At 46.3% G+C, this 60,948-nt stretch overlaps 1 protein-coding gene across 1 annotated transcript; it reads left to right on the top strand.

The window, feature by feature from the left end:
* The first annotated feature begins 4,222 nt into the window (after positions 1–4,222).
* Positions 4,223–45,442, top strand: PTPRJ (protein tyrosine phosphatase receptor type J). Its single transcript, XM_054725709.1, has 24 exons — positions 4,223–4,244; positions 5,750–5,917; positions 8,720–8,959; positions 11,111–11,356; positions 12,342–12,563; positions 14,178–14,441; positions 15,567–15,824; positions 18,286–18,543; positions 19,247–19,525; positions 21,465–21,755; positions 24,477–24,608; positions 26,206–26,413; positions 26,526–26,647; positions 27,800–27,887; positions 30,941–30,982; positions 31,750–31,758; positions 31,857–31,944; positions 32,474–32,564; positions 33,438–33,511; positions 33,618–33,752; positions 36,735–36,854; positions 39,785–39,945; positions 41,470–41,605; positions 43,882–45,442. The coding sequence occupies exons 2-24, from the start codon at positions 5,890–5,892 to the stop codon at positions 44,038–44,040; spliced, it is 3,651 nt and encodes a 1,216-aa protein (XP_054581684.1). The 5' UTR covers positions 4,223–4,244; positions 5,750–5,889; the 3' UTR covers positions 44,041–45,442.
* The last annotated feature ends 15,506 nt before the right edge of the window (positions 45,443–60,948 follow it).

Raw genomic sequence — 60,948 nt, 5'->3', positions numbered from 1 at the left:
TTATAATTGATGAAACAGATGGCTTGGTGAGACCCTCAAGCCCCAGAGCTCACAAGTATTAGGGCAAGTTGAACCTGAAGCTCTTGATCACTGTGTTGGGCTGTACCTACCAGAGTCATGGTTCCTCAGCAGTGATGTGACATGAGCTCTGTGCCCTGGATCTTCCCTGTGGCCCTGCAGACCCCCACCTACCCATCTCCACCGTGCTCTGCCTAAGGGGGGAGCCTGATTTTTTCTGCACCAGTGGGTGCTGGCTGCCCTTGGCCTCCAGCTTCCTGGCCGAACGCCCAGAAGGAGGACCCAGCTGGAGATGTGGGAGAGGAAGTCCTTGTCCTTTATCATTGCTGCTGCCTCAGGATTTTTATTTTTAGATTTTATTGATTTTAGAGAGAGAGAGGAAGAGGGAAAGTGAAGAGAGAGAGAGAGAGAGAGAGAGAGAGAGAGAGAGAGAGAGAGAGAGAGAGATATCAATTTGTTGTTCCACTTATTTATGCACTCATTGGTTGACACATGTATGTGCCCTGACTGGGATTGAACCTGCAACCTTGGAGTATCGGGACAGCGCTCTAACTAACTGAATTACCCAGCCACGGCTATCTCAGGATTCTTGCCGTCTCTTATTGGTTTCCTTACCCCACCCACAACCTGTACACAGACCCTTTTGAACTTTCCACACTTACCCTGGTTGAGTGTGTCTGTCACCTGTCCCTGCCAGGATCCTGATGAATACTGGCATATTTTAGAAATCCTTATCTAGCCCTTTATTTATTCTTCACTGTGCATTGAAGGGAGAGACTAGGTGAGCGGCAGCCAGGTATGTGGATGAAGGAACAGGGCCTGACTCTCACCTTTGCTGTTCACAAATGGAAGTTTTGGCCTTTTAGGTTCCAAGTGAGGGATTATAGATGGAGTCACTGCAGTGCTCTGCCAGGATTGGAACAGAAATGTAGTGCAGCAGATATAACCCTGCTCTGTGTGTCCTGAGAGCATCAAATAAATAAATATAAATAAAAAAATAAAAATGGAAATGGTCTGAGTTCTTATCAGCCTTAGGGTGAGTCTGATTCTGTTATTTAGGGCTACAGGTTATGAGGAGTTGGTTTAAGGTAGCCACAGTATGGAAGTGGGAAGTCAAGGTGTGTTGGGCAGGAAAGCATTTTTAGGACATGGCCACTGAGTGCACCCAGGAAGGATGGAGGAGGGAGGAGTCAGGTTATTCTGATGTTTATAGACAGGAGACAAGTTTATGGTGCAGTCATACAGAGAGGGACTCAACGAGAGGGAAAGAGATTATGTATGGGTCCATTTGGGTGTGTTGGTAGGAGAATGTTTATATGTACACGAGTTGGGGGTAGAATTTAGAAGTTTTAGGTAAATGCAGCTAGTGAGCTCCCTGTGAGTAGATGTTGCGTAGGAAGAATCCAGTGTTCAGAGTGGACCACTGATGTGATGGCTAGGGCTTTGGCCGAATTGGGATGGCCTCAAGGGCATTGTTAATAGTTTTGTTTTCTGTGGGGTCCAATTTGAGGAACTGCTGATGGTTCCCGAAGATGAGGAGAGAGAGCTTTGGCTCATCAGCATAACTAAAGGAGGTGTGAAAAAGAACATACCTATCTATGGGAGAGGGCAGCTATGGACAGGCTAGGAGAATCAACACCAAGGGTCAGCTCCTCAGAAAGGAGGAGGGAGAAGACTCTACTGTGTAGTGTTGGGCATTTTGGGGTACAGTTAATGCCCAGCCATCTGGTTGACTAATGGGTTTCTACTGCACCTAGGGTGTGTAGGTAACCAAAGTCCTTGGCAGAACTGAGAAACAGTCTCATACTCTTTTCTCATATGTCAGTATGTCTTCTTGCCAAGTCAGAGAGCTTTATCTCTCTCCGTCATCTCAGGGGTTGCTCCTTTTTTTTTTTTTTTTTTTATAATATATTTTTTTATTGATTTCAGAGAGGAAAGGAGAGGGGAGAGAGAGAGATAGAAACATCAGTGATGAGAGAATCATTGATTGGCTGCCTCCTGCACACCCCCGCACTGGGGATCGAGCCCACAACCTGGGCATGTACCCTTGACTGGAATCGAACCTGGGACCTTTCAGTCCTCAGGCCGACACTCTATCCACTGAGCCAAACCAGCTATGGCGGGGGGGGGGGAGGGTTGCTCCTTTTACCCAGCTATGGGGGACTGCATAAGCCTTGGGTCATCTGCAGATGACCTTGGGTGACTTTGTAGAGGAGTGGCAAGAAGGAAGGTGAACTATGAGTACTCCATCTAGGTCAGGTCAGAATCTTAGGAGAGAAGGCATTGGAGAAGCTTGGCTAGAGTGGTTGAGGTCAAGATAGAGGTGAAGACCTGGGTTCTGGTTTTGGTGCTTTTTCACCAGCTGTGTGTCTTTGGGTAAGCCACCTGCTGTCTCTGGGCCTTAATGCCCACCTCTGTAACTGAGTTGTTGACCAATTATTGAAATATTTTGGACATTATGAGTTTCAGATTGCTCATTGGTTTTGTTACTAGGATCTGAGCCTTGGTGTTGTCATTGGTAAAATGGGGGTGAAAATACCTTGTAGAGTTGCTGTGAAGTTTGAAAGGTGATGATGATAGCAATAGTAGCTACATAGATGGTTTAATTTCATCCTCACTGCAACAAGGCAGCTGTGATTATCATCTCTGTTTACAGATGTAGACACTGAGGAACAGAGAAGTCAAGCTAATTGGCCCAAGTCACATAGCCAGTAAATGGTGGTGGCACTGAATGATTTCCCCCAGGTGGTCTGGTTCCAGATCCCATGCTCCTAATCGTGATTCCATGACTGTGTGCTCAGACGCTGGATGTAGAGGAAGCCTTGCTCAGTGCCTGGCACACGGTAGGTGCTTAGTAAGCTAGAGTTCCTTCCCTTTTAATCCTCAGAATGCATTTGGAAGCGGAGGTTCCCATAGTGCTTTTTGTCAGGCCTTGGCCTTGTCCTGGAATCTTGGGTCTAATCTTTCCCCATCTCTGGACCTTTGGGTTTGCCTCCTCGTTAAAATGAGAGACTCATTCTTTTCTTCAGTGGCATTGATGCAGTCCCTGCTGAATGCACCAGTCTAGGCACAGGGCACAGACGAGGCTTCTGTTCTCATGTAGCGCATACTTTGGTTGGAGGAGACTGAGAGTAATTGAAGTAAATGCTGAGGAGAAAACACACTAGTGACGTGATGGAGAGTGAGGGGCACTAACTTCCATTGGCTGGTTGGAGAAGGACTCATTGAAGAGGTGACATTTAGGCTGTGTCATGGGAAGGTCTGGGCAGAGTGTTTTGGAGAAGCCAATAGTAAATCTGTAAGTCTCTAAAGGGGAAACCAGTTTCAGCAACACTATGAGGGCATGAGGGGGTGAGGAGATCAGAGAGGCCTCATGCTGTGGCCCAGAGTTTGAATTTTATTCTTAGTGTGATGGGAAGTTGGGGGGCATTTTTTCCACTAGAGTCCCTTTTGATTATTTTCCTGTTCCTTTGAAAAATCCTGTTAACCACAAAAGGCGTGTTTATTAAACCATAGAACACTCAACTTAGGCTTTTAAAGTATGGGGAAGTAATTTATGGATCACGATTAATATCTTTGAGGACCTCCAGAGACCTAAAGATGACAGATGGAGACACTGTCAACTAAACAATCTTAAAGACCCTGTGTTTCAAACCTTCATTCTTCCCAAAGCTGCATGGGATAGGATTTAAAAAAAAGATTACTGCCACCTCTTTGTAGAAAAAAAGATGAATTTTTGCACAATGAAAATGCCAAGCCCAGTGTATTTCTTCGGTCCCACATTTGGCTTTCCACCCTGCAGCTGAGACCTAGAAATGGCTCTGGGGAAGGGTGGCCTGGTCCTGCCTTCCTCTCTTTCTGGCAGAGAATCTGGACTTTCTTTCTGGGTCCTTCTAACTCAGTTCATGATGGAGTGTCAGTAGGGAGTGTTGGATGTATCTGTGAGGACAAACGCTGGCAAGCCAACAGCCGGTCAGCCTCTGTATATCCAACCAGGTGAAGCCATTGCTTGTCCTTGACCTTCCGGTACACTGAGTTCCTGAATTCAGTGTCCCCACACCCTAACCTAGGCGAGCAGGTCTTAGCTTAATGGACTTGTTAGCACCCCACCCCATTATTAAATTCTCAGCTGCTTATTTCTCATTTGCATTTTCCGAGGCTGAGTGAATCTGCTGACTTCCGTTTTCTTTTTCTGTTACAGATTTTGTGCACAGATGCCTGTAGTAGTAAGTACCACTTCCCTCTCCACTCTTGTGTTGTTTGTTACTGCCCCCTGATGGACGCAGCAGCGTTAATAGCAATGTGAAAGTCACAGAGAATGTAAATTTGTGAAAATTCAGTTTTCAGTTGTTCTTTAAATGTGTCATGGGGGTTGAAACGGCTGGTGAAGGAAATAATTCAATCCATTGTGCAACATGGACAAATAAAAAATTAATATTTTCTGTGATTGTTTCCCAACCTATATCCATGGGTGATTAAAAAAAACCCCCACACAACTTAGTTGAAACCATGATACCACGATGCAGTATGATTTATTTTATGTGCTGTGATCCTATAAGTATTTTCTTGAGTTGTTACATTGCTCCATGATTTTTAAATGGTGTACAGGGTTTGTATAACCTTTAGAAAACCAGACAGCCTTTTGTGTATTTTGCTTCCATGTGAAGGGCTTGGTCCCACCCACTAACTCTAGTGCTGATCCATTAAAGTCCTCCCTAGTCTATAGTAAAATGAGAAAAATAAGGATATGAGAATAAGTTTTTAAAAAATATATTTTTATTGATTTCAGAGAGGAAGAGAGAGAGATAGAAATATCAATGATGAGAATCATTGATCAGCTGTCTCCTGGAGGACCCCAACTGGGGATCGAGTCTACAACCTGGGCATGTACCCTTGACTGGAATCAAACCTGGGACCTTTCAGTCTGCAGGCCGACGCTCTATCCACCGAGCCAAACCAGCTAGGGCGAGAATGAGTTTTTAATGAAGCTAACTATATTCATTTGAAAGTACTGCCTATTTTGGGATTATGTACTTAATGAATTTTTTAATTGTAAAACGTTTCAATAAGAAATAAAGATAATAGTACTTGGTAGTTTCTTAAAATGTACCTTTTTGGAAAAAGTTGGTAGCTTTTGTCCTCAAAATTAGGGGACTTTTTGGGTGATCACTTAGTAAGTTAAAATGTCTAATCACTGGGTTATACGTCTGAAACTAATATAATATTGTATGTTAACTGTAATTAAAAAATAAAAAATTATTTAAAGGCAACCTCCCCCACAAATGGCCTCCCCAAAAAGGAGGGCACTTTTTTTTTTTTCTGGGATTGGTAAAATCCTTAAGTCTGTGAACCACAGTGATAAAATAATTAGACTGTTCTCAGAGCAACATTAAAGGGGACAGATCACGCTGAAACCTTCTAATAAAGAAATCTCAGTTAATAACAGTAATTATACCAAGGCTGTGCAAACAATGGGAAGAATCCTGCAGTTGCTTTTTCTGCCTAGTTAATCAGCTTCGTCAATAAGCTTGTACCTCTAGCAGATTTGAATCACTGGCGTGAAAGAAGAAAACCTCTATGCATAGAGGTGATATTTTGGAGCAGAAGGAAAGATGAGGGAACGATGATATGTTTAAAAATGTATAATAAAAAAAACCATGTTGTATAGCGAGTATATGGTGGATGTGCCATTTTATTAGTTTGCATTTTGCTTTTCTCTTCTGCGTACTAGGTGTCCCCTGTGATCTGGGTAAAGTCACATCTACCACCACTGAGATTCTTGCCAGTAAAGCACCAGAAAACCATACACTAATAACCGTGACTGATTTGGGCCACCAGAATCCGCCGCTTTTCCAACTGAACAGTGACAACATGACTTCAGTTGCGGGGCTGACTCCTGGTATGAACTATTATATCAGATACTCAAATGGCTCTATCTGCTGCCAAGGGCAGACAAGTGAGCAAGACTCTTCCTTTGGGGTGGATTGCGGGGTTTAGAGAATGTAAGTGTCTTCATACCCGCAGTGTATGTGAGATCTCTTTATTTGAGCTTCACCAGTAAAATGCACACTTGTTGTATCTCTCTTCTCCCCATTCTTGGCCCTGTTGCCTGTCCTGAGGGTATCCTGACTCTTCTGAGAGCTGCTCTAACCATCTTTCTGCCTGGTCTTCGAGCAATACTTCCACGGCTGAGCACAGGTGTAGATTCAGAGGCCCAGGTTGGCTTCCTGGCTCTGTCAGTTTTGAACTGTGGGCAATTCCTCTTAGATCTCATCTTTATTAAAAACAAAACAAAACAAAACAAAACAAAACACACCACACCAACAAGCTATACACACACATTTTATTTATTAAATTTTTTTTTGTTGATTTCAGAGAGGAAGGGAGAGGGAGAGAGATAGACACATCAGTGATCAGAGAGAATGACTGTTTGGCTGCCTCCTGCACGCCCCAAACTGGGAACCAAGTCCACAACGCAGGCATGTGTCTCAACTGGGAATCGAACCATAACCTCCTGGTTCATAGATCAATGCTCAACCACTGAGCCACGCTGGCTAGGTGCACACACATTTAAAAAACCATATTTTAAAAAGTGCTTTATTTTCTAAACAATTGAAACATAAGAACTTGCTTTCCTAAAAACTTCTCAGAATCTCTGTACGAACTAACAAAATTTAGTTCTCAACACATTTCTCCATCTTTAAAACAGACCCGTAGCCTTCCTCATGAAGTTGTCGTGAAGCATAAATGAGCAAATGTATGTATGTACAGCACCTGGCATGGTGCCAGGAACATGGTCCCAAATAGGGCTGCTGCTTTTGCTGCCTCCACCACTGTGACCGTGGTTATCATTTTACCACCCCCCTCACCACCCTCAGCATTGACTGTAATGGACACCGTAGTGATAAGCTGCCCCTCTAGCAAGAGGAAGCTCAAGTCTGGAGGGGCTTTGAGGCGTGAAGTGTACTGACTTGTGGGTCTTAGACTCTTCCCTGCCTATGCCTTTTCGTTTCTCTTGTTTCCTCTCCTGACCCTTCTCATGGATTGCATAAATGGTTGCATCTCCGCAGGGCCAGGTGGGGCACACTCTCCATGCTGACATTTGAAGGTTACGTGCATGCTGAGGTGGTGTTACCTGTACCATCTTTTCTCTTCTGGGGTCAGTACCTAGGTCCTTGAGAAGAAGGGCCCCATGGCTGTGCTTCCTCTTCTGTTGCAAGTTGCTATTCCTCAGTCTTGAATATAATTAGTATGCATCCACTTTGAAGTTATAGTTAATAACTGTAATAACTTTCATAGTTTTTAAAGAATCCTCACTCGAGGATTTACATTGTTTTCAGAGAGGAAAGGGGAGGAAGAGATAGATAGAAACATCAACGAAGAGAGAGAATCATTGATCAGTTGCCTCCTACATGCCCCCTACTGGGGATGGAGCGCTCAACCTGGGCATGTGCCCTTGACCGGGAATTGAAGCTTGACCTCCTGGTTCATAGGTTGATGCTCAACCACTGAGCCATGCCTGCTGGGCAGGACAGATTTTTTTATATGTCCATATCCAGTGACTATGTTTACCATGTCATGGTGCCTTAATAATCTACCCTTTGTGTTTAATGTAATGTGTTAGAGTTGTCAACAGAGGAGAGATTCGAAAGGATTAATTTCAGGTCACACAGCTCAGGTGGGGGAAAGCAGGTCCATATATCCGGGTCTGGATTCTAAGGCCAGTTCTTTCTTCTCTATGTGATTCTGTCCCTTGTCATCTTCATACCAGAAGGTTATGGAGCTTCCTCTGATTTCAGGGTTTGGCAAAAAGTTACCAGGTATTTCTGTACCAGATTATGCCTCACTACACGTGGTTGTTTCCCGTAAATGGGGAGATAGACTACTTTGCATCTGATGTCTCCGTTTGTAGCAGCTTCTATACAGATTTAGCCCTCATTCAAGTCACAGCCAAGATGGCCAACCTCTGTCATTTTGTCTATGCTTTAAAGATTTTTTTTCCACAAACACACATGCTTACATGTATGTATATGATTGCAAAATTCACTTCTGGGAAGTAGTCTATAGATCAGGCCTTGTTCTCATACTGATGACTTTTCGGTTTTCCATTTGTCTTTCATTCAGTTGATGTGGTACCCACTTTCCTTCCTTTAAAATCTTTCCTATTGCTTGTAAACAATCAGAAATTGTTTGCTGAGCAACATTTAATCTTTCTGCAAGTTGCTTTTGAGTTTGACACGCATCTTCATCCAATAATGCTTGTAATTGTTGATCTTCAAACTTTTTCTGTTGACCTGGATTTTCTTTGTCTTTCACATCGAAATCATCACTTTTAAAGCCTTTAAACCAGCGTTCACAAGTATCTTGAGATGGAGCATGTTCACCATAAGCTTCCTAAAGTATTCAGCAGCACTTTTCTTCACAATAAAGTAATGAATTAAAACTTCCCGCAAATGCTCTTTTTTGGGCATGAAATTCGACATTTTTAAGGGTAAAAATATCTATTATGTTAACACCTTCAGCAAATCTGACATATGAAATTTTGAAGCTTGTTGTCAATACAACAAAATAGCACACATATCAACATATGTATAACTCCATCTATTGAAAAAAATCTGCATTATTAACCGGTACACCTAGTAATTCTTTTGCAAATATAATTTTTTTCTTTCCTTTTTCTTTGGAAACAATATTGAAATAGAACCCAGTCCTGCTGTTTCCATCAGTCCCACCAGTGTGAATCTCGTAGGGAAAAACGACAACTCAGCTGCTTCTCATTCTGAAGGAAAGGATGAGACGCAAAGCAGCCAGCAGACTTCTGGTGAAAATCAAAGCGGCATTAATACCCCCAACTTAAGTCCAACGACTTTATGTACCTTCTCCATCACTCCGGGAATAAATGGAACTTGTGAAAATGCCAGTTCCATAAATGTCCCAACAGGTAAGATGACTAGCTCCCAGCAATGATCATGAACCATCATTCCTTCTTACCCAGTGGGCTAGAGCCTTGTCCGTTCAAGTTCCCCGATGAAAAGAGATTGATTGTCATTGACTGTGGGAGAGGAGAAAGGATTCTGTATTGTGCAAAGCCCAGGAGTTCAGGTTGCCTGATCATTCAGTATGAAGGCCCCTTGTTTTTGGGATGTTTTAAGTAATTCCAACTGCTTGGTTGTAGAAATCTTTTGTTTTTATTGGTTAATACGTTTCTGCTGGGACTTGGGAGCAGCAACCCCGTTGGAAATGTGTTTTGGTAGATTTTACAGAGGAATGTGTGTTTCAAATGAAAGTGCCCAGTGACATTTGATTGAGCTTAGATTTGTACTTAGCTTAGATGTCAATATCCTGAGCCACCTGTTATAGCTGCAAATTTAGCTTTTTTTTTTTTTTTAAGCTGAAAAGAACCAAAAATGTAAAACAGAGGTGAGAAGGTCTTTTTAAGCTGAGAAGAAGCACAAATTTGAAAAAGAGTCTCATTGTTGGTTTTCCGGTGTGGGGGCGTGACCTCATTGGCTGGTGAAGCCAGGAGTCTGACCTTTTGGAGTCCAGGGCTTGAAGACACCACCTGGGCCAGTGCCTTCTGCACATGGAGCAGATAAACACTAAACCAATGGTTTTCAACTTGTCTTCTTTTCAGCTAGGAAGCAATTTCTTTAAGCAAAATCTTTTTCAGAAGCCCAGTAAGTAAAAAGAACCAGGGAGAGAGGGGCTAAGAGATGGGGTGTCTCAGGCCCCTCCAATAAACCTCTGGAGCTCTTCAGAACACAGTTTTAGAGGGAAATCCCCTCCCCCAAATAAAGATTTCTATATTATATTGTGAAAGAGAGGAAAAGAAGGTGCTAGAAGAGAATGAAGGAGGAAAAAGAAGACAGAATTTAGAAATGGTGCCGGGGACAAGGGGACAGAGAATTGGCGAGGGTGGGGAAGACAAGGTGGTGAGTGAGCAGGAAAGCGGCCAGCCGGGAGCTGAGGACCCTTACTCTGCCTTACAGCCTGAGGACAAGGCTGCATTCCTCAGTTACTGTTTACTCAGGACCTACTATGTGCTTAGTTGTCCTGATTTCATTATTTTTGTCCTCCTGGTAACCCCAAGGGCTACAGTAGATGGAACTGTAAAGCTGAGAAGTTAGGTTTCTTGTGAGATCCCAGAGTGACAAGTGGTGGGAACCCAGGGGGCCTGATTCCTGACCCCTGTGGCACAATGATGCTCATAACAGGCACCCAATGTCATTCAGCTGGCTAGTTTGTTGGTGTTCCATTAAAAAAAGAAAAAGGCACACAAATGGCCCAGTTTAGAAATCTTTGCCTCAGAAACTTTTGATGTGAAGACTAGAACCACACAGAGGACCAGTTGGACCGGGCCCGGTGTCTCAGGTTCGGCCTCCTGCAGACCTCAGGCAGGGTTTCTGCTCTGTCCACAACATAGCTGTGCTTGTATGTGCTTAAGGCCAGAGCCCTGGGTTCTGATTTTCCCGATGCCCCCAAGCGTGTGTTCTTGAGCAAGTCACCCGCCTCTCTGCAGCTCCACGTTCTCATAAAGGTAGGGAGTGGATGTCATTTCGGTTGAAATGGTTTGGTTTATGTCGCTGAGAGCCAAATCAGGTGATGGAAAGAACGGTGAGGGGATAGCACAGATTGAAAGTTTCCTGAAAAATCCCCTTGGGTTCAGAATGCAGGCATGCGTTCCTTCATAGAAATGTCTTGGTAGTACGAAATGATATTACTGTGTTGTCTCGACTCGAGACCTTTAGACATATCAAACAATCACTTTATTTGATGCCCTGTTCCTGATGCTCAAAAACAGATGTATTAAATGCTGCTGTTTAAAAGGGACAATTTAGAAGAGTGTCAAGTCACTGTTGGCCCACTGTCTTGGGGAATATTACAGATCTTAAAAAGTTCTGGATTTAAGATTTATTCTCTTCTCTTCTGCATACGATATATATTTTCTCCTGCTCTGCAATGATGGAATTGCACTAGACTCTGATATAAAGGAAGTGTGTTTAGTGGGTAATATTGAAACATCAGCTTTTTTAATGAAAGGTGATTACACATGTCTTGTTCCATCAATGCCCATCGTGTGTTTTTAAAATAGAGCCTCCTCCAGTGTCTGGCCTTCGTGTTGCCTTCGAGGGTGTGACCGCAGTTGAACTTGCCTGGAAGAATAATAATGGCACTACCACCTACCGGATACTCCTGGAAGCCGTGGGAAGCCATGAGGAGTTGAATCAAACCTTAACAGTCAGCATTCCAGACCTGAAGCCAGGGGTTAAACACACCCTGCACGTTTCGGAATCAAACAACAAACAGAGAGACCTTCAGGTTGGAGGACATGGCTCAGGTGAGTTACAAGAGTGTGCTTCTCATCTACTTGCAAGTTTTTTGTAAAATTGATTTCTTAGAGAGAGAGGGAGAGATAGAGAGAGAAACATCAGTGTGACAGTGAAACATCCATCGGCTGCTGGGCGTGTGCCCTGACCAGGAATCAAACCGGCAACCCTTCGGTTCATAGGACAACACCCAACCAACTGAGCCACACTGGCCAGTTGGAGGAGCTTACCACATCCCCCGAGAAAAGGGATACTGAGGCAGACCTAGACATGTCCTGCATTGACAGTGGAGTAGTCATTTGCAGATTTCAGAGCATTTTCAGGGCAACTCTGCGAATTGAGAAGAACAAACATTTCACCCCCATTTTATACGTAGGACACAGAACTGCAAAGTGGGTGTTAGGATTCCTGATTGCAAGGGACAGAAACCAGACTTACCATAGCTTAGGCTAGAAGAGCAACTTACTGGCTCATGTATATTCCCCCACCACGGGCAGCCAGGCCTTAAAGAAAGTTACAGGGTGACGCTCATCGCTTCTTCCTGTTCCTTTCTTTTTATCGGTTTTGTTGTCGGAGTATTTCTCCACACAACGCAAGGAGAAACGGCCACCAGCAGTCCCCCTGGTTCAGCCCCCGTCAGCAGGGGGTTTAGGCCAGGGAAACAGGTGCTTGAGTGGGTTCTGATGAACGACGTTTGACTGGTGGCTGTCCTTGGAGAAGCACATGAACTTGGGTGGGAGAAGGTGATTTCCTGAAAGCAGGGAGAGAGAAGCAAATAGATGAATTTGCAAGAGAGGCACAGATATCTATGCTGCTTCCTGGGATAAAAGTACAGAGTGACACTTCCGCCCCAAATCGGGGCCTTTTCAGGCACAGGCGTCTCTGTCCGGGGGCGGAGGGGCGCAGGTACTGTGGAGCCTCAATTGTGGGGCAGCAAGGAGACAGGCACGTGCTTCTGTCGAATTTTAACATCTTCGTCTTTTGTGTTGGAAGCAGATGCCACCGGCACAGAGAGCTCGGCCCAGACCCCGAGGAGCCCAGCTGCCCCCGTGTACAAATGCCAACTCGAACCTGAAGACCCACCCTCTGCCTTTCCTCCGACCTACACGGAAGTCCTGCTTCTTGGGTTAAAGTCCAACACGCGCTACAAGGCCACTGTTTATCCTCGAGCAGCTACCGGCCAGGAAGGACTTCCCTGCGCCCAAGAGTTCAGGACACGTATGTTGGATTTCATGAAATGGCTTCAGCCAGTTGCTAGCACAAAGTTTTGTCCTCTGTGATTCTGAGTTACCTCTTGCTTTCACAAGCGGTTTTGTTGTTACACGGAGTTTTCCGGAAGAGACTTCGGACAGAGCAGACCCGTTGAGGTTCTTCTTAGCCCTGTGGCCAAGACGCTGCTTTCTCTGAGCTCAGTAAAGCACAGGGAGCAGCCACTCTGTGCAGACCCTGGGAGCTGCCTCGGGTTTTCCTTCATTTCTCTGCACATGAGCCAGTGAGACAAGCTGGTGTAATATTTTTCTCTTACAAACTGATATTCACTTAGTCACTGTTGGTTAAGTATTTTCTCCTTGAGATAAGAGAATGAGTTTCCTCTTTTGGACTGACCTTGGGAAGCACACTGCTCTTTCTTGAAAAAAAATTTTTTTTTTTTAAAATTGATTTCAGAAAGGAAGGGAAAGGGAGAGAGAGATAAAAACATCAATGATGAGACTCATTGATTGGCTGCCTCCTGCACGCCCCCCACACTGGGGATCAAGCCTGCAACCTGGGCATATGCTCTGACTGGGAATCAAACCTCCTGGTTGATAGAGCGACACTCAACCACTGAGCCACACCAGCTGGGCAGCATGCTGCTCTTTCTATGGAAACTAGTACACGTTGCTGCTTTTTACCTCTCCTTTATCAGCACCTCCACGCTGTAGATTGACCAATACGGGGAGGCTTTTTGGATTGGTGCTGGTGAGCGGCTAAACAAATGCTCAGTTTCTACCCTCAGGGAGTTTCAGTCTAGATGATAATTGAGACACAAATACTTGGAAAAGCACAAGGCCTGCTCTGCAGGTTTAGGAGCAAACACCACAGCATTGCAGTTCTTAGGGGCTTGGTTCTCAGCGATGGTTCCTTTTTATCCCACACCGTTTAACCACAACACACACACACATGTATGGACTCCCATCAAAAGTCAGGCATCTTAACCTGACTCTGATTATCTTATCCAAAAGTATATCTATTCTAAAAGGCCGTCGTAGGCCCACAGAACAGAGGGTGGGGGCCGGAGGACCCAGGATAGAAAATGGATTAGCCTCCAGAAAACTCTGGATGGCTGGACTGCACTGAATCCAGTGACACTCTGAGGATTCAAAGTCTTGAGATGGAGAGTTGTCACATACCCGCTTTCTGGATTTCTGTGCTGGAGAAGGGAGATGCTGTCCCCCAGGTTCTACATGGGTCACAGGCACTTCTTCCTACCAAGGGGGCATGGAGTGCTGTTTGGAAAAGGGGTTGCATGGTCACTGTCCACTGTCGCTGCCCCTGAGGGAATCCACCACATCACACGGAGAACCAAGAGCAGGTAGCCATTGCAGTTGGCCAGGTTGCTTCTTCATAGGAGAAGATGCCTGACTTTTGCTGGGACCCCATACATATGTGTGTGTTGTGGTTAAACAGTGTGGGGTAGAAAGGAACCATCGCTGAGGGTATTTCTTAGACTAGATGGCATGCCCGATGACAGCGTCTCTCTCTCTCTCTCTCTCTCTCTCTCTCTCTCTCTCTCTCTCTCTCTCTCTGGCTTGGCCATTCTGGTTATTGTGAACTCCTCTCGTGTCTTCACAGACTCCAGTCAGGTTTTTGACATGAATGCTACAAATATCACTGCCACGAGCATGATCCTGACCTGGAAAATCAATGATAGTGACTCGTCCTCTGTCTACACCTACGAGATACGCATTGCTGGGGAGCCCGCTTATCTCAATTGCACCAACGAGACTCGGGCCGTCATCACCCGACTCAACTCGAGCACCTTATACAACATCACGGTGCTCCCGTTCCTGCAGGACGGCTCTGCGGGCATGCCGGGCTTCCTCCAGGTGTACACCTGTGAGTGCACACCTTGTTAGCTAGCCTTTCTTGCCTACCTGCCATGCGCCAGGCCCAGTACGAGGCTCTGCTCTTGCCCTGCAGAGCCGAGCGTGTGAGTCCATGGGACCTTTATATTCAGGATCTGCGATACAATACCGGTGATCCTCGACCGACCCTGCCACACGCCCACGTTGTGTGATGTGTTTTCCTCGCTCTGTCTTGTTTACTGTTCACAGCCCTGTGACCTGGATGCCACTAGGCTGTTTTATGGATGAGGTAGCCAAGGCTGAGAGAGGTGCTGTTGGCAGGTGTCACACCTGGCAGATGACAGAGGTGGGGTTAGACAGCTGGGGTGTCTCGACCCCAGCCTGTGCGGGTAATGACTGTTCCGGTGTGACAGAGACGTGGAGCAGATTGCTACACGGAGACAAAAAGAACCTGGATATTCATGTCCCCTTGTCCCTAAGGTGCTGTTGTATAATGAAGCAGGGCTCAGCTGTGTCTCATCCCTTGTTTGCTTAACTGTCCCTTAAAGATCAGATGAAAGGCAGCACATTAAAAGCTTTCTGTCCGAAGAGGCTCCAGTAATTTAAAATAAAATGAACAGCGTGCCAGTGGTGTTGTAGGGTAATGCTATAACAGTATCAGGGTAGCAGTGGCCTTCGAGGTAGGTAGTAGGATCTCTGTTTTACAAATGAGAAAACTACAGCTCAGCATGGCTGAACTGTTGGCCCATAGCCGCAGAGTTAGCAAGTGGCGGAGCAGGGACTGGAACCCAGGGGTCCTGGCTCATCCCACATCAATGCTTTAATCCAAGGTCTGCCCCTTCCCGGGAAGCACACTGACAGTGGCCAAGGTCCCACTCCAGACCCTGAACCCTTGACCTCCGGGATACATGCCTCTTCTCATTTCCTGCGAATGACCTTGAACAAGCTAAGCAAACAGTTTCTGCACTCCTGTAGCCAAGTGTGCTCTCAGTGGCCAAACACCAGTTTCTGAGGGGGTTTGCGTTGCAGGTGGCAGTGTAAAAAAGAGAAAAAGAGAGGTCAGGGCCAGTTAGCCTCATTGTAAATATTTTGTGAGGTTCTGTCACCTTGTTTTCTGGAGATAGAGCCTTATTTTCCCCCTCCTTTCTCCCCTCAGGTCCTGGTCGAGTTTCTGACTTCCGAGTGACGAGTGTCACCACAAGGACTGTTAGCTTAGCTTGGAGCAGCAATGACTCTGTCTCCTTTAAGATACTCACCACAGAGGTCGGAGCTGGAAAATCTCAGGAGGAGAAAACCAATGAAACTAGTATCGTCATTCGTGGCTTATACCCTGGGACCCAGTACTGTTTTGAAATATTTCCACAAGGGCCAAATGGGACTGAAGGGGATCCCCAGACAGTTTGCAATACAACTGGTAAGCAAATAGGCTGTATCATCTGCAAAACAGTGATGGTTCTTAAAGAACATCAGTATAATTTATAGATGCCAGGTTTTCCACATATTGCTTTTCTTTTATTACCTAAGAAAAGTCTTTAAAGAACATTTACAATGACAGAAATGCATATTCATTCTATAAAATACAGACAAGAAAAAAAAATCACGCACAAACCCTCAATCAGAGATAATCACTGGTAACTTTTGATGTATGAAGTTTTATAATTTAAAGATTATATACAGGGAGGCCCTGGCCAGGTAGCTCAGTTGGTTAGACTGTCATCCTGTCAAGGTTGCAGTTTCCATCTCTAGCTAGGGGTAGAGAGAAGAAGCAACCAATTAATGCATAAATAAGTGGAACAACAAATCGATTTTTTCTCTCTCAAAATCAATAAAAAAAAATTAAAACCCTGCAGATATTAAGAAAAAAGATGTATATAGGTATACATGTACACACACACACACACACACACACACACACACAATCTATCCATATATATTTATTATGTGACAAACATTGAAGTCATCCTGTACATGTGGTTTTGTAACCTGCTTTTCCACACATACCAGTTTACTATAAGCATTCTTTCCTGTCATATAAATATTTCTACAGGATAATTTTAATATCTTCCTGGCATTCCATTGTTTACATCAGGGGTCAACAGATAGTCATGGCTCATGGGTCAAGTCTGGCCAACTGCCTGTTTTTGTAAATAAAGTTTTATTGAAACACAGCCATGCTTATTTGTTTATGTACTCTCTATGGCTTCTTTTGTGCTATACATGAGTAATTGCAACAGAGAATACGGATATGGCCAACAAAGCCTAAAATAGTTATTCTGTGGCCTTATGGAAAAGGTTTACTTCATGAGGGGGGTGCCATTATCATCTCTATTTTCCAGAGTCAGAAATGGGGACTCTGCAAGCATAAGTAACTGGCCCAGAGTGACAGGGCAGTGCACTGACCTCTGGCTTTGAAGACAGGTTTTAAGCATAGTGTGGACTGATACTTTGATATGGTGCAGCTGTGAAGTAATTGAGGCGTCTATGATAGGTCTCAATGAATGAAAATCAATGAGAGTTGTAAGAAGGCAGTAGACTTTTAGGGGATTACCATTTCTATTATTGAACAACTTCTATTATTATTAGGGAAAATCAGGGTAACAGCATTAAAGGCAATTTTGAAAAAGGAAAACAAATACCATATGACCCAGCAATTCCAATTCTTTTCAGAATAAAAAGCAGTGAGTCAAATAGATAGATACTTGTACACCAGTGTTCATAGTAGCATGATTCGTAATAGCCAAAAGGTGGAGGCAACCAAGTGTCCATCAAAAGATGAATGGATAGACAAAACGTGGCATATCCAAACAATAGAATATTCTTCATCCATAAAACACAATGAGATTCTGATCCATGCTGCAATATGGAAGGGGCTTGAAAACATTAACATTATGCTAAGTGAAATAAGCCAGACACACAAGGACAAATATTGTAGGATTCCACTTACACGAGGTAACTGGAATAGGCAATTTCATAGAGACAAAAAGTAGAGTAGAGGTTTCCAGGGGCTGGGGTGAGAGGGTTGGGGAGTTGTTGTTTAATGGGGATAGAGTTTATATTGAGGATGATGAACTGTTTGGGGTATAGATAACTTATGGTGATGGTTACACAACACTGTGAATGTATTTAATACCCCTGAGTTGTGCTTAGTTGTTTCTAAGCCTTGATCTTTTCATTCATGTTGTAACTGGTCTATTGTGTCAGGTAGGTGATCAGAGTACAGTGCCCGAGTGCTCAGGTGGGCGCTTTCACCTCTCACTCCCAGCTCTGAGAGTGGAGGGCGCGTGCGCTTTTTTCTTCTTTCCCACCCTGGTCTCAAGTGTTCCCACTTAGTAAATATCAACTCTCCATTTCAGTTTTTCTCTTTGGTATGCTGACTATGTTTCAGGAAGATGTTTTCTTTGGAGGGAATGATAAAAAACAAATTGTTGAGAATAACATAAATGAGGGAATGATTAAAAACAATTTGTTGAGAATAACATACATCCGAAAAGCACACACATCTGAAAAGCACACACATCCTAAGCGCGTAGTGTGGTGAATTTTCACAAGCCGAACCCATCTGGTCGCCAGCACTCAGGTCAGGAAACTGAACATGATTTTTACTAGAAGACTCCCAAAGGGGGCACTTTTATGACCAAGGCAAAGGACCAGAGAACTGATGGGCTGAACTGGTAAGTGCCTCTGTGTTATGGGGAGCCAACATTCTTGAAAGAATTGAGTGTGTGTGTTTCTCACCCATGTTTTGGAGTTTGCGCTTTGTGAACTCATTTGAGACTGATGATGAAAAGAGCAGGTTCCCTTGACAGACACTTTGAAGTAAAGCTGGAGGTCACGATGGTCATTAACAGACTTTCCCCTGCCCTTCTTCCAACCAGACTCCGCTGCAGTGTTTGACATCCGCGTGGTCAATGTCACCACAACTGAAATGGGGTTAGAGTGGCAGAGTATAGACAATGCCTCTGGCTACATCTACCATCTACAGCTGGAGTCTAAGCACGGCTCTAACCAGACGAACAGCTCCTACAAAGCCATCACTCTTACGGGCCTGATCCCGGGCACCTTGTATAACATCACCATTGTTCCAGAAGTGAACGGTGTCCGGGGGATTTCCAACTTCACTGCGCAGTACACACGTAAGTGTCTTAGGACGCCCTCTGAGAGGGAGTATCTCCCTGCCTTTCACTTGGAGGGTGGGAAGTAGGCATTAGCTAAGGGGCCATTGTTTCTGGGCTTCAGGTCAAATGTGAAGCTATGTAAGCTGAAACTATCAGCAAGGGTTCTGTTCTTCTCATGGGGCACTGGTGCTGAGCCTCGTGGACTTGGAATTGTCTTTGGAAGCAGAAAGCGATCCCATAAGCATGGGAAACATACCTGTCCCATTCATTCCTTGGGAGTTCAGATGAGGGGAGGGTCTGCCTGTCATTGGTGTTGGAAGATACTGCTCAGATGAGGAGCTTTGCATGCAGCAGTGAGGGAGGCACTTTGCTCGTAATAAGTGTATGGTAGAGATGGTAGTTTATAATATCTTTTTAACATATATTTTTCTTTCACTAATCAGATTTCAAAAACAGATAGGAAATTATATCTTGAAAATTTCGGACACTTATGAAGTGTCAACAGAAGCATGAAAAAGTTTATTCTTTTTGAGATATACTCTGTATAATTATTTTCTGAATGTCTTTTTGAGAAGTCTTCCATCTTTTGAATTAGCAAATATTAGGTTTATTCCTTCTTTCCCGAAAGGAGCTAGACTATTTTTACATGCACTCGATAAAAGAGTCCTGGAATTCAAGCTAATGCATGCCTTTCTTTTTTTTTTTTTTTTTTTAAATCAAGGGCCCAGCCATGTGTCTGACATTGAAATAAGTACCAACACCACATCGGCAACATTCAGTTGGCAGAACTCTGATGAGGCCTCTCTCACGTACAGCTACCGCCTTCTCATTGAGAAAGACGGCATTTCCAGCAACGCGACTGAAATAGTCACAGGCACTGGCATCACCAGTGCTAGAGTCACTGAGTTAACACCTGGCTCCCAGTACACGGTCACGATCTTCGCCCTAGTGGGGGATGTCATTGAGTCACTGCCCCCTGGCTGGCGGTCATTCTGTACAGGTGGGTAGCCCCAGGTGCCTGCTGGACCTTTTCCCGTGGGGTGCCAGCCTTGCAGGGGGGCCCTCCCCACCCTTTAGTTTATCAGGTTTTGTGTGTGTGTGTTATACTAGACAGTGAGCTCTCAGAGGCATCCTATGAGCTTATGAGTGCTCTCTGGTTGCCCTCATCATTTATTCATGCAATAAACATTTGGTGAGCACTTACTATATGCCAGGCACTTTAAAACGACTCAGGTAAGTCCCAGCCTTCCTGGAGCTTTCATTCTGGTGGGCACATCATAAACATGGCGCCTTAGTTGTTACAGGATGGTGACTGCCACGGAGAGGAGAAAACACAAGGAAGGAGGAGAGTATATGTTTATCGAGGAGTGCCCAGGGAAAGCCTCAGTGAAAAGGTGACTTTTGAAAAGCGATCTGAAGGACATAAGAAGAGCCAGCCATGTGGCCATCAGGGCATAGAGCATTCCTGGCCGAGGAGCAGCCAGTGCAAAGGCCTGGAGGCTGCGGGTGCCTGCTGTGTTGAAGGAAAGCAGGAGGCCAGGGTGGCAGGGTCCACAGGAGCAAGAGGGTGAGGGGTGGTGAAGAGGCCCGAGAGGTAATGGCTGGGGCATGGATGACAGCTAGATTGTAATGTATAGTTTGGCTTTTATACTAAGAAGATGAAAAAGATGTTGTTAAAAAGGATGCTCAGCTTTTCGCCTTTCTTGGTCCTTATCTCTCTCACTGCAAAAGGTGAGATGAAGAGAAGGGAGCCCTGCACTTAGCTGAGGGAGCTTTCTGAGAGTAGTCAGGAACTGCTTTGCAGCCAGCTATGAAGACCTCGGCTCATGGTTCTGACTGTGGCCCATGGACCACCTCATTCTCTACTCTGTACCCACACCTTCCGTTCCTTAGGCCAAGCCACTCATGTGTGTTTGGGCTGATTAAGAAGGGAGGAGACTCATTAGATTAGTCTCCCTGGTAGTGTAGGAACTGGAACCTCATCAATGACCGCTGACCTTTCACATGGCGTGGCTGAAGAAATCCCTGCAGCTTTGAGCCACTTTGCTAACTCGGCTCCATCCCACCTGGTCTAGACTCTGACCTTTGGTATTTGGGTGACTTCCATTGAGGACCCTCTCTTAGCTATAATAATTATTGCAGCCCCCAAGCAGGAGACAAGTATACATGAGCATGTGTGACTGCGGGTGGATGGGACAGGAGCTGTAGATATGCATTGGGCAGGTGACCTCGCCAGGCCTCAGGTGGAGAATGTGTGAGTTGCACTAAGTGTCTCGCACAGAACTAAAACATACTGTGGCATTAAAGTAATGATGATCGTATCCCCAGTGCATTAACATGGAGTTTTTTCATTTACATCGGTTTGCTGTTGGCTTTCAGTAAAATTCTGTTGGCCCTCAGATAGGTAACACCTCATTTTAAAGATGAAGAAACTGATGCCATTTACCATGGATCGTTCAGCGTGTTGTGTGTATAGACAATGCCCTAGACTTGGACTTAGAAAGCCTGGGGTCCAGTTTTGGCTTCCCCACTTACTAGCCATGTCATCCTCTACAAATTACTTAACCTCTCTAAGCGTTAGCTGATTCATTGGCAAAATGGGACAGTAATCCCCAGCATGAGATGATGCTGGTGAAGAAGTTGCTGCACCATACTGTGATGATGTGGCTAGCCCGGTCTCTTCCAGTTTGGTGTGTCCGACAGCCTTTGTTTCATATAATCCTCAGAGTCCTGCAGCCAAGGCTCAGAGCAGTTGGATGCCGAACCCAACATCCCATAGTTTAGTAATGCCCCATTCCAGGTCAGCCTGGCCTTTTCTATCACACAACACGCCTGCCTCCTCGTCATGGGTGGACCAGGATCCTACTGCTCCCCCAGGGGTCAGTGTTTGCAGAGGCCAGAGCTCCAGAGTCTCATGCTGTGCTGTGCTTGCTTTGCAGACCCGGCCCCAGTAGCCTCCTTCCACTGTGAAGTGGTCCCCAAAACGCCAACCTTGGTGCTCACGTGGGCCTGCCCTCCCGGCACCAACGCAGGCTTTCAGCTGGAGGTCAGCAGCGGAGACTGGAAAAACACGACACTCCTGGAGGGCTGCTCCTCGGAGGACGGCACCGAGTACAGGACGGAAGTCACATATTTGAGTTTTTCTACCTTGTATAACATCAGCATCACTGCCTTGTCCTGCAACAAGATGGCACCTCCCTTCCAAAACACCTGCCTCACGGGCATCACAGGTGGGCTTCGTGGCAGCAGGGTGGCCTGGTGGCATCGCGGTTACCCCGGGAGAGGCTGACCTACTGGGTCTGTGAGTGTGGCCTGGAATTCTGCTGGGTGTGTGTGTGTGTGTGTGTGTTTAAATTTTTGCTAAAATATTTGTTTTTGTTGGCACGGACTGTTAACCCAATTCTACAGAAACCCAGTCTAAAGAGGCAGAGTAAGAGAGACTCATGTTTAATGCCCCAAAAGTTTCCTTTGCTTTGCAGAATAATTCATTGCCACATTTTCTAAATAGTGAGTTCCCTTACCACATTGAAAAAGTATTTTTACAGAAATATTCAGGTATACAAAAAAGTACAAGGAAGTATAAGGAAACCAAGTCGAGGGCATTGCCTTGTCACCCAGTTGAACACTTGTCAGCACTTGGCCAATCTCGTTTCTTTTATATTCCCTCCCCCTCCCTTGTGGTTCCTCCTTCCCCCTCATGTGATTCCTTTGAGGCCAGGCCCTTGGTCAAACTAGAATTTTATTTGTAAATCAAATGTATGTATGTATCACTTCAAGATAGGGACTCCTTTTTTCTTCCTGCCAAACATAACCACATTACTATTATCATCTCACATAAAAATGTAGCAGTACCTTTTTCACTATTTTCAGATATTCTGTCAAGATTCACATTTCCCTAGAATCCACATTAACAATCTCCCCAGTTTTGGGAACATTTCCATGGTTTTGGGAAATGGGACCATTCGCTGCATAGGTGCACGGGGGATCCCACAGTTACTCTTCTCATGCCCATCTTTGTTTTGTTGTTGTTCTTAGAGAAAATTGCTTCTCTCTCTGCTTCAGTTTTATCTGTCTTTTGCTCTCCATGTCTTTGCCAATATTAAGTCATAGATCAGCCTGATTGAGTTTGTTTTGCTTTGTACTGTTAGACTCCTGGATATGTTTCCTTTAGGGCAGTGGTCGGCAAACTGTGGCTCGTGAGCCACAAGCGGCTCTTTGGCCCCCTTGAGTGTGGCTCTTCCACAAAATACCACGTGCGGGCGTGCACGTACAGTGCGATTGAAACTTCGTGGCCCGTGCACAGAAGTCGGTTTTCGTCTCTCAAAAGAAATTTCAATCATTGTACTGTTCATATTTGGCTCTGTTGACTAATGAGTTTGCCGACCACTGCTTTAGGGTATCAGAAAGTTTCCAGACAATTTCTACAGAATGAGTGGTTGTAATTGTGAGGGGAAGAAAGCCTCTTACTTCAGGGACTCTGACTTGGAAAGTGGTGGAGGGATTCTGGGGACAGAGCCTTAGACTTAGAAAGGCAGACCTGGGTTTTGATTCTTAACTTCTGCCTTTTACCAGCTGTGTAAATCTCAGAAAAACTACTTAACCTCTCTGCGCCTTGCTTTCCTGAGTTGTGAAAGGGGATAGTAACACCTACCTTCAAAGACTGTTGTGCAAATCGGATGAGGTAGTAATGTGTGTAGAAGACACTTCAGGGCGGCCTGTGTGGCTGCCCAGGTTGTGCACGGCACAGGTCCAGGGGACACCGTTCACAAGGACTCCGAGATGCGTGGGGCTCCCTGGAGTTGTGGCGTACACAGCCGTGCAGGACTGTCCTGGCTCCCACTCCTTTGGGGGTCCTGCAGCACCCCAGAACGTAACAGAAACAATGGATCTTGCGGGTACTTTTCTGTAGTTCTGTCTTATGATGTCATCTCCTCAGTGGGTATCAACCCCTGGGGAATAGAAACCGTGTCTGACGGGGCATCTCCAGGGCCGAGCACAGTGCCTCGTGGCGAGGCGGAGCTTGTCGGGGCTGGTGGTTTCCGAAGCTGAGGAAGCTGTGACAGGATCGAGTAGTCACCGCTGTCATTTAGTCCAGTGACTCTCACTCTTTGATCGGTAGCTCCCTTTCCTCAGGTTGGATTTTTATGTACAAATTGAACACACTTTTCATTTGAATAAAAGTGGAGCTGCATTTTCTCCGAGAGGCAGGAAGCGTTGCCGGGTGGTAAACCAGGGAGGTGGAGGGGTGTGGGTTTTATAGCCGACATTTGTTGGGTGCGCACTGTGTGCTGGGGCGAGAAACACCACGGTGAGCGAGGCAGGCAGGGCCCTGGGGCGTAGGGGTGAGATGGCAGTGAGAGGGAACGTGGGTGACTGGAGGTGGGTGACTGGCGTGCGGCTGACAGTCTTGGGGTGGGAGGCTGGTGGGCTGAAAGGCACGACTGCTGGGAAACATGGGAGCCTTGGTCGGGAATCTCCACAGTGACAATTAGACACGGGGACACTGCCTCCAAGTGGCCACTGCTGTCAGTTACTTGAGAGGCTGCTGAAGCCAGGCCTAGAGCTGTGCAGTCCAATGGAAAATAATGTGACCCTCATGTGTAATATGATATATCCTATTAGGACATATTAACATAATTCAGATTTTTATAGGAGGCATATTAAGAAAATTTTAAAAAGGAATAACTGCAGTGAATTTCGATCACACTTTGTTGAACTCAGTGTATTTAAGATGTTATCATTTCCACATGTAATCTGTATAAGTGAGCTCAGAAGGCTCCCACCACTTCCTTCCCTGCTCCTGCTCCTGCTCCTGCATCTGCTCTGTGTGAGCCCGGCATACTGTGCCCAGAGCCAGGGCAGGACTTGCGGGCACTGCCAATTCTGTGCTTCATAATCGTTCCGTTTTTGGTTTTGATGCCGATGATCATGTTTGTGTTGTTCTGTTTCAGACCCCCCTCCTCCAGATGAGTCTCCCAACATTACGTCTGTCAGTCACAATTCGGTGAAGATCAAGTTCAGTGGGTTTGAAGCCAGCCACGGGCCCATCCAAGCCTATGCTGTCATCCTCACCACGGGGGAAGGTAAGGAGGTCATTGTGGGGTGAACAGCCAGTGAGTGACGCCCTGACCAGGCCCCATTTCTGTGCCCACTGAGGCACACGAGAGATACACATACACTGTAGCCCACGCTTGGCACCCAGTTGGGGTGGGAGGGGGTCGGCTATGTGCCTGATGACGTAGGTCAGGGGTTGACAAACTCTCTATAAAGGGCCAGACAGCAAATATTTGAAACTTTGCAGGCCTTACATCTCTGTCGCAACTGGTCAGCTCTGCTCCTGTGAGAGCAGGCATGGAAGAGACAGAAAGAATGAGTGGGGTTGTTCTAATAAAATGCCATTGGCCAGAACGGGCCGCTGGCGGATCTGGTGCATGGACTGTACCTTGCCGACCTCCGATCTAGGTTTTTCATCTCTTTTTACAACACAGGGTCTTACCTTTTGGGTGGCAGAAGGTGTTCTTAAGCAACTTTCTCTGTCTCTCTGTCTCTTTGCCCTCTTCCTCCCTCCCCCGCCCCCCATGCAAATGCACACGCACAAACCATCAGCACAGCATGACTTCCTCTTGAAAGCAGACACGATGATCTGCATTTGTAGTGGGAACTTGCAAAGAGCATCGCATAGCTGAGCGAGGAGGTGGAGGAAAGGCTGCTTTTCCTTACATGCCCCAGTACATTCTCTGGAAGTAAGGAAGGAATGACGCAAGGGTGTCTGCTAGCTGCGTGGGGGTGCTTTGCACAAAGCCTGGATTGAAAATGCCAAGTTGTGTTGTTGTTTTTTTATTAAATATATTTTTATTGATTTCAGAGAGAGAGGTAGAGACATAGAAACATCAATGATGAGAGAGAATCATTGATTGGCTGTCTCCTGCATGCTCCACCCTGGGAATTGAGCCCGCAACCCCGGCATGTGTCCTAACCGGGAATGGAACTCCTGGTCCATGAGTCGACACTCAACCATTGAGCCACCCTGGCCAGGCCATGTTTCTGATGGTTCTTTAAATGTGAAGAGTGCAGTGCAGCTCCTGTGATACCAACCTGTGATACTGTCCTCATGTCGAGGGAGGTGGAGCGCAAACTCACCGCCAGGTGTGGGATCCTGCAAGACAAGAAACTTGCTGCTGTCATAAACCTGCAGCAAAGTCTCAAGCAGTGACCTCGCGATCTTTCTCTGCCTTCCTGCCTTTTGTTCTGAGTCTGTTTCAAATGTCTAGTCAGTTTGCTCTGAAGGTTTTCAGCAAATCCCACACTCAGGCCTCTGCTGAAAGAGGGAGGCCATATGGCATAGTGGCCAGCCTGTGATGGATGAGGCCACACGCTCAAGTGAGATCGTCTGGGTTAGAAATACAGCTCCACCACGGAGGCAGTGTGGCCTTGGGTCCTTGTCCCTTTCTGGGCCTTCATTTTCCCATCTGTCAAATGGGGATGGTAAACCTATGTGAAGAGATTATGGTGGCGGTTCAATGAGTTCCCGTAAGTAAAGCACTGGCATGGAAAGCATCCTTGAGAGGTGGCGGCTCTCATCACTGTCTCCCCGTGTCACTGTCCTTATGTGGACTGTGGGAGACCCAAGTCTCTCTGCAATCATTTCCTTATGGCTTCCCTTCTGTGTGCCTTTCTTAGCTAACCCGTCTACTGAGGATTTGAGCCATACTTACGGAGATTTCAAAAGGGGGTCCTCGGCGACTTACGTGACGTATCTCATAACAACAGACCAACAGACGCGTTCTCAGGGCCTGTCGGAAGTCCGGAAATACGAAATCGACGTGGGGAACGAGTCCAACACTCACGGCTACTACAACGGGAAGCTGGAGCCCCTGGGCTCCTATCGGTAAGGCCTCCCGGTTCCTCCTCTGTGGGGGCCGAGCCTCCCGGTGCAGAGCTTTCCACGCCTGCGAGCTGGACACGCTCAGCGGCCTCTTTTTCCTCTGGTCATCCCACAGGGCTTGTGTGGCCGGCTTCACCAATATCACCTTCAGCCCCGAGAGTGGACTCATAGACGGGAACGGGAGCTACGTGTCCTTTAGCCGCTACTCGGAGGCCGTGTCCTTGCCCCAGGACCCAGGTAGAGGAAGACCATCAGTGCTGTTAGCAACCCTGTGGGTGTGGCTGCCAGTGTCCACAGAAGGCTGGGTGTCCATGTGCCTCCCGTGGGCTCCAGGAGGGTTGGGGTGCCTGGTTTCTCTTCTCAGAAGTTGAGGTGTCGCTTGGCCATGAGGTCCCCACGGCCCCCGCCCCCTTCTCGGAATGCCAGCTGCACTACAGTCTGCAGGTGTTTGTGTGCCCACGTGCCAGACACACAGGGTGACTCAGTGCCTAGAATCCTTGAAGGAGCCACAGGCAGCGTCTTGTCCAACTCATTTGAGAAATGAGGGGTTAAGGCCCCGAGAGGGGCAGTGACTCCCTGTGGCTTAGGGGCAGCCCTGACATTTGGTCTCAGACTCCGGGTCAGGCGCTCCTGCCCTTTATCACACAGAGCGCGGTGATTTAGGCGCATCAGGGACCCAAGCAGGAATCGTCCCCTCCCTCCAGGCCAGAGTCAGAGGGACCCACTGGCTGGTCAGTTTGTCTGGTTTTCACACGTGGTAGTTGCTCACTACAGGAAAGAATTCCTCCCCAGGAGCGAAGTGCTGGGAGTCCCCACACCTGCCCCCATGAGCAGGGGGGTTCATGTCACCTGAGCGCGGTGCTGTAGGCACCTCTGCTCATCCGTGGCTGTTGGTCTCAGCAGGTGAGAAGTGCGCCAGTGGTTGCCTCACCAAATGGGGCCGAGCCCCTAGACGCTCCCCACTCCCACCCCTACCTAGTTGGACTGCTGCATGCAATTTCATTTGAAGAAAGAAATCCGTGGGTTAGAACCTGAGAATCACTGCGCTAGTCCAGTCCCCTAAATTTGCCGCTGGGGAAACAGACCCAGAGACCTGGGGTCTCAGTGAGTTTTAGGAGCGTCAGGGACCCAAGTCTGAGACCATATGGACCAGCAGTAAGTTTCTGAGGCCCTCCTGTTAGTGGTGAACTGGGGACCAGTAACCCAAATGCCTAGACTAGTTTTAGGCCCAAAAGTATTGAACCTTGTGTATGTCACACACACACACACACACACACACACACACACACACACACACGGTCACACCCACACACCCGCTGTCTGGGTTGAGGGCTCCCGGGTGGCTGGGGAGCACCCCCTGAAGGCGCCTCCCTTTTGGACTTCTCCCAGGTGTCATCTGTGGAGCCGTGTTCGGATGTATCTTTGGTGCCGTGGTGATTGTGGCTGTTGGAGGGTTCATCTTCTGGAGGAAGAAAAGGTGACTGTTGCTTACATCCTCCTTTCTAATAAAAGAGTAATATGCAAATTGACCATCACTCCAACACACAAGATGGCTGCCCCCATGTGGTCAAAGATGGCTGCATCCATGTGGACACAAGATGGCCACCACAAGATGGCCAGCAGGGGAGGGCAGTTGGGAGGGACCAGGCCTGCAAGGGAGGGCAGTTGGGGGTGATCAAGCCTGCAGGGGAGGGCGTTAGGGGTGACCAGGCCGGCAGAGGAGGGAAGTTGGGGGCGATTGGGCCTGCAGGAAAGGGCAGTTGGGGGGGGACCCAGGCCTGCAGGGGAGAGCAGTTGTGGGGGGACCAGGCCTGCAGGGAAGGGCAGTTAGGGGTGACCAGGCCTGCAGGGGAGGGCAGTTAGGGGTGACCAGGCCTGCAGGCAAGGGCAGTTAGGGGCAATCAGGCTGGCAGGGGAGCAGTTAGGCATCAATCAGGCTGACAGGGGAGTGGTTAGGGGTTGATCAGGCTGGCAGGCAGAAGCGGTTAGGGGCAATCAGGAAGGCAGGCAAGTGAGCAATTGGGAGCCAGCAGTCCTGGATTGTGAGAGGGATGTCTGACTGCCCATTTAGGCCCAATCCTACGGGGATCGGGCCTAAATGGGCAGTCGCACATCCCTTGAGGGGTCCCAGGTTGGAGAGGGTCCAGGCTGGGCTGAGAGACACAGGCCCCCGTGCATGAATTTCATGCACCAGACCTCTAGTTAATAATAATGGACTATGTTTTTAAGACAGCTTTTTATTATGAGAAATTTCACTGTTACACAATTGAAGGGGATAGTGTCTTAAGCCCCATGTCCCCTTATCCATAATCTCGATTGTATGAATAGTCTTATTTCATCTCCACCCCGAGCTGGGGGATTTTAAAGCCGATCCCAGCCCTGACATCAGGCCTTGGTAAGCACCGTGTGTAGGTCGCTCCTTTCAAACAGTGCTTTCTAGTTCACAAACCAGTTTCCAGGTGTTAAGAGATTTCCGTTTAGAGTTAGCTAACTTTGGTCATGGGCCCTGTCTCTGGCTTAGCGTTATTGTCCTCATCTGTGAAGTGGGGGTGGGGTGGGGTGGAGGATAACAGTATCTTAACTCATGATGCTGAAAAGCATTAAACAAACAAAGTGCTTTGCACAGTGCTCGCGCCTGGTGTGCTATGATTAGCATCTGTACAACTGCCGTGGGAGGGGGTTAAATGGCTCCATTTTGAGTGCTTACCGTGTGCCTGCATTTGTGCTTCCCTCGAATTCTCATGTGAGGCAGGTCTTGCAGGCCCCATTGCAAGGAAGGAGCTGAGTGTAGGAAGTATGGAAACAAACTTGAGGCTGGTCTTTGCCCTTGCATACCCTCTTGCCTGGCTGTGTGCTGTGTGACGCCGGCATCTCAGCTGGGATGCATCGCTGTCATCAGGCCAAAGGACTTTCCTCCCGGCCCAGGGTTTCCAGTGGGGCTACGCAGGTTCTTCTGCCAACACCTTGCCCCGTTGAGCTGACAGGAAGTGATCACAGTCCAGTGTTTTGCATTAGATTCTGATACTTTTTTTTTTTTTTGCAAGGGAGGGGTCAAAACCAGCTTTATTGTATCTTCCTATCTAATAAAAAAGTAATATGCAAATTGACCATCACTCCAACACACAAGATGGCTGCCACAAGATGGCCAGCAGGGGAGGGCAGTTGGGAGGCACCAGGTCTGCAAGGGAGGGCAGTTGAGGGCGATCAGGCCAGTAGGGGAGGGCAGTTGGGAGGGACCAGGACTGCAAGGGAGGGCAGTTGGGAGCCATCAAGCCTGCAGGGGAGGGCAGTTAGGTGTGACCAAGCCGGCAGAGGAGGAAAGTTTGGGGCAACCAGGCCTGCATGGAAGGGCAGTTGGGGGGGACCCAGGCCTGCAGGGGAGAGCTGTTGGGGGTGACCAGGCCTGCAGGGGAGGGCAATTAGGGGCAACCAGGCTGGCAGGGGAGCAGTTAGGCATCAATCAGGCTGGCAGGGGAGTGGTTAGGGGGTGATCAGGCTGGCAGGCAGAAGCGGTTAGGGGCAATCAGGAAGGCAGGCAGGCGAGCAGTTGGGAGCCAGCAATCCTGGATTGTGAGAGGGATCCCAGATTGGAGAGTGTGCAGGCTGGGCTGAGGGACTCCCCCGCCCCCAGTGCACGAATTTCATGCACCAGGCCTCTAGTGTTAAAATAAAAATGATACATGCTGTGTCAAAAAAAACAACAAAAATCAAAGTAAAAGAAGAGCAAAGAAAATAGATAATCCAAAATTGTAGCATATGAAACCACCCTTAACATGATGTAATTACAAAACTCACACAACTTCATACATGCATACACACACAAGTGGAACCATATGATACATGTTGTTTTCCAGCCTGCTTTATTCACTTTAAGACGTGGATAGCGTCATTTCTTCTTCACTTTAAATGGCTACAGAGTATTCAACTCTATGGATATTATTTAACCACTTTCCTAATTTTTTTTCTTTGCCACAGTTATTTATCCTTGTGCCTAAATCTTTGGGCACATTCATGATTATTTCCTTAAATTCCAAGCGGGCAGTGGCTGAGTCAGTGGGTATACATGTTTTCGATTTTGATACTAGAGCCAAATTCTGTTCCAGAAAGTGTTTTAACATCCATATGGGGCTTAGCCAAGAGTGCAGGAGAGCACCAGCACCCCACTACCTTCCCTGTGCTGGGTATAGTTTCTGGTTTATTCCATTAATGGATCAGAAAGGCTTTATGCAAGCCGAGTATGAAACAGCGAGTCTCACTTTAGACTAAGGTAATGCTGCTGATACATATTTATGCAAGGGATTTCCTCAAAGCTGCTCGAGGAAGATCCGTCCACACTTTTAGGTGGTGTAAAGAGAGGACCTCCACAGGTCTGTATAGGCAGCATTGGTTGCTTAGATTGTTAAGCTTGGTGTCGTGTATGGATTAATGCCCGTGGAAAAGGCATTTTGTAGATACATGAAAGGGGCAAAGCACAGAATTAACCTTGTTTTTTTTTTTAATCTAATGTGTTTTTTTTTTCTTTTAAAACAGGAAAGATGCAAAGAACAATGAAGTGTCCTTTTCTCAAATTAAGTAAGTCTCCAGTGTTATGGGCTTTATTGTAAGACATTCCATCCCCCATCTGTTCAGTAACTGTAGACCCGTGGTCGGCAAACTGCGGCTTGCGAGCCACATGCAGCTCTTTGGCCCCTTGAGTGTGGCTCTTCCACAAAATACCACGGCCTGGGCGAGTCTATTTTGAAGAAGTGGCGTTAGAAGAAGTTTAAGCTTAAAAAATTTGGCTCTCAAAAGAAATTTCAATCGTTGTACTGGTGATATTTGGCGCTGTTGACTGATGAGTTTGCCGAACACTGGTCTAGACAGTTTTTGGTGGAAACTGCTATCACTTTTCCTGACTGACACATTTGGCCACGATTGTCCAGAAGCTCTTGCTAGCTTTGTTATTCTGCAAGGAATCTGTGGGGGTCGATCTCCTGCACTAGCTTCCTGCCATGGGCTACTACAGCAAGTAGGACCATATTCTACCAGCACTTCCACGAATAGATATTTTGCGGTTAAAAAATAGGTTATCAAGATCTAGGAGCAGAGAATTTGCTCAGAGTTACAAAGCCAAATGGTTACATCACGGGATCTAGAAGTCGAATTTCCGAATGCACATTTCTGAGTTTTGTAAACAACATGATACTCAGCCCTCCACCAACACTCCCTCCCTCCAGAAAAGTATACGATAGATTTTCTCCTTTTGGGGAGATGTTTACTGTCATCTCCAGAGGCATGGTGGGTTGAGTCATTTTTTTTCTAATGGCCGATTTTTCTTTCTTTCCCTTTCTATGGTGAAGACCTAAAAAGTGAGTAAGCTCTTGGCTTTTTAAAAAATAACTTGCATTTTTCTATTTTAAACTTGGTTGAACGTATAACATCCTAATACGTTGTTTTGTTTTCTTAGATCCAAGCTAGTCAGAGTGGAGAATTTTGAGACCTACTTTAAGAAACAGCAAGCTGACTCCAACTGTGGGTTTGCAGAAGAATATGAAGTATGTGGTTGTAAATATTGTGCTTTCTATTGCTTCGTTTTCCCTGAAAGTTGTAAAATTGCCCATTTTTATTTTATGGTGAAGCTCTGGGGAAGAGGCGACCTGCTGCTTGGAGGGGACAGCAGTTCTCGTGTTTCCCCCGGTGTCACACGGCTGTGGTGTGGTCTGTGAGCACTTAGATCAGGGGTGGGGAACGTCCACCCCCCTTATACGGCCCACGAAACCATTTGGTCTGGCCCTGCCAAGGCATTAGGGGGAGTTAATTACATGTTTGACCAATATAGCAGGCTAATTTTTAAGGTGATAATTTTGTATGGCCTGTGAATGATGTGATAAATACCCAAGTGGCCCTTGGCAGAAAAAAGGTTCCCCACCCCTGACTTACTAGTAGATGGACCTTTGATTCTCCTGATGTGGATACCTGAAGATTATGCAGAGATACAGAAGCTGGGAATTCAAGCTAGAGGGCTGTCAACTGAAGTATGTTTGAACACTAACTAAATGGACAACGTATTTGTTTTATTTTCAGGATCTGAAGCTTGTTGGAATTAGTCAACCTAAATATGCAGCTGAACTGGCTGAGAATAGAGGGAAGAACCGCTATAATAATGTTCTGCCTTGTAAGTTGTTTTTTCCCACATGGTCTTCCTTTTTTTTCTGTCCTTGGCCGTCGCTGCTCTAGCAGTAGAGGGGAGGGGAATCAAAATACCAACTAGCCACTTCCATAACTGTTCATTAGTCACCTATTTTATACTAAGCATTGTATTTTGGCATCTTCCATTGAATCCAGTCCTCACAACAACCTTATAAAATAAGTAGTGGGATATTTATTTTGTAGATGAGGAAAATGAGGCACAGAGTAGCTAAGTGACTTGTGGCAGGACCAGGCTTGGGCAAGGTCTGTCCGTTTTATATATATATGTTGATTTTAGAGATGAAGGGAGAGGGATAGAGAGATAGAAACATCGATAGAGAAACATCATTGATCAGCTGCCTCCTGCACGCCCCCTACTGGGGATCAAGCCTGCAACCCAGGCATGTGCCCTGACAGGGAATGGGTCCTGTGACCTCTTGGTTCCTGGGTGGATGCTCAATCACTGAGCCATACCGGCTGGGCTATAGGGTGGTTTTGAGGAAAAGGTAAATTGCTGAGGGTGTTACCTGGCTCATGGCTCTCACCCAAGGTGCTCACAGTAGTGGCTTGTGTCGTCTGAGAAGGCGGGGTGGCCTGGTTGAGAGCTGGGGCCCTGGTGCCAGGCTGCCTGGATTCAATCCTTGATTCTGCCACTGACTGCCACATAGCCCCTCCGTGCCATGGTGACACAGGGTGACTGTGAGGATTAAATGTGGCCGCATGTGTAAATGCCACCCTGTGTTCCCCCAAGGGGTGACAGGGCCCCTGTGCTATCTTGTACCTCTTTTTCCTCTCTGGTATGTCTCTCTCCTCAAATGTTTGCTTCTCACGAGGACCTTTTTTCCTCTTAAATCCGCAGATGATATTTCCCGTGTCAGACTTTCAGTCCAGACCCATTCAGCCGACGACTACATCAATGCCAACTACATGCCTGTAAGTGGGGAGAGGTTCTCAGAGCACTGGCTTGTTGGGGTGATGACCTTCGGAGCTCCCCTTTCTGTTCCTTTGACATTGAATATGTGTGGCTTTCGGTTTCTAGGGCTACCATTCCAAGAAAGATTTCATTGCCACACAAGGACCTTTACCCAACACTTTGAAAGATTTTTGGCGTATGGTTTGGGAGAAAAATGTATATGCCATTGTCATGCTGACCAAATGTGTTGAACAGGGAAGGGTAAGCATCTTTTAAAATTTATATATTAATAAATTATTAATTCTTTTTTTTTTTTTTTTTTTTTTACTGTGGTGGAAGGTTAAGTATCTTAAACACCATTTGTCTTTTTAATTTTTTTCATTTGTCTTTAAAAACACACACACACTTCACCAAACATTAGCACCTCTATTCTTAGAAACTTGTTTTCTGTCTTTATAATTCTCCAAGTGAAAAGTTAGAAAAATAAAATCTTATTTAAAATAACATAAAACTACAGAGTGAAAAAAAATCTTTAAAAATCTATTTTATTATTACCTCCGTTTGTGGACACATAATAGTCTCTGTTCATTAAGTCACTGCTGCTGGAGTTGGTTAAGACCAGGAGGTGGGTAGATGTCCCAGGCCTGGAACAAGATGCTGCTGCTCACGGCCCAGCTCCGCCCTCCAGCTCTGCGGCTGGGTGCAGGCATCGTGTCTCTAAGCAACCAGCTTTGTCTGTGAGACGGTACTCGACCACCCTGGTGATTTTCAAACGTGGTTTTTAGCACTGGAAACTTTTCTTGATGCAGAATCTCAGACTTTCCCCCAGATATGTCTCAGCAGTCTCTCTCCCTGGTGATGGCCTGGAATCCTTTGGCCGTTTCCATTAAAGAGAAGATTTCTGCTGGTACTAAAACCCCATGTTTCCATAAATGGGTCTGAGGAGAATTGGAAAACATGCTGAACTCAGGAATTCTGTGCCTGAGGAATGGGACCTAATGTTGCTCTGTGAATCTTTTCCTGTAGGTTTTTTTACTTGAAGACTAGGATAGGACTCAGGCCCCTAGACCTGAGTTCTGAAACTTGAACGTACATCAGAATCACCTGGAGGGACGTTCCACCTTTAGAGTTTCTCATTCAGAGGGTCTGTGGGGCCCCAAGAATTGCATTGGGACAGTTCCCAGGGGCTGATGCTTCTGTTGCTCCAGCATGTCTGCTTTGAGTCGCACTGTGCTAGGGGATGGTGGGACCTGCCATCATTTCTTTTTTCTTTTTCTTTATTTTTATTGATTTCAGAGAGAGGAAGGGAGAGGGAGTAGAGAAACATCAGTGATGAGAGAGAATCATCGATCGGCTGCCTCCTGCACACCCCACACGAGGGATTGAACCTGCAACCTGTGCCCTGACGGGGAACTGAACTGTGACCTTCTGGTTCATAGGTCCACACTCAACCACTGAGCCATGCTGGCCGGGCAGACACCATTTCTTTTAATGTTCTTTTCTTCCCTTTCATAGAGCAGATATTTTTCCAGCCCAAGATTGTGTAAGGTCCTGTGGCAGGGGCTGGGCATGGAAGAAGGAAAGGTAGCAAAGAACAATGAGAGATGATTCCCATCTTCTTGTGATACAGAAGGTAGGGCTTTGCACCCCCTTCTGGTATCAGGAGAACAGCCCATTAATGCGCATAAGAGAACATAGATTATGAATGTACATGAACGTTATGGGCTGTTCAGCCCTGGGCTTCACAATGGAACATTCTTATAAATATCTGTTAGACAAACAAAAGTGATGTATGTAACTGAACAAAGACCATGAGGTTGACTTTAGATGGGCCCTTGTTCATCTTGGGTCAGGGGAAGTGGATGATATTGATTCTGGGTGAAAGGGGAAGGGAGCCAGACTACAGTATTTTCTGCACAATATGCTCCATATATGTTATTTCTTTCCTAAAATGCCCTGTGAGGTATTATCAGTATTTTATAGATGGGAAACTGAGGCTCAGGGAGTTTAAGAACTTGCCCACAAGGTGGCAACAAAAATCCAGCTGGTTAAGAGCTGGAGCTGGAAGTCAACTCCATGTCCGTGTATGTTCAAGTTCTGTGCTCTTTCTTGGAGCAGTGGTCTAAAAACTGGAATCTTAGGAAAAATGCAGGTTCCATGCCTGGGTTGGAGTTTCTGGAGGTGGGACCCAGGCATCGGTTTTTAAAGCAAAACAGATCTCCCAGGTCAGTCAATCCGATAACCAACCAGGTTTGGAAACCACCAGCTGTAGAGCATACCTTAGAAAGTTGAGTATGTGTGTGTGTGTGTATGTGTGTATTGTTGTTTGCCAAATGGGGTTGCAGATATTCTTGGAGAGCAGTCGTTTCTTTTCTTTTTAAAATTTATCTTTATTGTTGAAAGTATTACATATGTTCCCTTTTTCCCCCCATTGACACCTTCTAGCCCGCTCCTACCCCTTGCCCAAGGTCTTCACCACCTTAGAAGAGCAGTTGTTTTTTGATTTTTTTTTTTCTGTTCACATTTGCTCACTAATTTATAGGATCCAAGATCCTAAAATGATTTCATCCGATCCTCTTTACTGGCGTCTATGTTTGTATGGCACTTAGTGTGTCTATGGTGTATTGGGCACAGATCTCATTTCTTCCAGCTGCACGTGGTTCTGGGTCAATCAGAGTTTAGTTCAGGGAACAGTCATGGAGGGGCTGCTGTGGGGGCCACAGGGCACTGGGTGGGACTGTGTCCCCTGAGAAGTTACAGCTGCTGCTTAGCGCTAACTCAGTTTTCATGCAGAAATGAGTGCTCAGCGTTGGCCAGATCTGATTTTTTTAAGAGAAGCCAGAAATCTGGATTTCTAATGAGAAATATTTCAATTTTAAAAGAGTTGGCAACAGTTGTAAATTAAAACACACACACAATTTTAAGAGTCAAACAGAACCCAACTAGAGGACTTAGTCCCTGATGCCAGTTGTCAATATCTGGTCTCACTTGAGAGGCTTCAGTGATAACAGATGGTGTGATCTCAGTCTTTGTATAAAAATGCACTTGTAGCCCTGGCCGGGTCGCTCAGTTGGTTAGAGCACCATTCCAGTGCGCCAAAGTTGGGTGTTTGATCTCTGGTCCGGGCACATACAAGAATCAACTAATGAATGCATAAATAAGTGGAGCAACAAATGGATGTTTCTGTCTCTGTCTCTCTCAAATCAATAAATAAAATATTTAAAGAATGCACTTTTATTCTAGACCAAGTGTGAGGAGTACTGGCCTTCCAAGCAGGCCAAGGACTATGGGGACATAACTGTGGCAATGACATCCGAAATTGTTCTTCCAGAATGGACCATCAGAGACTTCATAGTGAAAAATGTAAGTAGGTCAGGATGGCTAGGTCTCCCCTAAAATGACCATATATTAATTTTAGGGGTGATCCGTTTTAGGTTAATATTAACCAATCTTCTCTATGCCTTCAAAAAGTGTTTTTGCTTTCTTCTTTACAGAATAAAACAATTCATATCTATACACACTCTAAAGCAACCCTTTAGCTTTACTTTCTTAAGAAGCATTTCATGTTATTCTTAAAAAAAATGGACCTTAATGGCTCAGCATCCATAGCTCCTTTCTTTCCACTTGCTGACTTGCTTGTAGAGTTTTTGTTACAAACCAAGGCCCTTTTGCATTAGTAGGAACTGTGACATCAGGAACAGCCATTTCCTGTTGGACAGTTTCATTAATAGGATTCCCGAGCATGGACACAAGGCTTCCTTAACCCCTCAAAATTATGAAAACAAATCCAATAAATTGTGTAGGCACTTTAGGAAGTCAGTTTATGTGTCTTCTCTCTTTGGTTAAGGGTGCTTAAAAATGGAAGCAGTGTCAGGAAGCGACATTAGCTTCTGATGGGCATGTGAATGGGCATACTCCTTTGTGATTTATTATCCAGGGCATAAAAATTTCCCCTTGGTCTGGTGGTTCCAAGTGTTAGAATCTATTCCAAAGAATCAATATAAAATATAGGAGAAGGCTTTTTATCCATAAAAATGAATCTCAGCATTATTTGTAATGGGAGGGGGGGGTTTGGAAACCATGCAAATATCTAGCTTTTGGAGAATGGAGAACTAAACTATAGGTTATCTAGTCATTGTGTCATTATTCAGCTATTAGTAATGATAGCTATGTAGACTGGATAATTGCCATGAACATAATTAAGTAAACATGCTAGGAGACAAAATTTTATGCATATTATGAATAATACATGAAAGAAAAGCCTGCAAGTGGATTCAGTGGTGTTGAATTTTATGGGATGGGGGTTAGGTACTAATGTACGAGAATTATCCTTGAAGATTTCCATAAGTCATGGATGCAGTGTGTCATGTTAAGTATTAACTCTTTACTAATTGCTGTTTCTCAAAGGCTCTGGCCTTAGCTAATATTTTAATTCCTTTCGGGGACATGCTGTCCAGACTCTTATCATGCACTTGTGTTGTCTGCATAAATAATGCAATTTATAATAATGGAGAATTCTTTAAAATGTCACGCATATTTCTATAGATTTCGCCCATTTAAAATGGACTGGCTTATCCTTGGTTGCTTTTACCCTTGTGGAAGAGAATTGTGGGTGGAATTATTCACATCATTTAAAAATTACTGTTACTATTATTATTATTTTTTGTTAACTAAACTTCAGATTTTATTTGGATTTCACATTTTTCTACTAAAGCCCTTTCCTGTTCCAGGACCCAATCTAGGATACCACATAGCATTTAGTAAAATATTTACTTTTTAATCACAGAAAATGCACATGTATATTTTCGTTTTTAGAAGTGGAAACATAACAGGTAGAGTGAAACGTTTCTTTTGACTGTCACCCCTCATCTGGGCTCCTTTGCCTCCCTGTAGAAATAATATTGACAAGTCCGACTTCCCTCTTTCTTTTTCTCCTCTTCCCTGTCAAGGCTGGCTTTCTTTGGGTGAATACTTTTGGTTAAGTTTGTGAATGTTACATATGTGTGTGATGGGACGTCACAGAACTCTCTCCCTTGTTTCTGCCTTGCTTCCTTACTGTTTTCCACACTTTGAAGAATGTGAATGCACTGTGTTTATAATGTATATGCATTTTTTAAAAAAAGCCTCCAAGGTAGCTGTCATAAAGGAGATGGCAATGCCTGCAGTCCAGATGTAGGCACACACAGTGCAGTCCAGATGTGGACACACACACAGGTGCGGCCAGTGCCTGGCTGTGGGCCTAGTGAGGACGGTTGAATCAGGGACAGGAATGGCCCAGCCTGGGTGGAGTTCTGATCAGCAATGTCCATGCTCCCATCCTGGTAGGAAACCCGTCTGTGTAATAACTAACTTGTAACAGGGTTCACTTGCTATTGTCTGTCTGCTGTTGATATAGATTTTTTTTTTGGGGGGGGGATGTGGGAGGTCTTTTCTCAAGTGCCTACAATTCTAAATATTTACGTGGTGCTTGCTACTTGCCTACCATGTTCTTAAATTCTCCGGAGACGTGAATTACGAGGCAGTTCTTGCCCTGAAGGCGCCCAGTGTCTCAGCGGGATTCGATACGTTTATTTTAGGTCAGTGACATTCCCAGGGGGGCTCAGGGATGGGCCCTACAAAGCGCTAAGGAGCTGTGGGTGTGCATGTGAGCACGCTATAGGCCGGGAGCTGTGGTGGGAAAGGGAAGAGGTCTGAACCCGAATTCAGAGGGTGAGGGACTTCTACCACCTATGCCGAGTGTTGGGGACATCACTTTACTTCTTGGGACTTTTGCTCCCTTGTCTTTAAAGGCGGATAATAAACCCTCCGGCTTGTGTATGTGATGAGGAATTGATGAGTACATTGAAGTTTGTGTAAGCACTTTATTAGCTGTTGCACCAAAATAAAATTCTAATTTCTAGTTGTAACCACTCCTGGTTGAAAGCCACCTTTCAGCCATTTGGTGCGGTTCAGCATTCAGGTACTGCTTCGTTTCACAGCCTTTCTGATGTTGCCAGGCAGCTTTTCTCTCGGGATCTATTCTCTAGTTACTTCTTCTTTTTTTAAAAAAATATATGTTTTTATTGATTTTTAGAGAGAGAGGAAGGGGGAGAGAGAACGAAACATCGAGGTGAGAGAGAAACACTCGTTGGCTGCCTCCCATACACGCCCTGTCTGAGGACTGAACGTGCAACTTGAGCATATGCCCTGACCAGGAATTGAACCGGGACCCATTGGTACACGGGGGGCAACACTCAAGCAACTGAGCCACACTGGCCAGAGCTAACCTCTTGTTTCTTTTCTTGGCTTTTTAGAAACAGACAAGTGACAGCCACCCTCTGCGACAATTCCACTTCACGTCCTGGCCTGACCACGGGGTTCCCGACACCACTGACCTGCTCATCAACTTCCGGTATCTTGTCCGTGACTACATGAAGCAGAGTCCTCCCGGATCGCCAATTCTGGTGCATTGCAGGTAGGCAGGGGGCGCTTCACCTGAGACAGACTTCAAAGGCAGTTATAAGTATGAACACTTTTGAAAAGCAAGGTCTAGATTGAATGCAGTAGGCGTTCTGTGAATTGAATCTGTGAATTTACAGATTCAGGTAAGGTTTGGAGACGTGGCCACAACTTAGTCCCTAAACCCTGGGACAGGGAATGGGGAACTATAGCTTGTGGGCCAGATCTGGTAGGCTGCCTGTATTTTTTTTTTAAACTATCATGTATTGAAACATATTTCTTTTTTATAATATTTTCTTATAAAATATTTCAATCTTACAAAAATATAGAGAAGAGTAACAATTCATAAAGCATACCACGAGACCACATGTGTTTCTTTTTGTTAATAATACATTCTAGATATAAAGTCTCCACCTACCAGTCTCCTATCCCAGGTGAATGTCGTCCTAAAGTTCATGTGCGTTATTCCCTTGCGTGCTTTTATGTTTTATTGCATATGTGTATATCTCTCTGGTTTCATACAGCTTTAAACTTTTACCAGGTTTTATTGTGTATACATCATTCTGCAGCCTGCTTTCTTCATTCAGCACGTTGGTTTGTTATTTAACAATATCGAAACACATAATTCTAGTTTGTTTTACTTATTCACTTAAAATATTTTTTTGACATACAAAAAACTGCACATCACTTAATATATACGACTTGACAAGTTTGGGGATAAGTATATATTCCCATGGCACTATCACCACAATCTGTTTTGCTGCCTATTTTCATGACGTTGTCCTGGGCCACAGCCGTGCTCATTAGTTTGTATATTGTCTGTAGTTACTGTCACGCCGCAACGGCAGAAAGAGGCCACTGGCTTGCACAGCCGAGGATAGTTACTGTCTGGCCCTTTGCAGAAGAAGTTGCTCCCCCTCCTCTAGAACAGTGACATGAGCTTTAAAGCGAATGGGTGAACTTAAGACAGAAGAAAGGAGGAGCTGTGTTGCCCCCTGGGGAATAAATTGATGAAACTTGCCATCCTAGCTTATGGTGGCAACTTGACTGGGCCTGGGATCCAAGAAGCTCTAGCAAGGTGTTTTAAAAAAAAATATATATATTTTTATTGATTTCAGAGAGAAAGGGAGAGGGAGAGAGAGACAGAAACATCAATAATGAGAGAGAATTATTGATCGGCTGCCTCCTGCACATCCCACACTGGGAGTCAAGCCTGCAACCCAGGCATGTGCCCTCCTGACTGGGAATTAAATCGTGATCTCCTGGTTCAGAGGTCGATGCTCAACCACGGAGCCACACCAGCTGGGCTAGCAAGGTGTTTTATATGTGGCATTTGACTCCAAAGGAACTCTAGGATTTGGGCCGCCGTCCCAAGCCAGTGCATTCTGATGTGCTGAGGTTTCAGTAGAGCAAACGTTCAGTGATCCTGGGCTCTGCCCTCGCAGCCTGGTCATGGAGGAGAGCACACACCTGCACAGGGCAGGGGCAGCTGTCCAGCAGAGGCCACCCACGGAGACGTGCTTGTTCCCTTCCCTTCTAGTGCGGGCGTCGGAAGGACGGGCACTTTCATCGCCATTGATCGCCTCATCTATCAGATAGAGAACGAGTACTCCGTGGACGTGTACGGGATTGTGTACGACCTTCGCATGCACAGGCCTTTAATGGTGCAAACAGAGGTGAGGCCCACATCTGTTGGACACTCCACCCTTCCTGTCTGTTCGTGTCACGCACTCGTGCTAAACTGTTTCACCCTTCCAGATCTTTCTGGCTCCTGGCCGTGATGTAACACTCGATTTCTTTAAGATCCTTAACTGACATGGGCTTGAACTACCCGATACAGTGACCCATGGCACTGATATCACTGATGGCGCCACAGCCCTAGACAGGATCCTTACCTGCTGCCACCGACTCACCCGATAATCTCAGCAGGTCCCTGAACTTTGTCTCTCGGATTTAACACTCATAAAATTGGCCTTTTCGCTCTTTGTTTCTTATTTAAAAAAAAAAAATGTTTTTATTGATTTCAGAGAGAGGAAGGGAGAGGGAGAGAGAGATAGAAACATCAATGACGACAGAGGATCAATGATCGGCTGCCCGCTGCACGCTCCCTACTGGGGATCGGGCCTGCAACCTGGGCATGTGCCCTTGACCAGAATCGAACCGTGACCTCCTGGTTCGTAGGTTGATGCTGAACCACTGAGCCACACCAGCTGGGATCGCTCTTTGTTTCTAAGAAGCTCCTCTGACCATCCTTAAAATAAGCTAGTGAAACAGACTTATCAAATATTAATAATATGAAATAGTGTAATGCTGCTTTACGCATGAATATAGCCATGTATCCCAGCCTTGTGCCGGTTAAACAACAGCAGGTCCGTAGCTGTGGGAGGATGGTGGGCAACTGAGACAGTGGATGCTTGGTAGCCACGGTGCCGCCGTGTAGCCCTGTTAGACTGGCTGTCCCTGCAATGTTCCCGGCAAGCCTCTCCAGGCATGTTCTCACACATATATTGGGAAGTGGCCCTTCTCGAAGCTGCAGGGTGAATTGCCTCGACCAGGATGAGAGCAGCATGTTCATTTTGTATCGGGCTGTCGCCGTGAATATGTGCCCTGTTTTTGAGTCCAGCAGGGAATGTTCTAGAGGCCTGGGTACATGGCGTGCTTTGGGGTGAGCAGTGTGGTTGTGGTGGAAAGTGTGGAATTGCCCTCCTGTGTTGGTTGGAAAAGACATTTTCTTTTTTTTTGTTGCTATAATTACATAGAGTAGCGGTTCTCTATCTTTTTTCCTCCTTTGAGAGAAACAGACATCTTATACCTGCTTACAAATGATTTTCAGGCCCCTTTTAAAATTTTAAAAAATAATATTAACTGAAAATAATATTACAATGAAAAGATCTGACGATACAGCATTATATAGGGTACATTTTTCTCTTTTACTTTTTTCTTCCCCACCCACACTCCCTGGAAGTAGCCAATGTTTACAGCTTGTGTGTATCTTCATAGGCTTCTTGATGTACAGCTGCAGAAAAACACGTGTACGCTCTCGCGTGCGCAAACACACACACACACACACACACACACACACACACACACACATGACCTGGAGTATTTTTAAAAAATGAAACTTTTATATATGATACTGCCCTGCAATTTATTTCCTCTTACAGCATCATGGATATTTTCCCGTGTTGGCATATACCTCTTCTTCCTCTTTTAATGGATACTACAGATCTGATATGCTGCCTCCAGATGGTCCCCCCCCCAACTCTACCCTGATCATCCCCCTCAACCCCACCTCCTCTGTTGAGAATCACAGTTTATTCCTTATTTTGCACATCCTCACTAGCCAAGAAAATCTTTTGGAAATTTTTATGATGTGAATGTACAAGTGCATTACCACCGCCACATCCTTCCTTTGCCCTTCCCCCACGATTCTGGTATTTCTCCTTGGATGTGGCACCGACACATGGCGATGAGAAGGTGGGGCTGTCAGGGGCTGTGGGTGGGGGCACATTCCTGGTTACCGGTGGGATGAGTTCACTTTTCTTTCCTCGATAAGTATGGAAAACCAGAAAAAGGGAGCATTTTTTTTTTCTTTTGCAAAACAGATTTATTTTTTAAGACTATTATATGATCCACGGGGAAAGCCAGGATCGTGTTGGGTTGGATATATTTTAAGTGCCAGAGGTCTGTTTTTACTACTGAATCTTGGAATCTTGCTGAGGGGAGGTCTGGGGAGTCTGTCCCTCTGGCTGAGAATCATTGATGGTGAGATTCTTGCTCTCTGGGGTTGCAGGTTTCACTAGAAAGTGATTACCCCTGGACGCGTTAACCTGAAGTATTCACTGTGGGGCGGGTGGGGTTGGGGAGTGGGAATCAAGTTTAAAAATAAGGGTGGATGCTAATCTATGGGACCTGCGCTCACTTGCTTCCTTCTTTTTCCCTTGTCTAACAGGACCAGTATGTTTTCCTCAATCAGTGTGTTTTGGATATTATCCGATCCCACAGAGACTCAAAAGTGGATCTCATCTACCAGAACACAACCGCAATGACAATCTACGAAAACATCGCCCCCGTGGCCACGTTTGGACAAACCAATGGTTACATCGCCTGATTCCAAAGGAAAGTCTCTCTGGAGTTAACGAGGCCACCACACCCACAGCAAAGAAAGGCGCCCCGATGTCGACATGCTTTTAGATGTCTAATATCTCAATTCTTTGATCTGTTTTGTTAGAACTAACTGAGGGTGTGAAGCTGCCCACGTAACACACGACAGATGAGAAGTTAGGGCTGTTGGGGGCTGTGGACGGGTGGTGAGCCAGTCAGCTGCATCCTGGTCCCCGGTGGGATGAGTTCACTCTTTTCCCTTGAGAATGATGGAAAACCAGGAAACGTGAGCTATGATTCTTTTTCAAAGCAGATTTTTTTTTTTTTTAAAAACAAAACTATTTTATATGATCCACATGGGAAAGCCAGGATCGTGCTGGGTTGAATATATTTTAAGTATCAGAGGTCTATTTTTACCTACTGAATCTCGGGATCTCGCTGATGGAAGGTGCAGAACTGTGGACCGTGATCACGCAGGGAGGGGCAGGCGGCGCCTCTCCGGCCTGGGTTTTCTATTTGAACATGTGCCTTTTCTGAATTATGCTTCCACAGGCAGAACTCAGAAGATTTCTCTATTTTTGTATCGAATCTCATAATTGGACTCTGCAGAATATTTAAACGGTAGTTTAGTATCGGAGGTTCAGCCTTCTCGGTAACATTCCTATCCTTGATTAGAGGAGGCCCCTCCCCCACTAGCCCCTCCCGTTTTATGCTCTATTCTTTCTTCCCCTTCTCCCCCCCTCCCACTCCCCCCCCCAGTTCCCCACAGATGTGTGTGTTCAGCCCACTGGTTGAGTGAGAGTGGAATTTGGGGTGGGGGTGGGTAGGGAAGCAAAGGAAACCCTACAGTGATGGACTCTCCTTTTCTAGTCCCTGTTCTGTCCCTTTCCCCCCTCATTTCGTATTTGGTAAGAAGGATTATTTAAAGGTGCAATATGTGACTAGTGATTCCTGATGCTCTAGGTTCTTAGCAACGTTTTACTCAGGTTGGCATTTTATGTGTGTGTGTGTGTGTGTGTGTGTGTGTGTGTGTGTGTGTAAATGCGTGGCAATCTGTGAACACTTCAGTGTGAAAACAGTGTCAAATTAATTCCTCCTCCTTCGAAATCCACTGGCTTTAGTCTGTCTGCGGTGACACATATTGATATCTACTGTATATATATATAGATACTAAACTCTCAAAAACAGTCATTCCTTTGAATTGAGGTGTACAAAGTTTGAATTTGTATCAAGATGTAATTATTATTTTTAAAACCTCTTTTCACTATACTGCTGCTGTAATTACTTTGATTTAAAAAAAAATGTAGATTAACTTTTTTTTTCCCTCCTTCAGGTGTGTATCCACCAAGAATTTCAGAATTTATGTGGATTAATTTTATTGGTACATAATCTGTAAACTTCTCAAGGCATTAACATGAAAGGATGTGTTTCTTTTTATTTTATGTCGTGGCTCAGGTTCTATTGTGAAGAAGTTGTGAGTGTATCCTCCGATCCGCAACGGAGTATACAAGGTCTTATGAAGGAATGTCCGACCCCCGAAAGCCCGTGGCCCTTGGCCACAGCCATGAGTCCTGCTGTAACCTTAGGATGAATGTGTCCTATTGAAGATGGGAGCGGGGTCCTCTCCGGGGTCCCTGCTCCCTGTGGGCCCGTGGGAGCCCTTCTCCCAACCCTGCCTCGCTCCTCAGCTCACCGGCACTTTGATAACTGGACGTGTGACTGGGTGTGTGGGGTCAGGAAGGGTGAACCACGACGTACTGACGCCCTTGATCCATTTCAGAGGTCAGTGCTGTACGCCCGTTGTCCCCTTTCCCTTTGAGGTACCGAAAGAATGAAAAGGAGAGGTGGTGATGTCTCGTTTTGGGGAGACCCTTACTTCCCAAACAGAAATTTGCACTTTTTGCTGAATCCTTTGCTGTCTTTGGTAGTAAGCAGTTCATTCAATGTCAGACCCTTCGAGGAATGGGTTGGCCCGGCCAGGTCGGGCCCTCTGGACCCCACTTCCGAGGGGCCTTTGGCTGTGTAGGTCTGAATCAAGGAAACCACACGGTTGTGGGGTGTGGGGTGCACCCGGGTTTGGGCCGATTGCTTCCTAACCTTCACACTGGTCTGGCCCCCAATGCATGCAGATCTCAGAGTCCCATAGCTTCAGTCAGAGGTGCCGGCTGAGGCAGCAGCTCTGTGGCCACACCCCTCCCCGCTCCAACTTGTCAGGAAACCTTTGTGGTGGGTCTGATCGGGGTGTCACATCCCAGGGAGATTCTGTGCCCCGCCCTGCCCTGCCCCTACCACTGCCGTGGAGACATCCGAGAAAAGGGCTTGCCTCTCACAATCCCTTTAAAATGAATGAAAGCAACAATAATTATAACCATATTGTATAGAAACTAAAAAAAAAAACACCCAGAAACCCTCTCCCTTCCACCTGGCGTGGGCTTGGGAGCTGGCCAGCAGCCCCACGTGCCACTCCCGGACGTCATTCCCAGCCCCAGAGGAAGGCCTGTGCCGGAGAGGCCTGGACTCCAAGCGGCAGGTCACACGGAGGTCACCACGCCTCTCTGCATCCTGAAGACGCTGTGGACGGGGCGAGTGGGGCGGCGAGAGTATTTATAGCACAGGGATCGCAAAGGGAAGATTCATGTGTAACTGTGAAGGACGTAGGGGCTGGGAGAGGGTCACAGGAAAGAGGAAGGTGCTTTTGAGCTCTTGCCCCAAACCCTCCCAGGAACAAATAACTAGAGTTGGAGGGACCGTGGAGAGGGTGGGGTTGCCCTGCGTTAGTAGTTGAGTTACATACAGAAACGCAGCCAGGGTGGGGTGGGTGGTCCTTGGCTTGGGGGATTTGGGTCATTGGCTCTCTTCTCCAAGCAAAGACGTTTTGCCTCCAGAGTTCGATCGAGAGGCAATGGCATCTGGGGTGTGTTCCTTGTGAGCGTGTAGTGACAGCTAGAGGTGGCCTCCTTGGCTCCCCTGGATTTGGGCTTCGTCAAGTTAGAGGCTCCGGGGTGGGGGTGGGGGCCACTCTGCAGCTGATTCACGTTTGCTTTCCACGTAGATGAAAAAGCCTGGCCCGCTTTTGGAATGATTGGTCGCGCTTACTGAGCTAAACAAGCCTTGGTGACTGATGTCGATTTGCCTCCGAAGTCCCAAGTCCTGCGTTTTCAGACTGTCCAGAGCAGCCGAGCGTTCAACATACTGTAGCTTTTTTTTTTTTTTTTTTACCTCCCGTGGGGCACATAAGGGTAGGATGTGTTGATGTAGACTCTAAAACTGTAATTTCCTTGTAACTGTTTTGGAATGATGCATATTTCTAATGTTGGTTATACTTGTACAGAGTACTGCTGTTGGTTGCTTTTCTTTGTTTTTTAAGGAAAAAAATGGCCTGAAATGTTCTTTTTTTAAAGACTTACAAATACCAAATATAAAAAAATGTCAACACATCATGCCTTTGTTTGTTTCTTTCCCTCCTCCTTACTTGGTGTCCGCACTGTTTCATTTACCACTCAGCTTACTGCCCTACATTCAGTGGGGGCGTCCTCGACAAAAACACGCTTCCCTGTGGGACTTCCCACATCCCATTAGTTTGCTGGGGCCGCCGTAACAAGGTGCCACAGGCTGGGGGGTGGGGGTGGGTGAAAGGGCTGAGGCAGCAGACATTTATTTCTCACGGTGCTGGAGGCGAGAAGTCCAAGGTGAAGGTGTTGGCAGGGCTCGTTCCTTTCGTGGCTTGTCGATGGCCATCTCCCTGTGTCCTCACATGGTTATCCCTCTGTGTGTGTCTGTGTCCCATTCTCCCCTTCTTATAAGGACATCAGTCATAGTGGGTTAAAGCCCACCCTTGTGACCTACTTTTACCTGCATTACCTCTTGAAAGTCCCTGTCTCCAAATACACTCACATTCAGAGGTACTTGGGGAGACACAATTCAGCCCAAATCACACATCCGGGGCGATGAAGGGAAAAGGAGGCTTGGGAGAACTGAGTGTGCATCTGAGAGGTGGCTGTGTGTGCTCTCAGAGGGTCCCCACCCCGGTTTTAGGGGGTTCGCTGTGGATGGATTTGGGGAATCCCAGAATTGCTGGGATATGTAGCAACTGGGGTAGGTTTTATTTCATCCCTTTCTGTTATGCTTGATGCAAACACTAAGCAGACAAAAGATGACTTTGTTTTGTGATCTCTCGTTCCTCGTGCCTGAGCCAAGTTAATCCATTCAACAGTGACACACCAAGTATCTACCATGCACCAGCCACTGAGGGTATCCATGGCAACACCAGGGACAGAAGTCCTGGCCCTCATGTGGCGTATGTTCTGATCAGAGGAGTCAGACAAAACAGCATGCACATAAAATCTTCGGTGTGTTAGATGGTGAAAATATAGAGAAAAAGAGCATTTCACTCCCTGATGCAACTTGTCATTGTCACACGACAAGGAAAGCGCTCTGCACGTTCCCCAGGTGTTCACAGAGGCCCGGCTTTGGGGGAAATGAAAGCGAGACGGTGGGCAGACACGGCGCACACTTCTCAGGCCGGTCGGGGAGACAACGGTGACGGCAGCAGACGTCCTGCCCGTGGGAGGGGGCAGGCCGAGGGACGGGCCAGGTGCGAGTGGTGCCAATGGAAAGTGAACGCTGTGACATGCCAGAGGGGGTGAAGGGAACAGGTCACAGGGATCCCAGAAGCACTGAGTCGGGTGGCATTCGAGCTGAATCGGAAGCAGAGTTTCAGCAGGAGGATAAAGAGGGCGGGGGAGGCGTGGGGTGTGGAAGTGCATGCGTTGCGAGGAGCACGGTGAGGCTTCCCGGCGACGGGGATATGAGCGTGCAGGACGGGGTCAGGGGAGGAGGTGGCGGATGACCCTGAAAGGTAAAAGCTCTAGGACTGTATGCGTGGGTGACTAAGACTGTCACCTTAAAAATACTGGACCAGGTATGTGTGTATGTACACACATATACATGTACACACACACACACACACACACATATGTACACACACACACACACTTTCACCTTAACTATTTTATTTGGCTGGAAACTGCACGGTAGTCACAGGGGTGGCCCTGAAGGATGAAGGAAGGGTGCCAGCAGACGGCTGGTTAATGGGAGTAAAGGAGATACTTGACCTCAGAAAACAGGGTGCACTGAGCACTCTCAGTGGGAGACGTGTCTCCTGGGCCTTTAGGTCCCCATGAGGTTCTCAGCAGATCAGGCAGGGTGGTCCCTCAGGCCTTTTGAGGACACCCCCGGCCCCACAACACTCCCTTTCTTTTTTCTCTCTCTCTCCTATCCTCCTCATCTCGTCCAACCATATGGAGACTATGGCTAAATGCTAGCTTGCTTGCCAAGGGCAAAATAACTAGTAACAGTTCCAGTACACTCCTGAGTTGTTCACTGTAACATGGTGGGTGCCAGGCATGGCACGCTTTAGTATGTCGGGGTCTGCCTGAGATCCGTCGCTATCATCCATTTCCTGATTAGGCGAAAAGCTCCCATCTGGAGCATTTCACAATGGAATTATTCCAGACCTAACTGCTCCCCTGGCTGAGGACAGAAAGTGTTTTGCTTTGAGAAAGATGCTTCTAGGTGTCTGGGTGTATGCAGAACAGCACGGGTCCAAAATTTGGAGGCCTGAACCTTACTAAGTTCTCCTATGCCCAGGATGACTGAGTGGCAGTCACAGAACCGTTCCACGTTGGACAAGCACCAGGTGGCAGAGAGCTGAGGGCTGTCCCGGGCCTTGGGAGCGCAGTGCCTGTGGCTCGTGGGACACTGTTGGCCCTTGAACAACTCCGGTTTGAACTGCAGGGTCCGCTTCTAGGCGGATTAAAAAAAAAAAAAATAAGTACAGTCAACCCTTGTTATGGGCAGGTTTCACACCCATGGATTCATCCAACCGCAACAGTATTTTCTCATTCGTAGCCTCAGATTCGCAACCGCAGATTCGCCACCGCAGATTCGCCACCGCGGATCGAAAGTGCTGTTTTCAATGCGCGGTTGGTTGAATCCGGGACTGAGAAGCGCCCACGCGCGGATGTGGGCGCCCCTAACCCCGGCGTCCTGGGTGGGTCCACAGCCCCTGTGCCTGAGCAGAGCTGGGCGTCCTCCTGCTCAAGCCGAGGGAGGTGAGAGGCCCCCGCCGCGGTGGAGGCCCTTTCCCAGGGAGGGGTCCTCCGGGCCTGACCCCACCTGGCCATCAGCCTTCCATGGGGAGTTTCCTACGTCAGACCCGCCACTCAGCAGAGTAAGTTCACTAAGAAAAACGATGACAGTTAGGTTTTTTTTTGCACAAATGAATGTGGTTATGATTTTGATGCCGCAATATGCGGAGAAACTCAACACATTGCCTGGAGCACCCGATAAGGGGTGGCTACCCATTGATAAACTTACGTTTTGTTGATCGTCTGCTCATGGGCGGGCAGTGGGCCCGGGGGATGTGCTTTTGTGAAGAAAACAGGCTTGGTCACTGCCTTTGTGGAATTTAAGAGAGAAAAGCAATTTATGGAACTATAGGTAGAGAATAGTCCCTTAAAAATTAGTTAGGTGCCTAGAAGATAACAACAACTCCAGAATCATGTGTATTGGTGGGATTAGGACTGGCTTTCGTTTTTATTTTTACTTGCCTAAATTTTCTGATTTCTCCCAATGAATATGGAGTACTTGTTAACAATAATTAATGAAAACTTAAGCATTTTTTCCTCATGACTCAATGTACTTCAAAATATATTTGTCATGTTTTACAAAGCTTTTTTTAAATTAAAAATACATTTTTATTTATTTCAGAGAGGAAGGGAGAGGGAGAGAGAGGAACATCAATGATGAGAGAGAATCATTGATCGGCTGCCTACTGCATGCGTGCCCCCCCACACCCCCTCAATGGGGATGGAGCCCCAAACCTGGGCAGCCCGGAATCGAACTGTGACCTTCTGGTTCATAGGTCCACGCTCACCCACTGAGCCACGCCCGTCCGGCTACAAAGTTCTTTAAAATGAATGTGAACCCAAAGCTGTTGCTGGCAGCCTGTGCAGGTGAAGTTTTTGGACGGTAGATTCTGTGCTGTCAGGTGGAAGGAATCAAGGGCCTACCTTCTCGTTCCTGGCTGAGCGTGGAGAGCAGGAGGAGGAGGCAGGGAGAATAGAAGTTTAGGCTCTGCTCCCCAAAGTTCTAACAGCCCTCCCATCCCTATGGGACTGGTTGTGGGAGATCCCTGGGACCTCTGAGGAAAAACATGAGACCCTAACCCTTACCAGTTACATCCTGTGGAGGTCACTTTCCTGTGGCCAGGTAAGGCCTTCAGACCGTATTTGAGCAGCGCCGGCTGGTGCAGCAGGTTTGGATGCGGCCACGAGGTGGCGCCAGAGGACTGGGTTGAGGAAGCAATCCCTGATTAGACTGAGAGGGCAACGGAGGAAATTGGGCTGGAAAGGGAACCAGGGAGCTGATGCCTAAAAATGAACAACAACAGGGAGATGGAAGTGTCCTTGACAGCAGTCAGTAGTTTCCCCCTCTTATGTTCATGGTTAAAAAATTAGGAAATTTAGGTAAGAAAAAGAAGGACAAGAAATCTGTGTGGCCTCCAGCTAACAAGATGGCTCCGAGTAGTGGTCCCCTCCCACGTGTACCAGGGTTGGTCTGTGTGACCAACAGAACAGAGCTGAAGTGGTGATGTGTTATTTCTGAGATTAGGTTGTAAAGGACTCTGCAGCCTCTCTCTTGGCCTTTCTCTTTCTCTCATGAGCAGCCATGAGAGGACCGTGTGGTCAGGAGCTGAACTTTCTGCCAATAGCCAAGTGATTTTGGAAGCAGATTCTCTAACCCCAGTCAAGCCTTCATAGGACTGCAGATCCCCATCCTCACCCGCAACAGCTTGACTGCAACCCCCAGGAGACCTTGAGCCAGAACTGCCCAGCTGAGTCACTCCCAGATTCCTGATGCTTAGGACCTGCTTTAGGCTTTAGAGACAGATGGATCTGGTTTGTGTCCTAGCTGACCACCTACTCGCTGTGATACTGAAGACAAGTCACTCTACCTCCTTGAGCCTCTAGTTCTTTGTCTGTAAAATGAGAATAATAATAGCATTCACTCACAGCTTTAAATGAGATAATGTATACAAAATTCAAGATTAACCGCTAGCTGCTGCTTTATATAGGTAGAGGCAGGAGTAAATGTCTTAGTTCTGAGAAGTTAACTGAGTAGCCTTCTTCTTCTTCTTTTTTTAAGTATTCATCACTGAGGATCGAGCCCACAACCCAGGCAATGTGCCCTTGACCAGAATCGAACCTGGAACCTTTCATTTCGCAGGCTGATGCTCTATCCACTGAGCCAAACCAGCTAGGGCCTTAGTCGTCTTCTTAATATGCAGATGCAGTGAGTGTAGGGACCTTAGTATGCCTTTCCTGAGACAGAGCGAAAAGTGCCTCTCCTCTTGGTCTGCACAATTTTCATACAGAGCAGGGGGCTTTCTGGGAAGGGAAGGGCCGAGGCCTCCTAACTTTTGGTCTGTGAGATTTGCAATTAAGAGAACCTGTTTTGGTGGTTCAGGGTGACATTGGCCACGATCCATCAACATAAAAGAATATGAAAAGCGCCAAGAGGGAGCCCACCATGAGGGAAAGGGGGCCCAGTGTTGGTGATACAGTTTCAGCCTTGGGGTGTGTGGGGAGGCTTGATTTGTTGCAGGAGGTGCCTGGGGATAGAAGCCCCTCTGGATCTGGCTGACCTGGACCATTGTGTTTTTGGGAGCAGAAGCTGAGCATGTGAAGGTGAACAACGAGAACTATGACCTTGGAGCTCATGTATGGAGTCTAACCTGCAGTAGTGGGTAGTCTACCCATGCCCATCATATTACGCAGAACCAATCAGGTGGCAATGACCAAAGACAAGGCATGGTTTTGGAAGACCTTGATCCTTTGCACTGTTCCTCAGACGTTTCTTGGATGATTTGGTGTAGAGATAGGATTCAACATTATGTGAGAGCTAATAGACTTCCCTATTTAAGGCGTGTGTGACTCAAGCCATTAGCTGGGCAGACAAAAGATATGATTTAATTTGTACTTTCCAAGATGGTGAAATAAATTGTATGATTTGGGTAAACTAACTGTCATAAAAGCAAGCAACCCCCAGATCTCCGTGGCTTCATATCTATGTCACAGTTTAATGTGGCTGGCACCATTCAAGGACCTAAGCCGATACAGGTTCCACCACCGTTAACCCACACTCCCAAGGTCATCCAGAGTGTCACCATCCAGCTAGCAGATGAGGGGGAGAAAGTGTAAGACAATGTGTGGGAGGTTTCTGTGGGCTGGGTTTGGTCTGTGAGATTTGCAATTAAGAGAACCTGTTTTGGTGGTTCAGGGTGACATTGGCCACGATCCATCAACATAAAAGAATATGAAAAGAGCCAAGAGAGAGCCCACCATCAGGGAAAGGGGGCCCAGTGTTGGTGATACAGGTTCAGCATTGGGGTGTGTGGGGAGGTTTGATTTGTTTAAGAGAACCTGTTTTGGTGGTTCAGGGTGGCATTGGCCACAATCCATCACTTTCATGCACATTCTATTGGTAGGGAAATAGCATTACACTGTGTACCCAGGAAGAAGAGGAGAGCTGTGGCTATTGGTGACCACTGTGCTCTTTGCCACATTGGTTAGGCCAATGGATTACGTGCTTAGCACAGCACCTGGCACATAGTAGGGATTTTGTAAATGGTTCTATCCTCCTCCCTTCTAGAGCCACCTCCCTTCCAGAGCCACCTGCCTACGGAAGAAGTAGTCAGGAAAGAATAACCTTTATTTTTTTTGCATTGACATGCAACCCAGCTGCTTCTAAGTGTCTTCTTTTATGGATGTAATGTGTGTGCTGGGAGATGTTGTGCCTTGGTTTTGGTCCACAGTGTGGTTATAGGAGGAGGAACTGCAAGCTGTTGTCCCTCAGTGACGTGCACATTTAGTGGGTATGAGTTCTTGCAGCTTCCAGTCATGCCTTTAATTTCTTACCTGAAGCTCCTGGGAATCTCAAGGAGGTGAAAGACATTCTCCTTTAGCCCCGAAGAACCCCTAAGGGATGGCAGTAATTTGCTCCTTTGCAAACTTTACCTAACTCTTTGTCTCAACTCCTTAGAGTATAATTAGTTGCCAAAGTTTGACATTGTGCCATAAAGCCTGGATGTGGGCCACAGAAACAGGAGGACTCATTGAAGCCACAGAACAGAGAACTAATTGGCTCTTTTCTTCCCTTGATGATCATTGTAGCAGCAGAGAACTTTTTCTACTAAACGCGAAGAGGCCATTGTCTGAGTTGTAAAGGGTTAGTGGAAAAAACTGAGAACATATGGATTTGATGAACAAGTTACTTTTCTTTTTTTTACATCTATAGTATTATGCATATTGTTTTTCAACTTGCTTTTTAAAACATAATCATATATTTTGTATCTCTTTCAACATCAGTATATGTAGATGCACCCATTTGTATTAGTCAGCTCAGGTTGCCATAACAAAATGCCATAAGACTGGGTAGCTTAAACACCAGGAATTTATTCCTCATAGTTCTGGAAGCTGGAAGAGAGAAACAATTCAACTGGTGAACTCACATGATTCAGATTATTGTCCCTCTTTAATCGTCCTTCTGTGGTCCCAATGTGTTTGCCCACTACTTCTGTGACCTCCATCCCTTATTCAAGCTTGCCTGCCCTGGCACTTCTGTGGAGGTGGTTATTGTGTTGGCCAACAGTGGATTAATCTGTGTCCTTTCCTTCCTCTTGTTGGTGTCCTCTTATATAATCATCCTTGTCCACTCGAGGAACCTCTCTGCAGAGGGGAGGTGCAAAACCCTCTCCACCTGTGTCTCTCACACCACGGTGGTCCTCTTGTGCTTTTGACCTGCCATCTTCCTCTACATGCGGCCCCCTTCACCTTCATTGAGGACAAACTGGTGGCCATGTTCTGCATGATCGTCACCCCCATGCTGAACCCCATTATCTACACCCTCAGAAAAGCAGAGGTGAAATCATCATGAGGAGGTTGTAGGGCAAGAAAGTAAATTCAGGAGTAGAATAAAAATGAAAACATGAAAAAAGTAGCATGTTCAGGGTGACTAAATATGCATTCTGATTTTAGTCCACTATGAGGAATAGAGGAAAAATTATTCATATTTTTGTTGTATCTTAGATGAACCCCTTATACACCATGGTGTCAATCATAGCCCTTTCATAGCTATCTGTACTTTGTAGAATGTTGAAAAGTGAGCTGCATTCCTTCTTTTCTTCAATGGTTCATAGTGCTAAGTGCTTAGACTTCAGGGAGGGAATTACCCTGACTGGAAACTCACCCTATCGAACAATAAGTTTTCAATCTAGTCATATGCCTTTCCCACTTCTCTTCTTTCTTGGATTTACTTGCTCGAGAAAGGGATGTAGGTACAGGTGTTAGATGAGGAATTGTGCCTGGGCATGTCTTCAATGTATTAACCAAGCCTGCCTGTGTCAGATTGAATTATTGGCCCTAGTTCTTTACTCCTTCTTGCATCTGTGCCCTTTTTTCCTTGAAACTTTGCATTTCTTCCCAGAAGAGGTGGCATGTGTTTTTCCGTTCCTTGATTTTGGCATCAGTTGACTTGCTCTGGCTATAGGAATGTGTGTGGAAATGACAATGGGCAAGTTGGGGGACTAGATCTTAAGAGACCTTGGGTATTTTGCTTGCTTCTTGTATGTCTGTTACCATCACAAGATGATGGGGAGAAGCCACACCACAGCCTTGGCTGCAGAATGGCATGAAGGGAGCAGAACATCTCCTCTTGACCCACCAAACCACAGCCCAAGGCAGAGCTGCCCCAGCTGCCCTGCAACCCCAGGCGTAGGAGAATCGATGTTCATGGGGGCGTGTTACTGAAGATTTGTGGTTATTTGTCACTTAGCACAAACTTATTATTATTATTGAACTAGCAAATGCATTTAACAATGGAGAACAGAAAAGTCAAGAGGACTGGGTTAAAAATGGTTAATATTTATTAGGCTTGGATTGCCTACTTCATTTTATTTATAGTGATTATGCTGAACATGGGCATGAATGTGTCCTTTCTGATGCTTTGAAGGCCTTGCCGTTGATCTGAACTCTCTGGAAATAGTGTCTGCAAATTTCTGCCAGGTTGGCATAACTCAACAGTTCATTTATGTTTTATGGGTTCATTGATCTAGAGTCAGTCAATGTCGGCTTTCTGCATGCTTCACAATTAGAATATTTCAGGGCTTCTTAATTAAGAGGGAAAGCAGTAAAGTAGATTGGAAGTGGAAGCATGTCTTCGGTGAATTAATAATTCACGGAATTAGTCTCCTGCCTAATAACTAAATTGTTGAATTGGTTAGTTCTGTGAATTAATTGTTGGTAATTCCATTATCTGCAAACTTCTAGTTGGTGAATTGATTTTAGGTGAATTACTCTGCTTTGGTACCTGGGATGATGAGTGACACTCAATAACTGCTCAATATCAAAGTTCTGTCAATGTTATTTATTTTTATCATCTGGGAAAGGCTTGAGTTAGACATGAGATAATTTGGAGAACTTTTTTGTGTGAATTACTTTTAGTTTAAATATAGAAATGATGTTAATAGATTGCCTAACAATGAAAAATACCAACTTTACAAGTGCACGAAAATAACCAAGGTCACATTTAGATTCATTAGTAGAGTAATTGATATTCCTTATATTTGTATAGCACCTTGTATATATTTCACAGCCCTTTCATGTCCATTATTTCATTGGAATCTGTGATGTCAATGAAAAATGAATTAATCATTCCCAATGTACATTTTTGGAGGTTGAAACATCGTTTAGATTAGGTTTTAGCTGCTAGGAACAGATTCTAAAACAAGATAGGAGTTAAGAAGTAGACAGTTCAGGATGAAAAGGGACTCTATCTTGTTGATCCATCCGTTGTAGCATCATTCTCAAGGTTACCTCATGGTTGAAGATGGCTGGTAGAGCAGTTCCAATGGCAGCATTCCTACCATCAGGAAAGAGGAAGGAACAAAATAAAGCATGTCCCTTCTTGAAGTTGCGAGGGAGGCTGGGCAATGGTTCCACGTGGGTATGTTCCCAGATACAAATTCAGAGGTCCTATTACTATAAAAGGGGGAGAACAAAACAAGTGTTGGGACACCAGCAATTTTAGATCCTGAATTAATCAGGCACAAAGCCTGGGCACATATTCAGGTATTCTGACTTGAGACCAGATGTTTCCTACTTTGTAGCCTCCCATCTCAGCTAGGTTTTATTTTTCAATCGAGGTGAATTTTAATTGAGGTAATATTTTGTGAAATGCATGAACCTTTAGTGTTCAATCCAATGAGCTCTGACAAATTTACATATCTTTGTAACCAATATCCCAAACAAGATGTAGACTATTTCTATCATTCCAGAACCTTCTATCACGGCCCTTTCTAGGTAATCTCCAGTCCCCACAGGCAACTGCTGATCTAGTTCCTATCATGGTTTCAGTTCAGCCATCTTTAAGCCCATATAAATGGAATCATCAAGCATGCACTCTTGTGTCTGGCTTCTTTCACTCAACATCATGGTTTTGAGATTCATCACGTTGTGGGTTACAGTAGTTTGTTCTTTTATTTTATGAGTAGTATCCCATTGCACAAATGTGCCACAACTAAAATAAATCTCTTCTCTTGTTGGTAGACATTTGGGTTGATTTCAGTTTTTGGCTATTATGATAAACTCTGCTATAAAAATTCTTTGACATTTATATTTTTTAATTAGAAGCATAAGCCTATAGATTTATTCATTTGTTTTTCTTAAAAATAAGATTTCATTAGGAGGAGTGTGTATAGATACCTTCCTAATTCTTAAACAATTTGTACATATTCTGTAATGGTGGAATTTAAGTGGAATTCAAGAAGTGTGCCATAGACAATGGTTTAATCTTTACCAGGTTAGGAAATAACATCAAACTCTTATGAAAAAGGCAATTTGTGACTTTAGATGAACAAACAGTTTTCTATCACAAATATTTTTTTAAAATATATTTTTATTGATTTCAGAGAGGAAGAGAGAGAAATATCAATGAGGAAAGAGAATCATTGATTGGCAACCTCCTGCATGCCTCACAATGGGGATCGAGTCCGCAGCCTAGGCATACACCCTAACCAGGAATCGAACCATGACCTCTTGGTTCGTAGTTTGGCGCTCAACCACTGAACCACACTGGCTGGGCTATCACAAATATTTTAACAAGTGTAGTTTTCTATAGCAAACATTCATAGAATTACGTTTAAAAACCTATCCTCCTTAGATTTCTTAACCCAAATCTTTCAATATGAGAAATATTTTGACTGATAGATTGTCACAAAAAGTTCACTTCATGATGACATATTATAGAATAAATATAGATTTTTCCTTAACTCTTTGGAGCTTTTATGTAATTATTTGATAATCTTTTGTTTCTTTGTATGTAAAGGATAATGGTTAATTCAGTGTTTGTATTCTCAAAAGCAATTATATTAAAACCTTTAAAAAAATCTTATAGTGTCTCACTAAATTTTATTAATCACCATTAGTTGAAACTTGGCATCTTGTTTCAACTCTTAACTTTAATCAATGCTGAATTAATGACATTTGTGAGTAACACAGGCATAGAGAACATTTATCTTACAAAGTGCTATTATAGCATTTGTAAACCTTTTATTAAAAAAATTTTAATACATACAAAGTTGTGGTTAAAGCATGGTGATGAACTCACATGTAACCCACACCCAGTTTCAATAATTATCAATTCAGGGTAAAAGCCCTTTCATCTATAGCAGAGCATTTCAACAGCAGTAGTATTATGATTTTTTTTTTTTTTTTTTTTTTTTTTTAAATCATGTTTTAATTAATTTTATTTTTTTTTATTTTTTTATTTTATTTTTTTAAATTTCTTTATTGATTAAGGTGTCACATATTTGTCCTCATCCCCCCATTCCCATCCCACCCCTCTCCCCACGCATGCCCCAATCCCCTGTTGAACTTAACCGTTGGATAGGCTTATATGCATGCATACAGGTCCTTTGGTTGAACTCTCCCCCTCCCCCGACCCTCCCCCTACCCTCCCCTATCCTCCCTCTGAGGCCCGATAGTCCGATCGATGCCTCCTTGATTCTGGTTCTGTTCTTGTTCCTCAGTCTATGTTGTTCATCATTTCCTCTAGATGAATGAGATCAAATGTCACTAGATATATACTAATAAGAACTGAATGTGAGACGAGCAATAATATTTTTGCTGACAGGCAAATGAATCAATCTGTAGCGAGCTTCCCCCTGGACCAACAGTTCTTTTGAGACCCAATTTCGATGTCCAGTAGTTCCTTATGTGTACATGTCAGCACTGACCCCTCAGCTCTGGATGGTGGACAAATGGTGGTAATGGAGGTCCGACTCCCTCTGGTTTGGTCTCGGCCGAACCCAGGGGCACGGCGTCACCTGGACTAAGGGGCACGTGGCCTCACCCATACCCAAGGGGCGCGTGGTCTCACCCGGGCCTGGGACCCAGCCTCACCCGGATGGATCCAGGGGCGCACGGCCTCACCCGGACCCAGGATCTGGCTTCACCCGTACCCAGGGATGCTTGGCCTCTCCCAGACCCAGGGGCACGTGGCCTCACCCGGGCTTAGTTGCACAAGGCCTCACCTGGATCCAGGGACACATGGTCTCACCCAGATCCAGGAACGTTTGGCCACTCCCAGACCCAGGGCCACTTGGGCTCACCCGGGCCTAGGTGCACGAGGCCTCATCCGGATCCAGGGACGCATGGTCTCACCCGGACCCAGGGACGCTTGGCCTCTCCCAGACCCAGGGCCACTTGGGCTCACCCGGGCCTAGGTGCACGAGGCCTCACCCGGATCCTGGGACACATGGTCTCACCCGGACCCAGGGACGCTTGGCCTCTCCCAGACCCAGGGCCACTTGGGCTCACCCGGGCCTAGGTGCACGAGGCCTCACCCGGATCCAGGGACACATGGTCTCACCCGGACCCAGGGACGCTTGGCCTCTCCCCGACCCAGGGCCACTTGGGCTCACCCGGGCCTAGGTGCACGAGGCCTCACCCGGATCCAGGGACACATGGTCTCACCCGGACCCAGGGATGCTTGGCCTCTCCCAGACCCAGGGCCACTTGGGCTCACCCGGGCCTAGGTGCACGAGGCCTCACCCGGATCCAGGGACACATGGTCTCACCCGGACCCAGGGACGCTTGGCCTCTCCCAGACCCAGGGCCACTTGGGCTCACCCGGGCCTAGGTGCACGAGGCCTCACCCGGATCCTGGGACACATGGTCTCACCCGGACCCAGGGATGCTTGGCCTCTCCCAGACCCAGGGCCACTTGGGCTCACCCGGGCCTAGGTGCACGAGGCCTCACCCGGATCCAGGGACACATGGTCTCACCCGGACCCAGGGACGCTTGGCCTCTCCCCGACCCAGGGCCACTTGGGCTCACCCGGGCCTAGGTGCACGAGGCTTCACCCAGATCCTGGGACACATGGTCTCACCCGGACCCAGGGACGCTTGGCCTCTCCCAGACCCAGGGCCACTTGGGCTCACCCGGGCCTAGGTGCACGAGGCCTCACCCGGATCCAGGGACACATGGTCTCACCCGGACCCAGGGACGCTTGGCCTCTCCCAGACCCAGGGCCACTTGGGCTCACCCGGGCCTAGGTGCACGAGGCCTCACCCGGATCCAGGGACACATGGTCTCACCCGGACCCAGGGACGCTTGGCCTCTCCCAGACCCAGGGCCACTTGGGCTCACCCGGGCCTAGGTGCACGAGGCCTCACCCGGATCCAGGGACACATGGTCTCACCCGGACCCAGGGACGCTTGGCCTCTCCCAGACCCAGGGCCACTTGGGCTCACCCGGGCCTAGGTGCACGAGGCCTCACCCGGATCCAGGGACA

This window comes from Eptesicus fuscus, chromosome 13 (assembly GCF_027574615.1).
Source record: "Eptesicus fuscus isolate TK198812 chromosome 13, DD_ASM_mEF_20220401, whole genome shotgun sequence".
NCBI lineage: Eukaryota > Metazoa > Chordata > Mammalia > Chiroptera > Vespertilionidae > Eptesicus > Eptesicus fuscus.
This window is presented reverse-complemented; position numbering and strand designations above follow the sequence as displayed.

What these genes read in the sequence shown, in the direction of transcription:
- PTPRJ (XM_054725709.1), top strand. Translation starts at nt 5,890, where the DNA reads ATGACTTCAGTTGCGGGGCTGACTCCTG. An exon ending in CTTCACTGCGCAGTACACAC is followed by an intron (nt 18,544 to 19,246) that starts GTAAGTGTCTTA and finishes TTTTAAATCAAG; the next exon opens with GGCCCAGCCATGTGTCTGAC. An exon ending in GTCCTTGCCCCAGGACCCAG is followed by an intron (nt 26,648 to 27,799) that starts GTAGAGGAAGAC and finishes GACTTCTCCCAG; the next exon opens with GTGTCATCTGTGGAGCCGTG.